Below are 72,089 nucleotides of genomic sequence, written 5' to 3'. Positions count from 1 at the left end.
GAAGCCAAGTGTCACGTCTGGTGGAAACCTGGCACCATCCCTACAGTGAAGCATGGTGGTGGCAGCAGCATCATGCTGTGGGGATGTTTTTCACTGGCAGGGATTAGGAGACTAGTCAGGATCGAGAGAACGATGAAAAGAGTAAAGTACAGAAAGATGCTTGATGATAACCTACTCCAGAGTGCTCAAGAACTCAGACTGGGGCGATGGCACATATTCCAACAGGACATTAACCTTAGCTCAGCAAAGTTAGTGCAGCATTGGCTTCGGGTCAAGTCTCTGAATGTCCTAGAGTGGCCCAGCCAGAGCCCGGACTTGAACTCTACAACTGAAAACACTTCAGACTCCGTTTTTTACATACATCGCTAAATTTGAAAAGGCTGTGTATACACGCTAACATACGGTTGAAGTCGGTTACATACACCTTAGTCAAATTCATTTAAACTCAGTTTTTCACAATTCCTGACATTCAATCCAAGTAAGTTAGGATCACCACTTTATTTTAAGAATGAGAAATGTCAGAATAATAGTAGAGTGATTTTATTTATTTCATCACATTCCCAGTGGGTCGGAGGAATACGTACACTCAATTAATATTTGGTAGCATTGCCTTCAAATTGTTTGGGTCAAACGTTTAGGGTAGCCTTCCACAGGCTTCCCACAATAAGTGGGAAGTGGGTGAATTTTGACCCGTTCCTCCTGACAGAGCTGGTGTAACTGAGTCAGGTTTGTAGGTCTCCTTCCTCGCAAGTGCTTTTTCAGTTCTACCCACACATTTTCTATGGGATTGAGGTCAGGCCTTTGTGATGGCCTCTCCAATACCTTGACTTTGTTGTCCTTAAGCCATTTCAACACAACTTTGGAAGTATGCTTGGGGTCATTGTCTATTTGGAAGATCCATTTGCGACCAAGCTTTATATTCCTGACTGATGTCTTGAAATGCTGCTTCAAAATATCCACATACTTTTCGTGCCTCATGATGCCATCTATTTTGTGAAGTGCACCAGTCCCTCGTGCAGCAAAGCACCCCCACAACATGATGCTGCCACCCCCGTGCCTCACATTTGGGATGATGTTCTTCGGCATGCAAGCCTCGCCCTTTTTCCTCCAAACATAACGATGGTCATTTTGGCCAAACAGTTCTATTTTTGTTTCATCAGACAAGAGGATATTTCACCAAAAAGTACAATCTTTGTCCCCATTTTCAGTTGCATACCGTAGTCTGGCTTTTTTATGGCGGTTTTGGAGCACTGGCTTCTTCCTTGCTGAGCAGCCATTCAGGTTATGTTGATATAGGACTCATTTTACTGTGGATATAGATACTTTTATACCCGTTTCCTGCAGCATATTCACAAGGTCCTTTGCTGTTGTTCTGGGATTGATTTGCACTTTTCACACCAAAGTACGTTCATCTCTTGGAGTCAGAACACATCTCCTTCCTGAGCGGTATGACGGCTGCGTGGTCCAATGGTGATTATACTTGCATACTTTTATTTGTACAGATGAACGTGGTACCTTTAGGCGTTTGGCAATTGTTCCAAAGATGAACCAGACTTGTGGAGGTCTACAATTTTTTTTCTGATGTCTTGGCTGATTTCTTTTGATTTTCCCATGATGTCAAGCATAGAGGCACTGCGTTTGAAGGTAGGCAATGAAATACATCCACAGGTACACCTCCAATTGACTCAAATGATGTCAATTATACTATCAGAAGCTTCTAAAGCCATGACATCCTTTTTTCCCCCAAGCTGTTTAAAGGCACAGTCAACTTTGTGTATGTAAACCACTGACCCACTGGATTTGTGATACAGTGATTTTTAAGTGAAATAATCTGTCTGGAAACAATTGTTGGAAAAATTACTTCTGGGTAATTACTTCTGGGTTGGTTATAGCATTTATTTCACATGCCCCATTTCTTTCGCATGACCCATACATTTATTAAATTGTGTCTGAGTAAGCATCATCTAATAATTAAAAAATATTTACAAAATATTTGTATCTTGACACTTTAGAGTTTTTATATTGCTACTAAACCATTCCACACCTTCTGTATTATTTGCATGTGACAAATAAAACACACAATTATTTTATATAGTCTGTGTTTACCAGAGACGATAATGTGAAGAACAACATGAACTGCACCAAAGTCAGATTAGGATATAGGCCACAGACAAGATATAGTGTATTTATACCTGGAGTTGTTCCTTATTGTAGGCTACTACTTTCACCACTTTTAGTCTTGAAATCTTTGGTTGTTTATAACACTACCTTATTCGCTCTGGGTGGGAGGGGCTAAAGCTTAAGAGGGTGTGAACGATGCTGAACAGGTGTTGAAGAGGAGCTGTCCAGTATGTTTACCAAAACATTCATGGGAAATTTAAAAGTGGGGATACAAGTTTATCAACTTTCAAAGCGGAATGTCTTTCCCATTGTTCCTCAACTGCAGTTTATGATATAACATTTACGATCTCTGTCTCTACTTTTATATAACAACAATGCATTCGGAAAGTATTCAAACCCCTTGACTTTTTCCAGTTGTGTTACCTAACAGCCTTATTCTAAAATGGATTCAATCGTTTTTTTCTATTTTTTTGTGAATTTATAATTTTAAAAAAATAAAAAATGAAATATTACATTTAAGTAATTATTCAGTCCATTTACTCCTTTGGCAATGATTATTGCCTCGAGTCTTCTTGGGTATGACGCTACAAGCTTGTCAAACCTGTTTTGGGGGAGTTTCTCCCATTCTTATCTGCAGATCCTCTCAAGCTCTGTCAGGTTGGATGGGGACTGTCGCTGCACAGCTATTTTCAGATCGCTCCAGAGATGTTCGATAGGGTTCAAGTCCAGGCTCTGTCTAGGCCACTCAAACTAGGCCACTCAGAGACTTGTCTATAAGCCACTACTGCGTTGTCTTGGCTTTGTGCTTAGGGTTGTTTTCCTATTGGAAAGGGAATAAGGGCGCTCTGGAGCAGGTTTTCATCAATGAACTCTCTGTACTTGACTATTTTCATCTTTCCTCTCACTCCTAACTAGTCTCCCAGTCCCAGACGCTGATAAACAGTCCCACAGCATAATGCTGCCACTGCCATGCTTCACCGTAGGGATGCGTGACATTCAGTTCAAAGAGTTAAATCCTGGTTTCATCAGACCAGAAAATCTTGTTTCTCATGGTCTGAGAGATCTTTAGGTGCCTTTTGGCAAACTCCAAGCGTGCTGTCTTGTGCCTTTTAGTGAAGAGTGGCATCCATCTGATCACTCTACCATAAAGACATGATTGGTGGTGTGCTGCAGAGATGGTTGTCAAACCTGGAATGTCCTCCCATTTCCACAGAGGAACTCTGGAGCTCTGTCAGACTGACCATTGGGTACTTGGTCACCCCTCTGACCAAGGCCCTTCTCCCCGGATTGCTCAGTTTGGACAGATGGCCAGGTCTAGGAAGAGTCTTGGTGGTTCCAAACTTCTTCCATTTAAGAATGATGGAGGCCACTGTGTTCTTGGGTTACTTCAGTGCTGCAGGCATTTTTTTATATGTGCCTCAACACAATCCTGTCTAGCAGCTCTACAGACAATTCCTTCCACCTCATGGCTTGGTTTTTGCTCTGACATGCACAGTCAACTGTGGTACCATATACTGACAGGTGTGTGCCTTTCCAAATCCAGTCCTATCAATTGAATTGACCAGAAGTCGACTCCAATCAAGTGATATAAACATCTCAAGGATGATCAATAGAAACAGGATGCACCTGAGCTAAATTTCTAGTCTCATAGCAAAAGGGTCTGAATCCATATGTAAATAAGGATTTTCAGTTTTTTTGGTTTATACATTTGCAAAAGTTTCATTTTTTTTTCTTCGCTTTGTCATTTTGAGGTATTGTGTGTAGATTGACGAGGAAAACATTTAATTGAATCAAATTTAGAATAATGCTGTGATGTAACAAAATGTGGAAAAACTCTAGGCATCTGAATACTTTCCGAATGCACTGTATATGGAGAATGTTTAGTGCCAAAAGTAAGAGGTTAATTACAAATGTTTACTGATGTTTCTCATGCTTCCAGATATACGAAAGACACTTCCGTTAGATCATTTTTGGGCCTATCTGTCGTTCCTTGTAGTAAATCTGTTATTCAACGCGTTTGTATGGGCTAATAGCAGTACAGAACAAGAAGGCCCGCACACTGTCAAAGCTCCCAATTCACCACTTTATTGACAACTTTTTGACCTCAAACGGAACTTCATCAGGTCAAACAAACAAACTGAGTACTCACATCCCAAAAAATTACACTTTTCACCTAACATGACCATTACATAAATGACGCATGGTAAGTGAAAAAACGATGTGTATCTCTAATAATTTGATGTTCAATGAGATTGGCACAAGTGGTAGTTCCATAAAATTATACACATTTACAAAAAGACCAAGACTAATAGCCCCAAAGGCCCCAAATCATTTTTCATAAAAAAATGTATGTATTTTTTTGTTATATGCCAAGGGGTCTTAAAATGCAAATGATCCTTGGTATGACCTTTTTAAAACAATTCCAAATAGCTTAGAACAAACCCTCCCACCCCGGCTTCGACATGGCTTAGACTCTGTGTTAACCTAAATAACAATTAATGTGCCCCTCCACCCACTACATTGTAGGTAGGTAGGGCACACTTGAAGCCTGACCTAGAGTCTAATGTGCGTTTGAGTGACATTGGCAGAATGGTTGAGGCTAGAAACAAAACATGCATGGGATCGTTCAGCAGACTCTCCCGATGAACGCAAGCCTAAATCTGAACATGGGAAACATGAACATTGTGAATTAATTAATTAATTCACAGTGAAAACTTGGTCCCACAGACAACAAGGCATTCCTCCATAGAAAAGCATTACATACAGCCCTCAAAAAACCATATCACCCCCGTTTATTGTGATCCCCGTTGACTAGCTATCCATCCTGGCACACATCCAATCGTGACCTTATAGGGATGCCCTGTTTGGAGGTTCAGTTTCCTGTTTATGTGACAAAACAAGCAAGTTTAGTGTAGAGAATCATTGTGCCATCTAAACCACTGTTAAATATACACTGCCAAAAAAAATAAAGGGAACACTTAAACAACACAATGTAACTCCAAGTCAATCACACTTCTGTGAAATCAAACTGTCCACTTTGGAAGCAACACTGATTGACAATACATTTCACATGCTGTTGTGCAAATGGAATAGACAACAGGTGGAAATTATAGGCAATTAGCAAGACACCCCCAATAAAGGACTGGTTCTGCAGGGGGTGACCACAGACCGATCCTCCATTCCTATGCTTCCTGTCTGATGTTTTGGTCACTTTTGAATGCTGGCGGTGCTTTCACTCTAGTGGTAACATGAGACGGAGTGTACAACCCACACAAGTAGCTCAGGTAGTGCATGTCATCCAGGATGGCAAATCAATGCGAGCTATGGCAAGAAGGTTTGCTGTGTCTGTCAGGGTAGTATCCAGAGCATGGAGGCGCTACCAGGAGACAGGCCAGTACATCAGGAGACGTGGAGGAGGCCGTAGAAGGGCAACAACCCAGCAGCAGGACCGCTACCTCCGCCTTTGTGCAAGGAGGAGTAGGAGGAGCACTGCCAGAGCCCTGCAAAATGACCTCCAGCAGGCCACAAATGTGCATGTGTCTGCTCAAATGGTCAGAAACAGACTCCCTGTGGGTGGTATGAGGGCCCAACGTCCACAGGTGGGGGTTGTGCTTACAGCCCAACACCGTGCAGGACGTTTGGCATTTGCCAGAGAACACCAAGATTTGCAAATTCGCCACTGGCACCCTGTGCTCTTCACAGATGAAAGCAGGTTCACACTGAGCACGTGACAGACATGACAGAGTCTGGAGACACCGTGGAGAATGTTCTGCTGCCTGCAAACTCCTCCAGCATGACCGGTTTGGCCGTGGGTCAGTCATGGTGTGGGGTGGCATTTCTTTGGGGGGCCGCACAGCCCTCCATGTGCTCGCCAGAGGTAGCCTGACTGCCATTAAGTACCGAGATGAGACCCTCAGACCCCTTGTGAGACCATATGCTGGTGCGGTTGGCCCTGGGTACCTCTTAATGCAAGACAATGCTAAACCTCATGTGGCTGGAGTGTGTCAGCAGTTCCTGCAAGAGGAAGGCATTGATGCTATGGACTGGCCCGCCCGTTCCCCAGACCTGAATTCAATTGAGCACATCTGGGACATAATGTCTCGCTCCATCCACCAACATCACATTGCACCACAGACTGTCCAGGAGTTGGCGGATGCTTTAGTCCAGGTCTGGGGGGAGATCCCTCAGGATACCATCCGCCACCTCATCAGGAGCATGCCCAGGCATTGTTGGGAGGTCATAAAGGCACGTGGAGGCCACACACATTACTGAGCCTCATTTTTACTTGTTTTAAGGACATTACATCTGTAACGGTTTTCTAGGTGTGGTGAAGGAGAGTCGGACCAAAACGCAGCGTGTAGATTGCGATCCATATTTAATGAAACAAACGTAAACACGAATAAACACAAACACTACAAAACATTAAACGTAACGAAAACCGAAACAGCCTATACTTGTCAACTAACACAGCGACAGGAACAAAGACACTAAGGACAATCACCCACAAAACAACCAAAGAATAAGGCTGCCTAAATATGGTTCCCAATCAGAGACAACGATAAGCACCTGCCTCTGATTGAGAACCACTCCAGACAGCCATAGACTTTGCTAGATCACCCCACTAGCTACAATCCCAATACATACCAAAACCCCAAGGCAAAACACACCACAATACAAAAACCCCATTCCACACCCTGGCCTGAACCAAACATGAAGATAAACACAAAATACTTCGACCAGGGCGTGACAGAACCCCCCCCCCCCCCGTCCATGGTGGCGGCTCCGGTGTGGGACGTGGACCCCACTCAGTCAATGTCTTAGTCCCCTCTCCCCGTGTCCCTGGATAGTCCACCCTCGCCGCCGACCATGGCCTAGTAGTCCTCACTCAGAACCCCTCTGGACTGAGGAGCAGATCGGGACTGAAGGGCAGCTCGGGACTGAGGCAGCTTGGGACTGGGGGAAAGCTCGGGAGTGAGAGAAGGCTCGGGAGTGAGAGAAAGCTCGGGAGTGAGAGAAAGCTCAGGAGTGAGAGAAAGCTCAGGAGTGAGAGGAAGCTCAGGAGTGAGAGGAAGCTCAGGCAGGTTGATGGATCTACCAGATCCTGGCTGGCTGGTGGTTCCGGCAGATCCTGGCTGACTGGCAGATCCTGGCTGACTGGCGGATCCTGGCTGACTAGCGGATCTGGCAGATCCTGGCTGACTGGCGGATCCTGGCTGACTGGTAGATCCTGGCTGACTGGCGGATCCTGGCTGACTGGCGGATCCTGGGTTGACTGGCAGTTCTGGCGGATCCTGGCAGACTGGCGGATCCTGGCTGACTGGCAGTTCTGGCAGATCCTGGCAGACTGGCGGATCGTGGCCGACTGGCAGATCCTGGCTGACTGGCAGATCCTGGCCGTTGTTAGTACTATGGGGCTTGTGTGTGTGTCTGTCCATGTGGGTGTCTGAGTGAGAAAGACACAGAGAAGACCATCACTGAAACAGCACGGCCCCATTCATTATCAACACACCTTGCCTACAACATAATCGAGCCTTTCCAGACTTTCAGGTTAGGAAGATTTCAAGTTAGTTGTCAGCAAGACTAACTATTACTAGCATTAAGAACATATTAAAAGGTTCCCATATTGTAACACATCTAGGCCTACTGTACCATTGAGCAACTGGGAGTGACTAGGAGTGACACCTGTTCTTTTTATGACATACAGTGCCTTCAGAAAGTATAATTCTAAAATTGATTAAATATGATTTTTTTCCTCAGCAATCTACACGAAGCGAAAAAAAAAGTTTTTTAGAGTACCTTAATTACATAAGTATTCAGACCCTTTGCTATGAGACTTGAAATGTTGCTCAGTTGCATCCTGCTTCCATTGATCATCCTTGAGGTGTTTCTACAACTTGATCGGAGTCCACCTGTGGTAATTTCAATTGATAGGACATGATTTGGAAAGGCACACAATTGTTTATATAAGGTCCCACAGTTGACAGTGCATGTCAGAGCAAAAACCAAGGCATGCGGGGGAAGGAAATGTCTGTAGAGCTCCGAGACAGGATTGTGTTGGGGCAAAGTTCTGGGGAAATGTACCAAAAAATGTCTGGTCCCCAAGAATAGAGTGGCCTATGTCATTCTTCAATGGAAGAAGTTTGGAACCAGCAAAACTCTTCCTAGAGCTGGCCACCCGGCCAAACTGAGCAATCCGGGGAGAAGAGAAGAACCCGATGGCCACTCTGACAGAGCTCCAGAGTTCCTCTGTGGAGATGGGAGAACCTTCCAGAAGGACAACCATCTCTGCAGCACTCAACCAATCAGGCCTTTATGGTAGAGCGGCCAGACGGAAGCCACTACTCATTAAAAGACACATGACAGCCAACTTGTAGTTTTCCAAAAGGCACCTAAAGACTTTCAGACCTTAAAAAACAAGATAATCTGGTCTGATGAAACAAAGATTGAGCTCTTTTGCCTGAATGCCAAGTTTCACTTCTGGAGGAATCCTGGCACCATTCAGTGTCATGCTGTGGGTATGTTTTTCAGATGCAGGGACTGGGAGATTAGTAAGGACTGAGGCATGAATGTAGCAAAGTACAGAGAGATCCTTGATGAAAACCTGCTCCAGATCACTCATGAACTCAGTCCCGCACACAGCTAAGACAAAGCAGGAGTGGCTTGGGGACAAGTCTCTGAATGTCTTTGAGTGTCCCAGCCAGAGCTGACATGGGGCAGCAGGGTAGCCTAGTGGTTAGAGTGTTGGACTAGTAACTGGAATGTTGCAAGTTCAAACCCCCGAGCAGACAAGGTACAAATCTGTCGGCCTGCCTCTGAACAGACAGTTTATCCACTGTTCCTGAAAAAAAGAATTTGGTCTTAACTGACTTGCCTAGTTAAATAAAGGTTAAAAAAGGTAAAATAAATGTTTGACTGTATAGACCTTCAAAACTAAGTTTAAACCAATCTACTTATTATCAATGTTCATTAGGCCTATCCAGAGTGTTCAGACCTATATTCAGAGTGTTCAGACCGACAGTACCAGTGAAAGGATTGGACACACCAACTCATTCAAGGGTTTTTCTTTATTTTGACTATTTTCTACATTGTAGAATAATAGTGAAGACATCTAAACTATAACATAACACACATGGAATCATGTAGTAACCAAAAAAAGTGTTTAAAAATCAAAAATATTTTATATTACTTATTTATATTATTTATGTAAGTAGCCACCATTTGCCTTGATTGCAGTTCTGCACATGTCACGCTGGTATGAAGGGATTCAGGAGACAGGTGCAGGAATGCGCAATAGGGGTTTTTATTTCCCAAATTACAGCGCGCCGAGTAAGCACGGGAATGAAGACCAAACAAACATATATACAAAACACGGGGTTGAAACCCAAACAAAAGAGCAAGGAGTACCTTGAATACATACACAGACCCGTAATCATCTGCGCAATCCACAAGGAAACAAAAGCCCAAAAACACAGCACAGGTTCTCACACCCACCAACAGACATAGTAACAATAACTGACAGCAAAAGGTGAACACAGGGCACACTTATACAATTGCTTATCACTGGGAATAGGGGGCAGGTGTGCTTGATGAAAGTTCCGGAGGCATCCGTGACAGCATACTCTAAGCATTCTCTCAACCAGCTTCATTAATTAGTCACCTGGAATGCATTTCAATTAACAGGTGTTAATTTGTGGAAGCTCTTTTCTTAATACGTTTGAGCCAATCAGTTGTTTTGTGACAAGGTGGGGTTGGTATACAGAAGATAGCGCTGTTTGATAAAAGACCAAGTCCATATTATGGCAAGAAAAGCTCAAAAAGCAAAGAGAAATGACAGTACATCATTACTTTAAGACACGAAGGTCAGTCAATATGGAAAATTTCAAGAACTTTGAAAGTTCCTTCAAGTGCAGTGGCAAATACCATTAAGCACTATGATGAAATTGGCTCTCATGAGGACCGCCAAATATAAGGAAGACCTAGAGTTACCTCTGCTGCTGAAGATAAGTTCATTAGAGTTAACTGCACCTCAGATTGCAACCCAAATAAATGTTTCACAGAGTTCAATTCACAGACAGATCTCAACATCAGCCGTTCAGAGGAGACTGCGTGAATCAGGATTTCATGGTCAAGTTGCTGCAAAGAAACCCCTACTAAAGGACACCAATAAGAAGAAAATACTTTCCTAGGCCAAGAAACACTGGCAATGGACATTAGACTGGTGGAAATATGTCCTTTGGTCTGATGAGTCCAAATTTCAGATTTTTGGTTCCAACCACTGTGTCTGTGAGATGCAAAGAAGGTGAACAGACGATCTTTGCATGTGTGGTTTCCACTGTGAAGCATGGAGGAGGAAGTGTGATGGTGTGAGGTTGCTTTGCTGGTGACACTGTCAGTGATTTATTTAGAATTCAAGGCATACTTAACTATCATGGCTACTACAGCATTTGTCATGCCGGTGAATGAGGACCCAAAAGCGACTTGGCGAAAACAGAGTCTTTAATCCAGAAAAGTAATTCTACAAACATAAGACATAATTCCACTCGTAATGACGAGAACAGACTGGAGACTCGATCAAGAACTGCAGGTTGCCTCGGGAAGGCACTTGAACCTAGCAGACTCAGACACCTGCTCTCCACGCAGCATCTGAGGGAAACACGACACGACAGGGCGATACACAGACACAGCACGGTGAACAATAGACAAGGATCCGACAGGACAGGAACGGAAAACAAGGGAAGAAATAGGGACTCTAATCAGGGGAAAAGATAAGGAACAGGTGTGGGAAGACTAAATGATTGATTAGGGGAATAGGAACAGCTGGGAGCAGGAACGGAACGATAGAGAGAAGAGAGAGAGGAAGGGAGAGAGAAAAAGGGGAACGAACCTAAAAAGACCAGCAGGGGGAAAATGAACAGAGGAAAAGCAAAATGACAAGACAATCTAAGACAAAACATGACAGTACCCCCACTCACCGAGCGCCTCCTGGCGCACTCGAGGAGGAATCCTGGCGGCAACGGAGGAAATCATCAATGAGTGAACGGTCCAGCACGTCCCGAGACGGAACCCAACTCCTCTCCTCAGGACCGTAACCCTCCCAATCCACTAAGTATTGGTGACCCCGTCCCCGAGAACGCATGTCCATGATCCTACGTACCTTGTAAATAGGTGCGCTCTCGACAAGGACGGGAGGGGGGAGGGAAGACGAACGGGGGTGCGAAGAAAGGGCTTGACACAGGAGACATGGAAGACAGGATGGACGCGACGAAGATGTCGCGGAAGAAGCAGTCGCACAGCGACAGGATTGACGACCTGGGAGACACGGAACGGACCAATGAACCGCGGAGTCAACTTACGAGAAGCTGTCGTAAGAGGAAGGTTGCGAGTGGAAAGCCACACTCTCTGGCCGCAACAATACCTAGGACTCTTAATCCTGCGTTTATTGGCGGCTCTCACAGTCTGTGCCCTGTAACGGCAAAGTGCAGACCTCACCCTCCTCCAGGTGCGCTCACAACGTTGGACAAACGCTTGAGCGGAGGGAACGCTGGACTCGGCAAGCTGGGATGAGAACAGAGGAGGCTGGTAACCCAGACTACTCTGAAACGGAGATAACCCGGTAGCAGACGAAGGAAGCGAGTTGTGAGCGTATTCTGCCCAGGGGAGCTGTTCTACCCAAGACGCAGGGTTTCTGAAAGAAAGGCTGCGTAGTATGCGACCAATCGTCTGATTGGCCCTCTCTGCTTGACCGTTAGACTGGGGATGAAACCCGGAAGAGAGACTGACGGACGCACCAATCAAACGACAGAACTCCCTCCAAAACTGTGACGTGAATTGCGGGCCTCTGTCTGAAACGGCGTCTAACGGGAGGCCATGAATTCTGAACACATTCTCGATGATGATTTGTGCCGTCTCCTTAGCGGAAGGAAGTTTAGCGAGGGGAATGAAATGTGCCGCCTTAGAGAACCTATCGACAACCGTAAGAATCACAGTCTTCCCCACAGACAAAGGCAGACCGGTAATGAAGTCTAGGGCGATGTGAGACCATGGTCGAGAAGGAATGGGGAGCGGTCTGAGACGACCGGCAGGAGGAGAGTTACCCGACTTAGTCTGCGCGCAGTCCGAACAAGCAGCCATGAAACGGCGCGTGTCACGCTCCTGAGTCGGCCACCAAAAGCGCTGGCGAACAGACGCAAGAGTGCCTCGAACACCGGGATGACCAGCTAACTTGGCAGAGTGAGCCCACTGAAGAACAGCCAGACGAGTGGAAACAGGAACGAAAAGGAGGTTACTAGGACAAGCGCGCGGCGACGCAGTGTGCGTGAGTGCTTGCTTAACCTGTCTTTCAATTCCCCAGACTGTCAACCCGACAACACGCCCATAAGGAAGAATCCCCTCGGGATCAGTAGAAGCCACAGAAGAACTAAACAGACGGGATAAGGCATCAGGCTTGGTGTTTTTGCTACCCGGACGGTAAGAAATCACAAACTCGAAACGAGCGAAAAACAACGCCCAACGAGCTTGACGGGCATTAAGTCGTTTGGCAGAACGGATGTACTCAAGGTTCTTATGGTCTGTCCAAACGACAAAGGAACGGTCGCCCCCTCCAACCACTGTCGCCATTCGCCTAGGGCTAAGCGGATGGCGAGCAGTTCGCGGTTACCCACATCATAGTTGCGTTCAGATGGCGACAGGCGATGAGAAAAATAAGCGCAAGGATGAACCTTATCGTCAGACTGGAAGCGCTGGGATAGAATGGCTCCCACGCCTACCTCTGAAGCGTCAACCTCGACAATGAATTGTCTAGTGACGTCAGGAGTAACGAGGATAGGAGCGGACGTAAAACGTTCTTTTAGAAGATCAAAAGCTCCCTGGGCGGAACCGGACCACTTAAAACACGTCTTGACAGAAGTAAGAGCTGTGAGAGGGGCAGCAACTTGACCGAAATTACGAATGAAACGCCGATAGAAATTAGCGAAACCTAAAAAGCGCTGCAACTCGACACGTGACCTTGGAACGGGCCAATCACTGACAGCTTGGACCTTAGCGGAATCCATCTGAATGCCTTCAGCGGAAATAACGGAACCGAGAAAAGTAACGGAGGAGACATGAAAAGAGCACTTCTCAGCCTTTACGTAGAGACAATTCTCTAAAAGGCGCTGTAGAACACGTCGAACGTGCTGAACATGAATCTCGAGTGACGGTGAAAAAATCAGGATATCGTCAAGATAGACAAAAACAAAGATGTTCAGCATGTCTCTCAGAACATCATTAACTAATGCCTGAAAAACAGCTGGCGCATTGGCGAGACCAAACGGCAGAACCCGGTACTCAAAATGCCCTAACGGAGTGTTAAACGCCGTTTTCCACTCGTCCCCCTCTCTGATGCGCACGAGATGGTAAGCGTTACGAAGGTCCAACTTAGTAAAGCACCTGGCTCCCTGCAGAATCTCGAAGGCTGATGACATAAGGGGAAGCGGATAACGATTCTTAACCGTTATGTCATTCAGCCCTCGATAATCCACGCAGGGGCGCAGAGTACCGTCCTTTTTCTTAACAAAAAGAACCCCGCCCCGGCCGGAGAGGAAGAAGGCACTATGGTACCGGCGTCAAGAGACACAGATAAATAATCCTCGAGAGCCTTACGTTCGGGAGCCGACAGAGAGTATAGTCTACCCCGAGGGGGAGTGGTCCCCGGAAGGAGATCAATACTACAATCATACGACCGGTGAGGAGGAAGGGAGTTGGCTCGGGACCGACTGAAGACCGTGCGCAGATCATGATATTCCTCCGGCACTCCTGTCAAATCGCCAGGTTCCTCCTGAGAAGTGGGGACAGAAGAAATGGGAGGGATGGCAGACATTAAACACTTCACATGACAAGAAACGTTCCAGGATAGGATAGAATTACTAGACCAATTAATAGAAGGATTATGACATACTAGCCAGGGATGACCCAAAACAACAGGTGTAAAAGGTGAACGAAAAATAAAAAAGAAATAGTCTCACTGTGGTTACCAGATACTGTGAGAGTTAAAGGTAGTGTCTCAAATCTGATACTGGGAAGATGACTACCATCTAAGGCAAACATGGGCGTAGGCTTGTCTAACTGTCTGAAAGGAATGTCATGTTTCCGAGCCCATGCTTCGTCCATGAAACAACCCTCAGCCCCCGAGTCAATCAAGGCACTGCATGTAGCACCCGAACCGGTCCAGCGTAGATGGACCGACATAGTAGTACAGGATCTAGATGAAGAGACCTGAGTAGTAGCGCTCACCAGTAGCCCTCCGCTTACTGATGAGCTCTGGCCTTTTACTGGACATGAATTGACAAAATGTCCATCAAATCCGCAATAGAGGCACAGGCGGTTGGTGATCCTCCGTTCCCTCTCCTTAGTCGAGATGCGAATACCTCCCAGCTGCATGGGCTCAGTCTCTGAGCCAGAGGAGGGAGATGGTTGCGATGCGGAGCAGGGAAACACCGTTGACGCGAGCTCTCTTCCACGAGCTTGGTGACGAAGATCTACCCGTCGTTCTATGCGGATGGCGAGAGCAATCAAAGAGTCCACACTGGCGGGAACCTCCCGAGAGAGAATCTCATCTTTGACCACTGCGTGGAGTCCCTCCAGAAAACGAGCGAGCAGCGCCGGCTCGTTCCAGTCACTAGAGGCAGCAAGAGTGCGAAACTCTATAGAGTAATCCGTTATGGATCGATCACCTTGGCATAGGGAAGCCAGGGCCCTAGAAGCCTCCCTACCAAAAACTGAACGGTCAAAAACCCGAATCATCTCCTCCTTAAAGTTCTGGTAATTGTTTGAACAATCAGCCCTTGCCTCCCAGATAGCTGTGCCCCACTCTCGAGCCCGGCCAGTAAGGAGTGAAATGACGTAAGCAACCCGAGCTCTCTCGCTAGAGTATGTGTTGGGTTGGAGAGAGAACACAATATCACACTGGGTGAGAAAGGAGCGGCACTCCGTGGGTTGCCCGGAGTAGCAAGGTGGGTTATTAACCCTAGGTTCCGGAGGCTCGGCAGGCCAGGAAGTAACAGGTGGCACGAGACGAAGACTCTGGAACTGTCCAGAGAGGTCGGAAACCTGAGCGGACAGGTTCTCCACGGCATGGCGAGCAGCAGACAATTCCTGCTCGTGTCTTCCGAGCATGGCTCCTTGGATCTCGACGGCAGTGTTACGAACGTCTGTAGTCGCTGGGTCCATTCTTTGGTCGGATCCTTCTGTCATGCCGGTGAATGAGGACCCAAAAGCGACTTGGCGAAAACAGAGTCTTTAATCCAGAAAAGTAATTCTACAAACATAAGACATAATTCCACTCGTAATGACGAGAACAGATTGGAGACTCGATCAACAACTGCAGGTTGCCTCGGGAAGGCACTTGAACCTAGCAGACTCAGACACCTGCTCTCCACGCAGCATCTGAGGGAAACACGACACGACAGGGCGATACACAGACACAGCACGGTGAACAATAGACAAGGATCCGACAGGACAGGAACGGAAAACAAGGGAAGAAATAGGGACTCTAATCAGGGGAAAAGATAAGGAACAGGTGTGGGAAGACTAAATGATTGATTAGGGGAATAGGAACAGCTGGGAGCAGGAACGGAACGATAGAGAGAAGAGAGAGAGGAAGGGAGAGAGAAAAAGGGGAACGAACCTAAAAAGACCAGCAGGGGGAAAATGAACAGAGGAAAAGCAAAATGACAAGACAATCTAAGACAAAACATGACAGCATTGTGCAGCGATACGCCATCCCATGTGGTTTGCGTTTAGTGGGAACATTATTTGTTTTTCAACAGGACAATGACACAAAACACATGCCATCCCAGCTTTGTAAGGGCTACTTGACCAAGAAGGAGAGTGATGGAGTGCTGCATCAGATGACTTGGCCTCCATAATCACCTGACCTCAACCCAATTGAGATGGTTTGGAATATGTTGGTCCACAGAGTGAAGGAAAACAGCCAACAAGTGCTCAGCATATGTGGGAACTCCTTCAAGCATTCTAAGTGACTACCGCATGAAGCTGGTTGAGAGAATACCAAGAGTGTGCAATGTTCTCATCAAGGCAAAGGGTGGCTTCTTTGAAGAATCTCAAATATAAAATGTATTCTGATTTGTTTAACACTTTTTTGGTTACTACATTATTCCATATGCATTTTTTCATTGTTTTGATGTCTTCACTATTGTTCTACAATGTAGAAAAGAGTAAAACAAATAAAGATAAAACCCTGAATGAGTAGGTGTTTTCCAAACTGTTGACTGGTATGGTGGTTCATGTCTTTACTATCAAATAAGGAGAGACAAACTTATCACACAAGTCAGAGTTAAACTTAAACTAAATCTTTAAGAGTGAGATCTTTGCAATAGTGAAGGCTGGTTGATGAATCACCGTGTCTGATGATCCGTTGAGAGCGCCGAGACAAAGGTACAAAGGTCTTTTATAGCCAAGATACACCCCTTTCAACCTACATGACAAACAACCAATATATAGAATGGGTCACAAGGTTAAGATTTGTATGAAAGATACGTATAATACATAGCATATCTGCTGTGTCAACAGTTTTCATTGTATAGACCAGTGTCTGGCCCTCCAACTCCAAACTGGAACCATCTCTCCCTGGTATGCTATAGAACAGAAACATTAACTCATGCTCTGTAATGCTCTTTAAGTTTTATCTCCCAAAATACATTGTTAATCTCCTGCCAGTATTATCTCCCAGAGGCCCATCCTCAGTAGAACACACAAACAATAGTTAAGAATACTCTATTATGTTGAAATAAAACAACCATTTGATGCAATAAAAGTATTATAACATAATCTTGCAATTTGGCCACCATCCTGGTACTGTATATTCCTAGACAAGTGCTTATTGTTTTCTATGATACTTAACAACAGTGAAAACAACAACTTGAAAACAACTCCGTGCCCATAGGAATGAGGAACGGATCGGTTTCAGTCGATAAGAAAGCATGTGATAAATATTTCCTGTAGCTTTCCTGCAAGTCACGGGGGGGGGGAAACCAGTACTGTGCTTGATACATTTAATAAAGTATTACTGGCACGGAACTCTGTAATAACCACAACCATTACCATCATCAATTCTGCCTCTACCATCCAACTTTTCTGCCATAATAATGCCTTCACCAGGAGCAGACAGTCTCTGATGCTAGAGCACTAATGCTTCCCATTCATTTTTTCTTCAACTGTTCTCTCTTTTTATTTTTTGGGGGTGGAAACCTGCAATTCTTTAGCTGTGAATATGTAAAAGACAGCCTATCCAATAATATATGAGTCGGAAGTTAACATACACCTTAGCCAAATACATTTAAACTCAGTTTTTCAAAATTCCTGACATTTAAATTTAAATGGAAGAATAATAGTAGAGAGAATTATTTATTTCAGCTTTTATTTCTTTCATCACATTCCCAGTGGGTCAGGAGTTTACATACACTCAATTAGTATTTGGTAGCATTGCCTTTAAATTGTTTAACTTGGGTCAAACGTTCTGGGTAGCCTTCCACAAGCTTCCCAAATCAGTAACTGAGTCAGGTTTGAAGGTTTCCTTGCTCGCACAAGATTGTTCAGTTCTGCCCACAAATGTTCTATGGTATTGAGGTCAGGGCTTTGTGATTGCCACTCCAATACCTTAACTTCGTTGTCCTTAAGTCGTTTTGCCACAACTTTGGAAGTATGCTTGGGGTCATTGTCCATTTGGAAACCCATTTGCGAACAAGCTTTAACTTCCTGACTGACTGATATGTTGCTTCAATATATCCACATAATGATGCCATCTATTTTCGAAGTGTGCCAGTCCCTCGTGCAGCAAAGCAACCCCACAACATGATGCTGCCACCCCCGTGCTTCACTGATGGTATGGTGTTCTTCGGCTTTTAAGACCCCCCCCTTTTTCCTCCTAACATAACAATGGTCATTATGGCCAAACAATTCTATTTTTGTTTCATCAGACCAGAGGACATTTCTCCTAAAGTACAATCTTTGTCCCCATGTGCATTTGCAAACTGTCGTCTGGCTTTTTTATGGAGGTTTGTAGCAGTGGCATCTTCCTTGCTGAGCGACCTTTCAGGTTATATCGACATAGGACTTGTTTTACTGTGGATATATACTTTTGTACCTGTTTTCTCCAGCATCCTCCCAAGGTCCATTTGCTGTTGTTCTGGGATTGATTTGCACTTTTCTAGAACAAAGTACGTGCATCACTAGGAGACAGAATATGTCTCCTTCCTGAGCGGTATGACGGCTGCGTGGTCCCATGGTGTTTATACTTGCGTACTATAGTTTGTACAGATGCACGTGGTATGTTAAGGCTTTTGGAAATTGCTCCCATGGATGAACCAGACTTGTGGAGGTCTACAATTTTCTTTCTGAGGTCTTGGCTGATTTCTTTAGATTTTCCTGTGATGTCAATCAAAGAGGCACTGAGTTTGAAGGTAGGCCTTGTAATACATCCACAGCTATACTTCCAATTGACTCAAATTATGTCAATTAGCCTATCAGAAGCTTGTAAAGCCATGATATTATTTTCTGGAATAAAGCTTCAAGCTTTTTAAAGCAACAGTCACCTTAGTGTATGTAAACTTCTGACACACAGGAATTGTGATACAGTTAATTATAAGTGAAATTATCTGTCTGTAATCAATTTTTGAAAAAATGACTTGTGTCATGCACAAAGTAGATGTCCTAACCAACTTGCCAAAGCTATGGTTTGTTAACTTCTTTGGGGTACCCCACCCTTCTTCTCAATTTCCGCTTAAAGACATACCCAAATCTATCTGCCTGTAGCTCAGGGCCAGAAGCAAGGATATGCATATTATTGGTATCATTTGAAAGGAAACACTGAATTTTGTGGAACTGTGAATTGAATGTAGGAGAATATAACACAATAGATCTGGTAGAATAAAATGCAAGGAAATAAACATACGTTATGTGTTTTTTATTGTTGCTGCATCATCTTTCAAATGGCCAAGAACAGCCAAACATACATATAGGATGCTGTTGATGATTTGAATGAAGAACATAAGATTGCAACAATAGCTGAGCAAAGTTTTAGACAGATAACTTCAAAAATGAGCGAGCTACATGACATTGAGCATGAAGTCACCCAGGTGTCCCACACAAATGTACCCAAATGTACCTCCCCCCAAAAATAATATATATATGAAAAAAGTATTAATTAAATAAACAATAATAAACAAACATATAACAAGGGTAACTATTTACACATTTTCTATTAGCAATATTGTGAAGTCCCTCAGTCCTCTACACAATATTGTGCTGCTGGTGCCATGGCCCACAGCAGTCTCTTTCTGCTGTAAAGCAGAGGCTTACTGAACAGGTGGTGCAGGTGATGGGGCATTTCCTGTGACAAAGGGCACAATGACGTCTCCCTAGTGTGCCCTTTGTGCCCTGTGGCACATTCATGCCTGCAGAGATTAATCTGGGCAGGTGAACACCACTGGTTGGAGCAGAAGGTGCTGCAGTGGACTTGCTGTAGCTAGCAAGCTCCTGGATGAGCAGCTCCCTGAAGGCTAGCTGTGAGATGGGGGGCTGTCCACAGCTCTTGGCCATTTCCTTCTTGAGAATGAAGGAATTCACCACAGCAATGTCAATGAAATGATAGAAAAATATTTTATACCATTTCATGGTCTTGTGAAGAACATTGTAGTATCCTATCAGTGCATCTGACTGGTCCACACCTCCCATGCTCTTGTTGTAGTCCTTCACAGCAGCTGGAATGGGGACATGTTTTGTGGTCTATGCTCCGGCACCGTCCTTCACACGCCTGACCACGTGATTTCCACTGAAGGACTTGTGGATACTGGAGATCATGACCACCTCTCTGGTATCCATCCACTTCACAAACAGCAGGCCATCTTCACGGATCCATCGCATGGTACCCCACTCAGCCCGCTTAGGCATGTTGTTTACCTTGGTCTTTGGAAATCCCACCCTGTTGGTAAAAATGGTGCCACAAGCCCACACCTCCCTCTTCCTCAGCTCTGTAAACAGGGTAGGGCTTGTGTAGAAGTTGTCCACAAACAGTTTGTAGCCCTTCCTGAGCTCTGTAAACAGGGTAGGGCTTGTGTAGAAGTTGTCCACAAACAGTTTGTAGCCCTTCCCCAGCAGTTGAAAATCCAATAACTCCATAACGGAATCATAACTCAGTCCATTACCGGTAGTAAAACAGTTTTTCCCCTCATAAACCAAATAATTGCAAGTGTAGGCACACACAGAATCAGCCAAAACAAACAGCTTGTAGCCCCATTTGGTTGGTTTGTTACGCATGTATTGTTTGAGGCTGATTCTGGCCTTTGAGGCTACCATCCTCTCATCGATGGACAGGTTCTGGGCGGGCTGAAAATAAGTCTTGCAGGCATCAACGATGCTGGGGTAGAGAGGTTTTATTTTACAGAGCCTATCAAACCTTGGTGTGCCTCTCTTCTTGTCATTCTCCCCATCAACTTCTGGGTCACTGTTGTGAAGTGCCCGTGAGATAGTCAGGAAAGGCAGTTGATAGAGAGGTGACATTTTCCAGTAGTCCCTTAGAGTTTTCAACTTCACCAGCCCCATATAAATGACCATTGAAAAATAGCAGAAAAGGTCTGACATGGAAATGGTCTTCCATGCCTCTTTCTTTCCTGCCTGCCTCTTATCCCCATACTTATTGGTGTTCACCACCAGGGAATCAACAACTGACGAGGTGAAAAACAGTTGAAAAGGTTGAAGGGGGCTGTACTTTGCAATCATGTCTAGTGGAGGTCCTGGCTGCCTTTTGGGTCTAAAAACTGGTGGATTTGGTTCCACATCATCTTCTAACACAGAGTGCCAACAACCCTCTGTGACATAACAACATGTGGAAAATGTCTAAGGGTTTGAATACTTTCCGAATGCACTGTATCCCCATTGATTCTTAAAGAATATAACATATAAATGCCTCATGAGCGTACTTCCACTGTCGTACTCAGTCAGAACACAAAATATAAGCTTGTTTTACTCCAATGTTTGTAAACAAAGTAAATGTTAACAAACAACGTATAGCCTCAGAACATGGTTAAAACACAAATGTCGATTTCATGGATGGGATCCTGCTCTGTTTATGAATTTCAGACTGCTTACATTTCTCCAGCCCCATCCCTAAATGTTTTACCGAGACGTTGGGCGGAGAAATGTGTTCGGGAATGCTTCTGATAATCAGCTACTCTTTCTGGTGTCTGATGTCACACAGATGTCTAGACCTTTAATTAATCAAAATGACATGTCCTTTCTTGTAATTCACCAGGGTTTCCGTGTTGTTTTGCCAGTTTGTTGAGAAACTCTGCATAAAAATGTTGTTTGGCCGTTCAGGTTTTAGGAATGATGAAGTGATGGGAGTGCTTATGTCATTAACCCAATGACTTCCTCTCCTTAAATGCTCCCACATCTACACTCCCAAGGTAGTTGTCATTTGGCTGCGAGGCAGATAGTTCTACATCTGGAAATCAGTCAATTCATTATCATTCTATTGTGGAAAGAAAGTAACAGGACTCCTCTTCGTGGTAAACATAGTTATATTTCTAAAGGTGAGTGATGGATGTCATGATATCTGTTCTTTGATTGAACATTAATAGTCTCTTCTCACACACCTGAATGCATGAGAGTTGGTCTGCTCTTTGGTTTGACTATAGGCAGTCAAGCATTTGAACACTTCTGACTGCCGATGCATGTGTTGATTGATTTTACACTTTCAAATCACCTAGATTAGCCAACATCGATAAAACATTTTTTTTAAACTACATTTAAAATACAATATTGGCTGGTTATTTCATTGATCAAATTCCACAAATCGTCCCTTTAATTGTCTGGTCCTATAATATTTTATTTGATAATTTGCTTCCAACTCTTCAATTTGTTCTCTACTCATTTGTAGGTGTTTCCAGGTAGCGATAGCATTAAAAGGTGACATGTATTGGAAGATTTTGACAGCAGTTCTCTGCTTCTATGCAGTCGTTCCTGGTAAGTTTCTCCTGTTATTTACTCCTCTCTTGAGGAGCCATGTAATGCATCTCCTCTGTCTCCTGTGTGACGGCAATGACGTCAAAACAAGTTGATGGTGTTGAAAGTTACTGTGTCATCAATATTGCCAATCCCTGTCAATGTCAATTAAATAGTTGTTACTGGTGAATTACTGTATATTTTTTGGCGATTTTGTTCAAAATAAAAACTGAAATATCACAGTCCTGTTGGAAGGTGAACTATCGCCCCACTCTGAGGTCCTGAGAGCTCTAGAGTAGGTTTTCAACATGTATCACTATGTCTATGTACGTTGCTCCATTCTTCTTTCCCTCAATCCTGATTAGCCTCCCAGTCCCTGCCAATGAAAAACATCCCCACAACAAGATGCTGCCACCACCATAATTCACCGTAGGGATGGTGCCAGGTTTCCTCCAGACGTGAAGCTTGGCATTCAGGCCACAGAGTTCAGTCTTGGTTTTAACAGACTAGATAATCTTGCTTTTCCTGTTCTGAGAGTCTTTAAGGTGCCTTGTGGCATACTCCAAGCGGGCTGTTATGTACCTTTTCCTTATTAGTGGCTTCCGTCTGGCCACTGTACTATAAAAAGGCCTGAAAGGTGGAGTGCTGCAGAGATGTTTGTCCTTCTGGAAGGTTCTCCCATCTCCACAGAGGAACTCTGGAGCTCTCTCAGAGCTAACATTGGGCCCTTCTCCCCCGATTACTGTTAGGCTGGGCAGCCAGCTCTAGGAAGAGTCTTGGTGGTTCCAAACTCCTTCCATTTAAGAATGATGTAGGCCACTGTGTTCTTGGGGAACTTCTCGTTAAGCATTCAGCAGGAGGATGTCTGGCTGTGCCCAGTTGTATGGGCTACAGAGGAAGTGAGTCAAGAGCCCTCTGTGATTTCCGAGGGATCGCGGGTGACATCGGCTTCTCCCGGGATCTTCCGGGATTCCTTGGAGGCGAGGTGGGTGCTGTGGATGAGCGAGTATGACCGGGAGCAGATCTCCTCTCCCTCCTACGTTCCCGTAGCCGCCCATCAATCCGTATGGTCAATGCTGTGAGCGAGTTGAGATCCATGGGAAGCTCCCCGGCTGAAAACACGTCTTTAACCACCTCTAATAATCCATGCATGAACGTGTCGAACAGAGCTTCCGGGTTACAGGCACTCTCGGTGACCAAAGTGCGAAAATCTACTTCGTAGTCTGCCGCACTACGGGAGTCTTGACTCAGTTGCAGTAGCTGATGAGCAGCCTCTCTCCTGGACAGCGGAGAATCGAACACCTTTCTAACCTCCGCCACAAACGGTGGATTGTTGCTCCCACACCACCACTGCCCAGTTGAGAGCCCTCCCAGATATCAGCATTATCATGTACGCTTTCCTTGAGCGAACCGAGGGAAACGAAGAGGGCAGCAGCTCAAAGACGAGAGAACATTAGGAGAGATACACCCGGCTGGATCTCCAGCGTAGTGCTCCGGAGGAGGTAAGCGGGTTCTCGGGATGCCGGGGTATATTGGGGAGAAGTGCTGTTGGTAGAGGGGTAACTGACAGTCGGGGGGATTACAGTCGTGGCTTGCTGCTTAGTAGATCACCTATGGAATTGCTCCAGCAATGTGATGAAAGCGTGGTCGTGGCATTCCACCAAGGTCTGCGTTCTTTCCATAAGATCTTGAAGTACTTCCTCGTGTCCACCAATGGCAACTCCTTGGACGGAGACAGCGTTGTGGAGCTGGTCTGAGTCTGCTGGGTCATCATTGCCAGTTCATACTATCACAACTCAGGATATGACCCAGATGCAGACACAGGAGGCGGATGGTTCAGCTCTCAGATAATTTATTATAACACGGGGCAGGCAAAAGGCAGGTTGAGGACATGCAGAGATTCGTAATTCGTAACTAGGTCAGATTCCGACAGGTACAGGACGGCAGGCAGGCTCAGGGTCAGGGCAGGCAGAATGGTCAAAACTGGGAGGACTAGAAAAGAGAAACTAGAGATACTGGAAAACGGGAAAACACGCTGGTAAGACTTGACAAGACAAGACGAACTGGCAACAGACCACCAGAAAATGTGGGGATAATGGGGGAAAATGGGAGACACCTGCTGGGGGGTGGAGACAAGCACAAGACAGGTGAAATAGATCAGGGTGTGACATGTGGTATGCTGCATAAGTCAAGACATTGTATTCAAAGCAAAAAAGTTAGTAATAATGCTGCAAAGTGTAAACAAACAAGACAGACAGACATATATCAAGCAGACAGACAGGCAGACATGTCTGTCGGTTTTTATATCTGTTCTCTCTCTGTTCTCTCAGTTCTCTCTCTCACACTCTCTTCTCTAATCTCTCCTCTCCCTCTCTCTATCTCCATCTCTCTAACTCTCTACCTCATAGTTATCCCCCTCCTTCTCTTCTCTCTCCCTCCCCCTTCTTTCATCCCCTTCACCCTCTTTGTCCTTTCTCTCTCTCTTTCTCTCTCACTCTCTATGCTCTCTCACTCCCCTCCCAGGACAGACAGACTGACAGACTGATAGGCAGGCAGACATATCCACTCACAGACAGACAGAGACAGACTCACAGACAGACTTTTTTTGTATTTTGGTTGGTATAGCTGTTCTCGTTCTCTCTCTATTATCTATTCCCCCCTGTCCCTCTCTCATTACCTCTCCCTCTCTTTTCCTTCCTGTCTCTCTCTTCCTTCCTTCCTTCCCCCCTCTCTCTCTCTCTCTCTCTCTCTCTCTCTCTCTCTCTCTCTCTCTCTCTCTCTCTCTCTCTCTCTCTGAGATTCTTTCAACCTCTGCCATATTGTGGATTCAGAGCTATCTATCTAATATAACTCAAAGGGTTTTATTCAATGGAATATTCTCTAATGTCAAACATGTAAAATGTGGTGTACTGCAGGGCAGTCTCTACTCTTTTCTATTTTTACCAGTGACCTGCCACTGACATTACAGTTTTTCTCAATTGCTAAAACACTAAAACCCATTGGCTGAACTAAGTTCTCAGTTGCCTGGACTCATTGAGCTAATTATGCAGTCTGTTGTCAATACCTTAAACCATTTCACATGGTAAAACACAATTTGTAGTTCTCACTTAGACTTTTCAGCAAAACTCTAAATACATTCTCATTCTCAAAACACATTCTGCACTCTAATGCACATGTCATCCATACTGGTAAACACAAATGGCCACAATCAAATACAAATAGAGAACATACAGTGGGGCAAAAAAGTATTTAGTCAGCCACCAATTGTGCAAGTTCTTCCACTTGAAAAGATGAGAGGCCTGTAATTTTCATCATAGGTACACTTCAACTATGACAGACAAAATTAGAAAAAAATATATCCAGAAAATCACATTGTAGGATTTTTAATGAATTTATTTGCAAATGATGGTGGAAAATAAGTATTTGGTCACCTACAAACAAGCAAGATTTATGGCTCTCACAGACCTGTAACTTCTTCTTTAAGAGGCTCCTCTGTCCTCCACTCGTTACCTGTATTAATGGCACCTGTTTGAACTTGTTATCAGTATAAAATACACCTGTCCACAACCTCAAACAGTCACACTCCAAACTCCACAATGGCCAAGACCAAAGAGCTGTCAAAGGAAACCAGAAACAAAATTGTAGACCTGCACCAGGCTGGGAAGACTGAATCTGCAATATGTAAGCAGCTTGGTTTGAAGAAATCAACTGGGGGAACAATTATTAGGAATTGGAAGACATACAAGATCACTGATAATCTCCCTCGATCTGGAGCTACACGCAAGATCTCACCCCGTGGGCTCAAAATGATCACAAGAACGGTGAGCAAAAATCCCAGAACCACACGGGGGGACATAGCAATGACCTGCAGAGAGCTGAGACCAAAGTAACAAAGCCTACCACCAGTAACACACTACGCCGCCAGGGACTCAAATCCTGCAGTGCCAGACGTGTCCCCCTGCTTAAGCCAGTACATGTCCAGGCCTGTCTGAAGTTGGCTAGAGAGCATTTGGATGATCCAGAAGAAGATTGGCAGAATGTCATATGGTCAGATGAAACCAAAATAGAACCTTTTGGTAAAAACTCAAATCGTCGTGTTTGGAGGACAAAGAATGCTGAGTTGCATGGGGGTGGAAACATCATGCTTTGGGGCTGTTTTTATGCAAAGGGACCAGGACGACTGATCCGTGTAAAGGAAAGAATGAATGGGGCCATGTATCGTGAGATTTTGAGTGAAAACCTCCTTCCATCAGCAAGGGCATTGAAGATGAAACGTGGCTGGGTCTTTCAGAATGACAATGATCCCAAACACACCGCCCGGGCAACGAAGGAGTGGCTTCGTAAGAAGCATTTCAATGTCCTCGAGTGGCCAAGCCAGTCTCCAGATCTCAACCCCATAGAAAATCTTTGGAGGGAGTTGAAAGTCCGTGTTTCCCAGCTACATCCCCAAAACATCACTGCTCTAGAGGAGATCTGCATGGAGGAATGGGCCAAAATATCAGCAACAGTGTGTGAAAACCTTGTGAAGACTTACAGAAAACATTTGACTTATGATACAAATTAAAGGCCTTTCTCATATTTTTAAGTGGATGAACTTGCACAATTGGTGGCTGACTAAATACTTTTTTGCCCCACTGTATGTCATTGATTGAATACAACCACTCAAAAATTGATTTAACCTGTTTCAAATGATGCGACACAACCAATATAATCCATTTCAGAGAGCACACAGGTTGTTGAAGGTGGGAAGGAGAAAGTCTGAGATTGGATACTGTAGTACAGTGCATTGTAGGCTGTATACTGTACAATGGACAAATTGTATGGCCCTGAACATTGTGCTTTCCATTTAGTACCAACTGCTCAATAGATTTTGACTGGTTGCAGGTACATATGAACAAAGAACAAGAATTGCAGTATCACAAGGACATCACAAGTGGAGGAGTGACACAAGTCAGAAATAGCGATACAATTAATCACTTACCTTTGATGATCTTTACATGGTTGCACTCACAATACTCCCATTTACTCAATAAATGTTTGTTTTGTTCGATAAAGTCCCTCTTTTTATCCAAAAACCTCTGTTTTGTTCGCACGTTTTGTTCAGTATTCCACACAACAGGCAGATGAAAAACCCGAAAAGTATCAGTGAAGTTCGTAGAAACATGTCAAACAATGTTTGTAATCAATCCTCGGGTTGTTTTTGGTCATAATAATCAATAATATTTCAAACAGACAAGAGATTTGTCAATATAAAAGAAAGGTACGCATGAAAAACCTCTGGGACACTGCAGTGTCCACTCATTCAGAGTGGTCTTAGTCCCTCAATTTTCCGAATACAAGCCTGAAACAATTTATAAAGTCTGTTGGCATCTAGTGGAAGCCATATGAAGTGCAATTTGAGTCCTAAGTCAATGGAATCTGTATAGGAAGTCAATGGAAAACTACAACTTAAAAAATAATTATCAGGTTTTTGCCTACCATTTCAGTTCTGTTATACTCACAGACATTATGTTTTCTATCCAATTCTACTAATTAGGCATATTCTAGCTTCTGGACCTGAGTAGCAGGCAGTTTCAGTTTACTTTGGGCACACTTTTCAACCGGAGGTGAAAATAGTGCCCCCTACCCTAGTTGTAGTCTGTTTTGGAATGGGTGGCCAGTAATAAACGGGTCCTGAACATCTCTAAAACTAAGAGCATTGTATTTGGTACAAAGTTGAGGAGACTAAATTACTTGACGTCATCATAGAATGTAAACTGTCATGGTCAAAACATATACAGTTGAAGTCAGAAGTTTACATACACCTTAGCCAAATACATTTAAACTCAGTTTTTCACAATTCCTTACATTTTATCCTAGTAAAAACAATTGGTCAGTTCGGATCACCACTTCATTTTAAGAATGTGAAATGTCAGAATACTAGTAGAGAGAATGATTTATTTCAGCTTTTATTTATTTCATCACATTCCCAGTGGGTCAGAAGTTTACATACACTCAATTAGTATTTGATAGCATTGACTTTAGGTTCTGCACACACATTTTCTATAGGATTGAGGTCAGGGCTTTGTGATGGCCACTCCAATACAGTCGTGGCCAAAAGTTTTGATAATGACACAAATATTAATTTTCACAAAGTTTGCTGCTTCAGTGTCCTTAGATATTTTTGTCAGATGTTACTATGGAATACTGAAGTATAATTACAAGCATTTCATACGTGTCAAAGGCTTTTATTGACAATTACATAATGTTGATAAAAAGAGTCAATATTTGCTGTGTTGACCCTTCTTTTTCAAGACCTCTGCAATCCGCCCAGGAATGCTGTCAATTAACTTCTGGGCCACTTCCTGACTGATGGCAGCCCATTCTCGCATAATCAATGTTTGGAGTTTGTCAGAAGTTATGGGTTTTTGTTTGTCCACCCGCATTTTGAGGATTGACCACAAGTTCTCAATGGTGTTAAGGTCTGGTGAGTTTCCTGGCCATGGACCCAAAATATCAATGTTTTTTTCCCCAAGCCACTTACTTATCACTTTTGCCTTATGGCAAGGTGCTCCATCATGTTGGATAAGGCATTGTTCGTCACCAAACTGTTGGTTGGTAGAAGTTGCTCTCGGAGGATGTGTTGATACCATTCTTTATTCACGGCTGTTCTTAGGCAAAATTGTGAGTGAGCCCACTCCCTTGGCTGATAAGCAACCCCACACATGAATGGTCTCAGGGTGCTTTACTATTGGCATGACACAGGACTGATGGTAGCGCTCACCTTGTCTTCTCCGGACAAGCTTTTTTCCGGATGCCCCAAACAATCGGAAAGGGGATTCATCAGAGGAAATGACTTTACCCCAGTCCTCAGCAGTCCAATCCCTGTACCTTTTGTAGAATATCAGTCTGTCCCTGATGTTTTTCCTGGAGAGAAGTGGCTTCTTTGCTGCCCTTCTTGATAACAGGCCATAATCCAAAAGTCTTCACCTCACTGTGCATGCAGATGCACTCACACCTGCATTCTGCTATTCCTGAGCAAACTCTCAGCCCCGATCCCGCAGCTGAATCAATTTTAGGAGATGGTCTTGGCACTTGCTGGACTTTCTTAGGCACCCTGAAGCCTTCTTCACAACAATTGAACCGCTCTCCTTGAAGTTCTTGATGATCTGATAATTGGTTGATTTAGGTGCAATCTTACTGGCAGCAAAATCCTTGCATGTGAAGCCCTTTTTGTTCAAAGCAATGATGACGGCACCTGTTTCCTTGCAGGTAACCATGGTTGACAGAGGAAGAACAATGTTTTCAAGCACCACCCTCCTTTTAAAGCTGCCATTCTGTTATTTGAACTCAATCAGCATGACAGAGTGATCTTCAGCCTTGTCCTCGTCAACACTCACACCTGTGTTAACGAGAGAATCACTGACATGATGTCAGCTGGTCCTTTTGTGGCAGGGCTGAAATCAGTGGAAATGTTTTTGGGGATTCAGTTCATTTGCATGGCAAAGAGGGACTGATCTGATCACTCTTCATAACATTCTGGAGTAGATGCAAATTGCCATTACACAAACTGAGGCAGCAGACTTTGTGAAAATTAATATTGTGTCATTCTCAAAACTTTTGGCCACGACTGTACATTGACTTTGTTGTCATTAAGCCGTTTTGTCACAACTTTGGAAGTATGCTTGGGGTCATTGTCCATTTGGGAGACCCATTTGCGACCAAGCTTTAACTTCCTGACTAATGTCTTGAGGTATTGCTTCAATATATCCACGTAATTTTCCAGCCTCATGATGCCATCTATTTTGCGAAGTGCACCAGTCTCTCCTGCAGCAAAGCAACCCCACAACAGGATGCTGCCACCCCTGTGCTTCATGTTTGGGATGGTGTCCTTCGGCTTGCAAGCCTCCCCCTTTTTCCTCCAAACATAACAGTGGTCATTATGGCCAAACAGTGCTATTTTTGTTTCATCAGACCAGAGGACATTTCTCCAAATAGTATGATCTTTGTCCCCATGTGCAGTTGCATACCGTAGTCTGTCTTTTTTATAGCGGTTTTGGAGCAGTTGCATCTTCCTTGTTGAGTGGCCTTTCAGGCTATGTCGATATAGGACTCGTTTTACTGTGGATATAGATACATTTGCACTTGTTTCCTCCAGCATGTTCACAAGGTTTGTTGCTGTTGTTCATGGATTGATGGATTGATTTTCACTTTTCACAACAGTGTGCGTTCATCTCTAGGAGACAGAACACATCTTCTTCCTGAGCGGTATGATGGCTGCGTGGTCCCATGGTGTTTATACTTGCATACTATTGTTTGTACAGATGAACATGGTACCTTCCGGCGTTTGGAAATTGCTTCCAAGGATTAACCAGAATTGTGGAGGTCTACAATTATTTTTCTGAGGTCTTGGCTGATTTCTTTTGATTTTCCCATGATGTCAAGCAAAGAGGCACTGAGTTTGAAGATAGGCCTTGAAATACATCCACAGGTACACCTCCAATTGACTAAAATGATGTCAATTAGCCTATAAGAAGCTTCTAAAGCCATGAAATAATTGTCTAGTATTTTCCAAGCTGTAAAGGGCACAGTCAACTTTGTGCATGTAAACTTCTTACCCACTGGAATTGTGATACTTTGAATTTATAAGTGAAATAATCTGTCTGTAAACAATTGTTGGAAAAATGACTTGTGTCATGCACAAAGTAGATGTCCTAACCGACTTGCCAAAATATTAGTTGGTAACAAGAAATTTGTGGAGTGGTTTCAAAATGACTCCAACCTGTGTGTATGTAAACTTCCGACTTCAACTGTAGATACAATGGTTGTAAAGATGGCCGTAATAAAGAGATTCTCTGCTTTTTTGACACCACACTAGAGAAAGCAAGTTCTGCAGGCTTGAGATTTGCATTTTATTGTAATCAGAGGGCTGTTATAAATACTATGCACACCAGTCTCTCTAGGCTAAGAGTTGAGGAGAGACTGACTGCATCACTTCTTCTGTAATATGTTGAGAATCCCATTTTTTTGCATAGTCAACTTACACACAGCTCTGACACACACACACTTAACCCACCACCAGACATGCCACCAGGGTTCTTTTCACAGTCCCCAAATCCAGAACAAATTCAAGGAAACGTGCATGGAACTTCCTTCCATCTCATATTGCTCAAATATACATCAAATCTGGTTTCAAAAAACAGATAAAGCAACACCTTGCGGGCACAACGCCTCTCCCTTATTTGTCCTAGATAGTTTGTGTGTATGCATTGATATGTAGGCTACGTTTGCCTTCATTTTTTTTTACGTAGTTCTGTCCTTGAGCTGTTCTTGTCTAATGATATTCTGCATTATGTCATTCTTTATTATGTTTCATGTTTTGTGCTGACCCCAGGAAGAGTAGCTGCTATGTTTGCAACAGCTAAAGGGGATCCTAATAAAATTCCAAATACCAAATACCCCGACAGACAGGCAGTTTCATGTTTCCAGTTCATCTCAAAATATTTGACTGATATTCTCTTCAGAATTAATTCTAACAAGGCAGTTTGTTTATTGTGTTATTTTTTGCCCCACTGTAAATGCTTTCGGGCTGATTGACTTAAATTGTCATATGCTGGTAATTTGGGAAGGTTCAACCTTTTTAACCCCTCAAAACTGTTCCTATGACCCCCAATTAACTCACTTCCTATAATCACAGGAAGCTGATGTTGAATGTATGACTTCCTGGGGACACCTTTTAAAAATGTACCGAAGTTTAGTCTTTTCGTTAAGAATTGACTGTTCTACAGACAATGGAAGAACGTGTTTTTGTATAACCTCAGGGAGAGAATGAAGAACCATGTCGAGAATGAATTAAGTCACCACCTATTTCCACAGAAGCTGAACCTTAACACAGGCAATCCCTATACAGTCAGAATGGATTTTGTGAAAAGACAGTTAGCTAGCTCAATCGAGTCCGCGGGGCGTCATGGATATGTAAGGGATGTAGTAGGTAATGCTTTTCTATGGAAGAAAGGCCTTGTTCTTGCTGTAAACAGTTAATTTCACATGGTCAGCTGTAATCTTGCGTTCATCGAGAGCTTCTGCTGAACGATCCCAAATGTGAATTGTCTTTCTAGTCTCAACCATTCTGCAGATGTCACTCACAGCCCTAGCCCTAACCACTAGCAGACAGGACACTCCTGCAAGGCCGTCATCTATGTCTATTTTCTTTTATGAATAAATATTTTTTTGTTTTATACAGCTTTTTTCACTCCAGACACAAATGTATACATACAAAAAACAACTTACATCAGCACACAAACAATGACTACATTTCATCAGCCCAGACGTGCATGCTAGTGCCTGCATTATTGTTTGCCACATGGCCTTAAATTGCACAGATTTGTTTTTCCTCTGTCAACCATGCTTTTTCAATATTTTAATACTAGTCATTTGATTTGACATTGTTTTAATGATGGCGGATTGATTGATTTCCAAGTTTGTAGTCTAACGTTTTCTTGAAATATGTAACGGTCGTCGTTGGAATGAGGTGAGGACCAATGTGCAACGTGGTAAGTGTCCATCGTTTTAATGAAGTCAATGAACACTGAACAAAAACAACAAAGTGAATGAACGAAACCAGAAACAATTCTGTCTGGTGCAGATACAAACACTCAACAGAAAACAATCACCCACAACTCAAGGGTGAAAACAGGCTGCCTAAGTATGGTTCTCAATCAGGGACAACGATACACAGCTGCCTCTGACTGAGAACCATACCAGGCCAAACACAGAAATACCAAATCATAGAAAAAGAACATAGACCGCCCACCCAACTCACGCCCTGACCATACTAAAACAAAGACATAACAAAAGAACTAAGGTCAGAACGTGACAAAATGAGTGATGAGAAGAGAATCGTCCAGCCCATTGGGTATCTCACTATATCCCCATATGCCATGTCTTGAAATATGTAGACAAACAGATTAAAAGTAAGTTTACAATGTAATACTTCTGATAGACAACTTTCTAGCTCCGCCCGTAATTTTTAGACTTCATAGCATCCCCAGCGGGGATATTGAGTAATTATTGGTTTTACACTTAAGACATAACTTCTGCCGTTCTGCTGTAAATAATTTTTCAAGTAACCCTACAAAAAGTAATTAATACACCTTTTTATTTTATACGTAGGAAGTTGTGTTTTTTAATAATCTACATGGGTAGTAGGTGCGTCAGAGACAATAGGCCTATCATTGCCATGCATCTAATTGGCCTCTTGCTCAGCCCCGGCCTCCTCACTTAATTGACTATCAAGTTTTATTTTTAAGTAAATTGGATCAGCAGGTCGGACTCGGATACGGAGAGTGAGATGGATGAAAGGCAAGACCAAGTGGTGCACAAAAATGCCAAGAAAAAGTATTATCTGATTAAGCTCGTACCAAACTTGTCATGTTTTGTCTTATATTGTCTTGTCATTTTGCTTTTCCTTCTGTTCGTTTTCCCCCTGCTGGTCTTTTTAGGTTCGTTCCCCTTTTTCTCTCTCCCTTCCTCTCTCTCTTCTCTCTATCGTTCCGTTCCTGCTCCCAGCTGTTCCTATTCCCCTAATCAATCATTTAGTCTTCCCACACCTGTTCCATATCTTTTCCCCTGATTAGAGTCCCTATTTCTCCCCTTGTTTTCCGTTTCTGTCCTGTCGGATCCTTGTTTATTGTTCACCGTGCTGTGTCTTTGTATCGCCCTGTCGTGTCGTGTTTCCCTCAGATGCTGCGTGGTGAGCAGGTGTCTGAGTCTGCTACGGTCAAATGCCTTCCCGAGGCAACCTGCAGTTTATTATCGAGTCTCCAGTCAGTTCTCGTGATTACGAGTGAAATTGTTTTTATGCTTTATTTACCGCTCCGATTTGTCTAGGAGTATTGCTATTTCCTTAAACTGGATTAAAGACTCTGTTTTCGCCAAGTCGCTTTTGGGTCCTCATTCACCTGCATAACAGAAGGATCCGACCAAAGAATGGACCCAGCGACTACAGACGCTCGTAACACTGCCGTCGAGATCCAAGGAGCCATGCTCGGCAGACACGAGCAGGAATTGTCTGCTGCTCGTCATGCCATGGAGAACCTGGCCACTCAGGTTTCCGACCTCTCTGGACAGTTCCAGAGTCTTCGTCTCGTGCCACCTGTTACTTCCTGGTCTGCCGAGCCTCCGGAACCTAGGGTTAATAACCCACCTTGCTACTCCGGGCAGCCCAAGGAGTGCCGCTCTTTTCTCACCCAGTGTGATATTGTGTTCTCTCTCCAACCCAACACATACTCTAGAGAGAGAGCTCGGGTTGCTTACGTCATTTCACTCCTTACTGGCCGGGCTCGAGAGTGGGGCACAGCTATCTGGGAGGCAAGGGCTGATTGTTCAAACAATTACCAGAACTTTAAAGAGGAGATGATTCGGGTTTTTGACCGTTCAGTTTTTGGTAGGGAGGCTTCTAGGGCCCTTGCTTCCCTATGCCAAGGTGATCGATCCATAACGGATTACTCTATAGAGTTTCGCACTCTTGCTGCCTCTAGTGACTGGAACGAGCCGGCGCTGCTCGCTCGTTTTCTGGAGGGACTCCACGCAGTGGTCAAAGATGAGATTCTCTCCCGGGAGGTTCCTTCCAGTTTGGACTCTTTGATTGCTCTCGCCATCCGCATAGAACGACGGGTAGATCTTCGTCACCAAGCTCGTGGAAGAGAGCTCGCGTCAACGGTGTTTCCCTGCTCCGCATCGCAACCATCTCCCTCCTCTGGCTCAGAGACTGAGCCCATGCAGCTGGGAGGTATTCGCATCTCGACTAAGGAGAGGGAACGGAGGATCACCAACCGCCTGTGCCTCTATTGCGGATTTGATGGACATTTTGTCAATTCATGTCCAGTAAAAGCCAGAGCTCATCAGTAAGCGGAGGGCTACTGGTGAGCGATACTACTCAGGTCTCTCCATCTAGATCCTGTACTACTATGTCGGTCCATCTACGCTGGACCGGTTCGGGTGCTACATGCAGTGCCTTGATAGACTCTGGGGCTGAGGGTTGTTTCATGGACGAAGCATGGGCTCGGAAACATGACATTCCTTTCAGACAGTTAGACAAGCCTACGCCCATGTTCGCCTTAGATGGTAGTCATCTTCCCAGTATCAGATTTGAGACACTACCTTTAACCCTCACAGTATCTGGTAACCACAGTGAGACTATTTCTTTTTTGATTTTTCGTTCACCTTTTACACCTGTTGTTTTGGGTCATCCCTGGCTAGTATGTCATAATCCTTCTATTAATTGGTCTAGTAATTCTATCCTATCCTGGAACGTTTCTTGTCATGTGAAGTGTTTAATGTCTGCCATCCCTCCCATTTCTTCTGTCCCCACTTCTCAGGAGGAACCTGGCGATTTGACAGGAGTGCCGGAGGAATATCATGATCTGCGCACGGTCTTCAGTCGGTCCCGAGCCAACTCCCTTCCTCCTCACCGGTCGTATGATTGTAGTATTGATCTCCTTCCGGGGACCACTCCTCCTCGGGGTAGACTATACTCTCTGTCGGCTCCCGAATGTAAGGCTCTCGAGGATTATTTGTCTGTGTCTCTTGACGCCGGTACCATAGTGCCTTCTTCCTCTCCGGCCGGGGCGGGGTTTTTTTTTGTTAAGAAAAAAGACGGTACTCTGCGCCCCTGCGTGGATTATCGAGGGCTGAATGACATAACGGTTAAGAATCGTTATCCGCTCCCCTTATGTCATCAGCCTTCGAGATTCTGCAGGGAGCCAGGTGCTTTACTAAGTTGGACCTTCGTAACGCTTACCATCTCGTGCGCATCTGAGAGGGGGACGAGTGGAAAACGGCGTTTAACACTCCGTTAGGGCATTTTGAGTACCGGGTTCTGCCGTTTGGTCTCGCCAATGCGCCAGCTGTTTTTCAGGCATTAGTTAATGATGTTCTGAGAGACATGCTGAACATCTTTGTTTTTGTCTACCTTGACGATATCCTGATTTTTTTCACCGTCACTCGAGATTCATGTTCAGCACGTTCGACGTGTTCTCCAGCGCCTTTTAGAGAATTGTCTCTACGTGAAGGCTGAGAAGTGCTCTTTTCATGTCTCCTCCGTTACTTTTCTCGGTTCCGTTATTTCCGCTGAAGGCATTCAAATGGATTCCGCTAAGGTCCAAGCTGTCAGTGAGTGGCCCGTTCCAAGGTCACGTGTCGAGTTGCAGCGCTTTCTAGGTTTCGCTAATTTCTATCGGCGTTTCATTCGTAATTTCGGTCAAGTTGCTGCCCCTCTCACAGCTCTTACTTCTGTCAAGACGTGTTTTAAGTGGTCCGGTTCCGCCCAGGGAGCTTTTGATCTTCTAAAAGAACGTTTTACGTCCGCTCCTATCCTCGTTACTCCTGACGTCACTAGACAATTCATTGTCGAGGTTGACGCTTCAGAGGTAGGCGTGGGAGCCATTCTATCCCAGCGCTTCCAGTCTGACGATAAGGTTCATCCTTGCGCTTATTTTTCTCATCGCCTGTCGCCATCTGAACGCAACTATGATGTGGGTAACCGCGAACTGCTCGCCATCCGCTTAGCCCTAGGCGAATGGCGACAGTGGTTGGAGGGGGCGACCGTTCCTTTTGTCGTTTGGACAGACCATAAGAACCTTGAGTACATCCGTTCTGCCAAACGACTTAATGCTCGTCAAGCTCGTTGGGCGTTATTTTTCGCTCGTTTCGAGTTTGTGATTTCTTACCGTCCGGGTAGCAAGAACACCAAGCCTGATGCCTTATCCCGTTTTTTTAGTTCTTCTGTGGCTTCTACGGATCCCGAGGGGATTCTTCCTTATGGGCGTGTTGTCGGGTTGACAGTCTGGGAATTGAAAGACAGGTTAAGCAAGCACTCACGCACACTGCGTCGCCGCGCGCTTGTCCTAGTAACCTTCTTTTCGTTCCTGTTTCCACTCGTCTGGCTGTTCTTCAGTGGGCTCACTCTGCCAAGTTAGCTGGTCATCCCGGTGTTCGAGGCACTCTTGCTTCTATTCGCCAGCGCTTTTGGTGGCCGACTCAGGAGCGTGACACGCGCCGTTTCGTGGCTGCTTGTTCGGACTGCGCGCAGACTAAGTCAGGTAACTCTCCTCCTGCCGGTCGTCTCAGACCGCTCCCCATTCCTTCTCGACCATGGTCTCACATCGCCCTAGACTTCATTACCAGTCTGCCTTTGTCTGCGGGGAAGACTGTGATTCTTACGGTTGTCGATAGGTTCTCTAAGGCGGCACATTTCATTCCTCTCGCTAAACTTCCTTCCGCTAAGGAGACGGCACAAATCATCATCGAGAATGTGTTCAGAATTCATGGCTTCCGTTAGACGCCGTTTCAGACAGAGGTCCGCAATTCACGTCACAGTTTTGGAGGGAGTTCTGTCGTTTGATTGGTGCGTCCGTCAGTCTCTCTTCCGGGTTTCATCCCCAGTCTAACGGTCAAGCAGAGAGGGCCAATCAGACGATTGGTCGCATACTACGCAGCCTTTCTTTCAGAAACCCTGCGTCTTGGGCAGAACAGCTCCCCTGGGCAGAATACGCTCACAACTCGCTTCCTTCGTCTGCTACCGGGTTATCTCCGTTTCAGAGTAGTCTGGGTTACCAGCCTCCTCTGTTCTCATCCCAGCTTGCCGAGTCCAGCGTTCCCTCCGCTCAAGCGTTTGTCCAACGTTGTGAGCGCACCTGGAGGAGGGTGAGGTCTGCACTTTGCCGTTACAGGGCACAGACTGTGAGAGCCGCCAATAAACGTAGGATTAAGAGTCCAAGGTATTGTTGCGGCCAGAGAGTGTGGCTTTCCACTCGCAACCTTCCTCTTACGACAGCTTCTCGTAAGTTGACTCCGCGGTTCATTGGTCCGTTCCGTGTCTCCCAGGTCGTCAATCCTGTCTCTGTGCGACTGCTTCTTCCGCGACATCTTCGTCGCGTCCATCCTGTCTTCCATGTCTCCTGTGTCAAGCCCTTTCTTCGCACCCCGTTCGTCTTCCCTCCCCCTCCCGTCCTTGTCGAGAGCGCACCTATTTACAAGGTACGTAGGATCATGGACATGCGTTCTCGGGGATGGGGTCACCAATACTTAGTGGATTGGGAGGGTTACGGTCCTGAGGAGAGGAGTTGGGTTCCGTCTCGGGACGTGCTGGACCGTTCACTGATTGATGATTTCCTCCGTTGCCGCCAGGATTCCTCCTCGAGTGCGCCAGGAGGCGCTCGGTGAGTGGGGGGGTACTGTCATGTTTTGTCTTATATTGTCTTGTCATTTTGCTTTTCCTTCTGTTCGTTTTCCCCCTGCTGGTCTTTTTAGGTTCGTTCCCCTTTTTCTCTCTCCCTTCCTCTCTCTCTTCTCTCTATCGTTCCGTTCCTGCTCCCAGCTGTTCCTATTCCCCTAATCAATCATTTAGTCTTCCCACACCTGTTCCATATCTTTTCCCCTGATTAGAGTCCCTATTTCTCCCCTTGTTTTCCGTTTCTGTCCTGTCGGATCCTTGTTTATTGTTCACCGTGCTGTGTCTTTGTATCGCCCTGTCGTGTCGTGTTTCCCTCAGATGCTGCGTGGTGAGCAGGTGTCTGAGTCTGCTACGGTCAAGTGCCTTCCCGAGGCAACCTGCAGTTTATTATCGAGTCTCCAGTCAGTTCTCGTGATTACGAGTGAAATTGTTTTTATGCTTTATTTACCGCTCCGATTTGTCTAGGAGTATTGCTATTTCCTTAAACTGGATTAAAGACTCTGTTTTCGCCAAGTCGCTTTTGGGTCCTCATTCACCTGCATAACAAAACTATCGCATGTGGAAGAAGCTAGTACTTCTGCAGCAGATTTCGATAGCAGCCCCCCCAATCCCAACAGATACCTCACTGCCAGCAATGACAGCAATGGCAGTGGACTTGCTCCTCTTCCTCTCCACGAGAATAGTCACAGTTCATCTAGTGAGAGCACTGGTTCTCCATCTCCTCCTCCTCATCTCCCAGAAAACCAAGCTGATGACCAGAGACCCTGCAGCGCTAATGAGTGAGATTGTCGTTCTCTGAAAATTGGTAGGCCTGCTACGAGTGAGTTACGTACTGACAGGGTCAATTACCCCGTTGATGGAAATTATGACAACATTAAATCAGTGTCAATATAAATAGTCCGGGTGGCCATTTGATTAATTGTTCAGCAGTCTTATGGATTGGGGGTAGAAGCTGTTAAGGAGCCAATTGGTCCTAGACTGCTTGCCATGCGGTAGCAGAGAGAACAGTCTATGAAGTACTGGAGTCTTTTACATTTTTTTGGTCTTTCCTCTGACATTGCCTAGTATATGGGTCCTGGATGGCAGGAAGCTTGGCCCCAGTGATGTACTAGGTCGTACGCACTATCCTCTGTAGTGTCTTGCGGATGGAGGCTGAGCAGTTGCCATACCAGGCAGTGATGCAACCCGTCAGGATGCTCTCAATGGTGCAGCTGTTAAAACTTTTGAGGATCTGAGGACCCATACCAAATCTTGTCAGTTTCCTGAGGGGGAATAGGTTTTGTTGCGCCCTCTTCACGACTGTCTTGGTGTGCTTGGACCATGTTAGTTTGTTGCTGATGTGGACACCAAGGAACTTGAAGCTCTCAACCTGCTACACTACAGCCCCGTCAATAAGAATGGGGGAGGGCTCGGTCCTCCTATTCCTATCGTCCATAATCATCTCTTTTGTCTTGATCACGTTGAGCGAGAGGTTGTGTCATTGCACAACACGGTCAGGTCTCTGACCTCCTCCCTAGAGGCTGTCTCATCGTTGTCGGTGATCAGGCCTACCACTGTTGTATCATCAGCAAACTGAATGATTGCATTCAGAATCGACAGAAAGTTGAACGCCACAAACTAGAGAGAGATCCTTCATGAAAACCTTCTCCAGAGCACTCAGGACCTCACACTGGGATGAAGGTTCACCCTCCAACAGGAAAACGACCCAAAGCAAAAAGCCAAGACAATGCGGGAGTGGCTTCGGGACAAGTCTCTGTATGTTCTTGAGTGGCCCAGCCAGAGCCCGTTCTTGAACCCGATCGAACATCTCTGGGAAACCTGAAAATAGCTGTAGAGCGACAGGGCTTTAGAGGATCTGCAGAGAAGAATGGGAGAAACTCCCCAAATACAGGTGTTCCAAGCTTGTAGCGTCATATCCAAGAAGATGCGAGGCTGTATTTTCTGCTTGAGGTGCTTCAACAAAGTACTGAGTAAGGGTCTGAATACTTCTGTAGATGTGATATTTCAATTTTTTATTTTTAATACATTTGCAAACCTTTTTAAGAACATGTTTTTACTTCGTCATTATGGGGTATTGTGTGTAGATAAATCATGTGGGGAAAACTATGTAATCCATTTTAGACAAAGGCTGTAATGTAACAAAATCTGGAAAAAGTCAAGGGGTCTGAATACTTTCTGAAAGCACCACAAGATTGTAACACTATGCTGCAACAATGTGTGTTGTAATCAGAAAGAAATTAGTTTTCTACTGAAAAAATAATATGCACGAGATTATTACACGAAAATGTAATACAGATATTGGTTCATTATATAAATGCATTCACTGTTTTTCAGTAGAACCTACTGCATCCTCAGCAGCTCCCACAACAACTGGAAATGCAACAACAACAGCCACAGCTGCCAACACCACAATCACAGCTGCCAACAATATCACCACATTTGCCAACACTACAACCACAGGTGTCCCCACAACAGCCACAGCTGCGAACACTACATCCACATATGCCAACAATATCACCACATCTGCCAACACTACAACCACAGCTACCAACACAACAGCCACAGCTGCCAACACCACAATCACAGCTGCCAACAATATCACCACATTTGCCAACACTACAACCACAGGTGTCCCCACAACAGCCACAGCTGCGAACACTACATCCACATATGCCAACAATATCACCACATCTGCCAACACTACAACCACAGCTACCAACACAACAGCCACAGCTGCCAACACCACAATCACAGCTGCCAACAATATCACCACATTTGCCAACACTACAACCACAGGTGTCCCCACAACAGCCACAGCTGCGAACACTACATCCACATATGCCAACAATATCACCACATCTGCCAACACTACAACCACAGCTACCAACACAACAGCCACAGCTGCCAACACTACAACCACAGCTGCCAAAACTTCAACCCCAGCTGCCAACAATATCACCACAGCTGCAACAACTACAACAACAGCTGCCCCCACAACAACCACAGCCGCTCCAACTACAACGCCCTCGCCCCCAGTTGTTTTTGACCTGGTATTCAGATCAGATGAGGTTTTCAGTCCTGCTCTGACAATTACCTCTTCACCTTTGTTCCAGAATCGTGTAACGAAGACAATTCAAGCGGTAAGATCCTCGTTTACCATGCAATAGGAAAGTACCAGGCATCCACAGTAATGGTTTAAATTAAAGGCAGCTCATCTGGGCCATTGAGCTTGCTTTGACAACCAATTTCAAATTAAATTAAAAATAGGAATTTTGTTTGGCACATTTTGATAATCTCAACAAATTACTTTTAGTGAAATTATCATGTAGATTTCATTATAGGACCCCTGTATTTTTTAAACACACATTCAAACATTCATACCAGGAAGTGAAAGTTTGCTAAACAGAATATCATTTATCACAGATAACAGTACCAATTGTGCATAACATGGGAAATCACAAAACTGTAAAATGTTGTTGACCTCTAAAACAGCATTTAGGATTAATTAAGTTATTGAAATATTATTTTATAATTTTAGAACTTCTTGAAAAATATCCTCTACCAGGCAGATGAGTTGCCCATTAATTAGAGGAATGCTGTTTAGTCAATGCTAGCTATTATGGATAATGGAGAAATGTTGCTCTGGGATTTGTTTTGAGCAAATAGAACAATATTTTCATATTCATATCAGTATTTACTGTCTGCCACATGTCACTGAATCACTCTTTATCATTTTTGTTTTTCAGCTTGAGCCTCTGTTTAAGGCACAATTCCCAAACTTCATAAGACTGATTGTGGTGGGTTTCAGGTCAGTAAGCTGTAACACTCAATATACAAAGTCACTAACATATATAACCATTTTGTATACCCAGTGTAATTTATTTCTAAATCAGTATTACCAGTAAACAGTTTTAAATAGCTAGTACAACAGTTTACTGCTATCAACAACCACCAAACAAATGATAAAAAATAAAATATTCGGTCTATGCCTTGTTTTGTCACCCCAGGAATGGTTCCATCATCACAGACACCCAGCTGGAGTTTGCTGCCGCTAACACAACTGCTAATGTGACCACACCTTTTGCTGATGCTGTGGCTACTACTCTGAAGGCTGCGATCACCAATGGAAGTTTGAGTATCAACATCTCAGCCAATTTCAAGATTACTGGTCAGTTCTTGCACACTTCAACATTATACATTTAATCAATAAGGGTGTGAGGGGGTGTCAATAAGGGCATGAGGGGGTGTGGTATATGGCTAGTATACCACGGCTAAGGGCGGTTCTTAAGCACGACCCATCGTGGAGTGCCTTGACACTGCCCTTATCTGTGGTATATCAAAATCAAATCAAATTGTATTTGTCACATGCGCCATACAGTGAAATGCTGTAAGGCGCCGGTACGGAGTCAATGTGCAGGGACACCGTTGTTGAGGTAATATGTAAATGTAGTTAGAGTTATAGATAATAACAGAGAATAGAAGCATTGTTCCAGGGGTGGGAGCAATGGTAGCAGTCTGGGTAGCCATAAGATTTGCTGTTCAGGAGTCTTATGGCTTGGGGGTAGAAGCTATTTAGGAGCATCTTGGATGTAGACTTGGCGCTCCATACCGCTTGCCATGCGGTAGCAAAGAGAACCGTCTATGACTAGGGTGGCTGGAGTCTTTGACAATTTTTAGGGTATTCCTTTGACACCGCCTGGTGTAGAGGTCCTGGATGGCAGGAAGCTTGGCTCCAGTGATGTCCTGGGCTGTACGCACTATGCTCTGTAATGCCTTGCGGATGGAGGCAGAGCCGTTGCCATACCAGGCAGAGATTCAACCTGCCAGGATGCTCTCAATGGTGCAGCTGTTAAACCTTTTGAGGATCTGAGGACCCATACCAAATCTTGTCAGTCTCCTGAAGGGGAATAGGTTTTGTCTTGCCCTCTTCATGACTGTCTTGGTGTTCTTGGATCATGTTAGTTTGTTGCTGATGTGGACACCAAGGAACTTGAAGCTCTATACCAGCTTACACTACTGCCCCATTGATGAGAATGGTGGCGGGCTCGGTCCTCCTATTCCTGTCGTCCATAATCATGTCCTTTGTCTTGATCAGGTTGAGGCAGAGGTTGTGTCATTGCACAACACGGTCAGGTCTCTGACCTCCTCCCTATAGGCTGTCTCATCGTTGTCGGTGTTCAGGCCTATCACTGTTATATCATCAGCAAACTGAATGATGGCATTGGAGCCTGAATGACAAGCGTCACGTCGGGAGGAAACCTGGCACCATCCCTTAGGTGAAGCAAGGTGGTGGCAGCATCTTGCTGTGGAGATGTTTTTCAGCGACAGGAAGACTTGTCAGGATCGACAGAAAGTTTAACGCCGCAAACTAGAGAGAGATCCTTGTTGAAAACCTTCTCCAGAGCACTCAGGACCTCACACTGGGATGAAGGTTCACCCTCCAACTGTTATGCAGGTGAAGTGAGGGCCCAAAAGCGACTTAACAGAAACAGAGTTTATTCAAGTCCACAACAGAAAACGACAAATCCCGAATCCATAACAGAAATCCTCTCGTCTGTAGAGGGGAAGGACAGGAGAAGCGACCACAGACTGCAGGTCGCTTCGGGTAGGCGCAGGCCGTAGCTGACAGAGACACCTGCTCACACGCAGCATCTGATGAAGGCAAAAACACGACAGGACGGAACAAGAACACAGTACAGCAAACAAGGATCCGACAAGGACAGAAGCGAAAACAGAGAGAGAAATAGGGACTTAATCAGAGGGCAAAATAGGGGACAGGTGTGAAAGAGTAAATGAGGTAGTTAGGAGAATGAGGAACAGCTGGGAGCAGGAACGGAACGATAGAGAGAGAGAGAGAGAGAGAGAGAGGGAGGGGGAGAGAGAGTGATATAGAGAGGGAAAGAACCTAATAAGACCAGCAGGGGGAAACGAATAGAAGAAGAAGCACAGGGACAAGACATGACAATCTATGACAAAACATGACAGTACCCCCCCACTCACCGAGCGCCTCCTGGCGCACTCGAGGAGGAACCCTGGCGGCAACGGAGGAAATCATCAATCAACGAACGGTCCAGCACGTCCCGAGATGGAACCCAACTCCTCTCCTCAGGACCGTACCCCTCCCAATCCACTAAGTACTGGTGACCACGTCCCCGAGAACGCATGTCCATGATCCTCCGTACCCTGTAAATAGGTGCGCCCTTGACAAGGACGGGGGGGAGGGAAGACGAACGGGGGCGCGAAGAAAAGGCTTGACACAGGAGACATGGAAGACTGGGTGGACGCGACGAAGATGTCGCGGAAGAAGAAGTCGCACTGCGACAGGATTAACGACCTGAGAAATACGGAACGGACCAATGAACCGCGGAGTCAACTTACGAAAAGCTGTCGTAAGGGGAAGGTTACGAGTGGAAAGCCACACTCTCTGACCGCGACAATACCTAGGACTCTTAATCCTACGTTTATTGGCGGCTCTCACAGTCTGCGCCCTATAACGGCAAAGTGCAGACCTGACCCTCCTCCAGGTGCGCTCACAACGTTGGACAAAAGCCTGAGCGGAGGGAACGCTGGACTCGGCGAGCTGGGACGAGAACAGAGGAGGCTGGTACCCAAGACTACTCTGAAAAGGAGATAGCCCGGTAGCAGACGAAGGAAGCGAGTTGTGAGCGTATTCTGCCCAGGGGAGCTGTTCTGCCCAAGACGCAGGGTTTCGAAAAGAAAGACTGCGTAATATATACGACCAATCGTCTGATTGGCCCGTTCTGCTTGACCGTTAGACTGGGGATGAAAACCGGAAGAGAGACTGACGGAAGCACCAATCAAACGACAGAACTCCCTCCAAAACTGTGACGTGAATTGCGGACCTCTGTCCGAAACGGCGTCTAACGGGAGGCCATGAATTCTGAACACATTCTCAATGATGATTTGTGCCGTCTCCTTAGCGGAAGGAAGCTTAGCGAGGGGAATGAAATGAGCCGCCTTAGAGAACCTATCGACAACCGTTAGAATCACAGTCTTCCCCGCTGACGAAGGCAGACCGGTAATAAAGTCTAAGGCGATGTGAGACCATGGTCGAGAAGGAATGGGAAGCGGTCTGAGACGACCGGCAGGAGGAGAGTTACCTGACTTAGTCTGCGTGCAGTCCGAACAAGCAGCCACGAAACGGCGCGTGTCACGCTCCTGAGTAGGCCACCAAAACTGCTGGCGAATAGAAGCAAGCGTACCCCGAACGCCGGGGTGGCCAGCTAAATTGGCAGAGTGAGCCCACTGAAGAACAGCCAGACGAGTAGAGACAGGAACGAAAAGAAGGTTACTAGGACAAGCGCGCGGCGACGCAGTGTGAGTGAGTGCTTGCTTTACCTGTCTCTCAATTCCCCAGACAGTCAACCCGACAACACGCCCTTCAGGGAGAATCCCCTCGGGGTCGGTAGAAGCTACAGAAGAACTGAAGAGACGGGATAAGGCATCAGGCTTGGTGTTCTTAGTACCCGGGCGATAAGAAATCACGAACCCGAAACGAGCGAAAAACAACGCCCAACGAGCTTGACGCGCATTGAGTCGTTTGGCAGAACGGATGTACTCAAGGTTCTTATGGTCAGTCCAAACGACAAAAGGAACGGTCGCCCCCTCCAACCACTGTCGCCATTCGCCTAAGGCTAAGCGGATGGCGAGCAGTTTGCGGTTACCCACATCATAGTTGCGTTCCGACGGCGACAGGCGATGAGAAAAATACGCGCAAGGATGGACCTTATCGTCAGAATGGGAGCGCTGGGACAGAATGGCTCCCACACCCACCTCTGAAGCGTCAACCTCGACAATGAATTGTTTAGTGACGTCAGGAGTAACAAGGATAGGAGCGGATGTAAAACGCCTCTTGAGGAGATCAAAAGCTCCCTGGGCGGAACCGGACCACTTAAAGCACGTCTTGACAGAAGTAAGGGCTGTGAGAGGGGCTGCCACTTGACCGAAATTACGAATGAAACACCGATAGAAATTCGCGAAACCGAGAAAGCGCTGCAACTCGACACGTGACTTAGGGACGGGCCAATCGCTGACAGCATGGACCTTAGCGGGATCCATCTGAATGCCTTCAGCGGAAATAACAGAACCGAGAAATGTGACGGAGGAGACATGAAAGGCGCACTTCTCAGCCTTCACATAGAGACAATTCTCTAAAAGATGCTGGAGGACACGTCGAACGTGCTGAACATGAATCTGGAGTGACAGTGAAAAAATCAGGATATCGTCAAGGTAAACGAAAACAAAGATGTTCAGCATGTCTCTCAGTACGTCATTCACTAATGCCTGAAAGACAGCTGGAGCATTAGCGAGACCGAACGGCAGAACCCGGTATTCAAAATGCCCTAACGGAGTGTTAAACGCCGTTTTCCACTCGTCCCCCTCCCTGATGCGCACGAGATGGTAAGCGTTACGAAGGTCCAACTTAGTAAAGAACCTGGCTCCCTGCAGAATCTCGATGGCTGACGACATAAGGGGAAGCAGATAACGATTCTTAACCGTTATGTCGTTCAGCCCTCGATAATCCACGCAGGGGCGCAGAGTACCGTCCTTCTTCTTTACAAAAAAAACCCCCGCTCCGGCGGGAGAGGAAGAAGCCACAACGGTACCGGCGTCGAGAGAAACAGACAGATAATCTTCGAGAGCCTTACGTTCGGGAGCCGACAGAGAGTATAGTCTACCCCGGGGGGGAGTGGTCCCCGGAAGGAGATCTATACTAAATTCATACGACCAGTGAGGAGGAAGGGAGGTGGCTCTGGACCGACTGAAGACCGTGCGCAGATCATGATATTCCTCCGGCACCCCTGTCAAATCACCAGGTTCCTCCTGTGAAGAGGGGACAGAAGAAACAGGAGGAATAGCAGACATTAAACATTTCACATGATAAGAAACGTTCCAGGATAGGATAGAATTACTAGACCAATTAATAGAAGGATTATGACACACTAGCCAGGGATGACCCAAAACAACAGGTGTAAAAGGTGAACGAAAAATCAAAAAAGAAATGGTCTCAATGTGGTTACCAGATACTGTGAGGGTTAAAGGTAGTGTTTCACATATTATACTGGGGAGGGGACTACCATCCAAGGCGAACATGGGCGTGGGCTCCCCTAACTGTCTGAGAGGAAAGTCATGTTTCCGAGCCCATGCTTCGTCCATAAAACAGCCCTCAGCCCCAGAGTCTATCAAGGCACTGCAGGAAGCTGCCGAACCGGTCCAGCGTAGATGGACCGCCAAGGTAGTACAGGATCTTGACGGAGAGACCTGAGTAGTAGCGCTCACCAGTAGCCCTCCGCTTACTGATGAGCTCTGGCCTTTTACTGGACATGAAAAGACAAAATGTCCAGCAGAACCGCAATAGAGACAGAGGCGGTTGGTGATTCTCCGTTCCCTCTCATTAGTCGAGATGCGAATACCTCCCAGCTGCATGGGCTCAACACCTGAGCCAGTGGGAGGAGATGGTTGTGATGCGGAGAGGGGAAACACCGTTAACGCGAGCTCTCTTCCACGAGCTCGGTGACGAAGATCTACCCGTCGTTCTATGCGGATGGCGAGTTCAATCAAAGAATCCACGCTGGAAGGAACCTCCCGGGAGAGAATCTCATCCTTAACCTCAGCGTGGAGTCCCTCCAGAAAACGAGCGAGCAACGCCGGCTCGTTCCAGTCACTGGAGGCAGCAAGAGTGCGAAACTCTATAGAGTAATCCGTTATGGATCGATCACCTTGACATAGGGAAGCCAGGGCCCTGGAAGCCTCCTTCCCAAAAACTGAATGATCAAAAACCCGTATCATCTCCTCTTTAAAGTTCTGATACTCGATAGTACACTCAGCCCTTGCCTCCCAGATAACCGTGCCCCACTCACGAGCCCGTCCAGTAAGGAGAGATATGACGTAGGCGATACGAGCTCTATCCCTAGAGTATGTGTTGGGCTGGAGAGAGAACACAATATCACACTGTGTGAGAAAGGAGCGGCATTCAGTGGGCTGCCCAGAGTAACACTGTGGGTTATTAATTCTTGGTTCCGGAGACTCAGAAGACCAGGAAGTAGCTGGTGGCTCGAGACGGAGATTGTGAAACTGTCTTGAGAGATCGGAGACCTGAGCGGCCAGGGTCTCAACGGCATGATGAGCAGCAGACAATTCCTGCTCGTGTCTGCCGAGCATCGCTCCCTGGATCTCGACGGCTGAGTTGCGAGGATCCGTAGTCGCTGGGTCCATTCTTGGTCGGATCCTTCTGTTATGCAGGTGAAGTGAGGGCCCAAAAGCGACTTAACAGAAACAGAGTTTATTCAAGTCCACAACAGAAAACGACAAATCCCGAATTCATAACAGAAATCCTCTCGTCTGTAGAGGGGAAGGACAGGAGAAGCGACCACAGACTGCAGGTCGCTTCGGGTAGGCGCAGGCCGTAAGCTGACAGAGACACCTGCTCACACGCAGCATCTGATGAAGGCAAAAACACGACAGGACGGAACAAGAACACAGTACAGCAAACAAGGATCCGACAAGGACAGAAGCGAAAACAGAGAGAGAAATAGGGACTTAATCAGAGGGCAAAATAGGGGACAGGTGTGAAAGAGTAAATGAGGTAGTTAGGAGAATGAGGAACAGCTGGGAGCAGGAACGGAACGATAGAGAGAGAGAGAGAGAGAGGGAGGGGGAGAGAGAGGGATAGAGAGAGGGAAAGATCCTAATAAGACCAGCAGGGGGAAACGAATAGAAGAGGAAGCACAGGGACAAGACATGACAATCTATGACAAAACATGACACCAACAGGACAACGACCCTTAGCACAAAGCCAAGACAATGCAGGAGTGGCTTCGGGACAAGCCTCTGTATGTCCTTGAGTGGCCCAGCCAGAGCCCGATCTTGAACCCGATCGAACATCTCTGGGAAACCTGAAAATAGCTGTAGAGCGAAGTTCCCCATCTAACCTGACAGGGCTTTAGAGGATCTGCAGAGAAGAATGGGAGAAACTCCCCAAATACAGGTGTTCCAAGCTTGTAGCATCATATCCAAGAAGAAGCGAAGCTGTAGTTTCTGCCTGAGGTACTTCAACAAAGTACTGAGTAAGGGTCTGAATACCTCTGTAAATGTGATATTGAATTTTTTTTAAATACATTTGCAAACAGTTTTAAGAACATGTTTTTACTTTGTCATTATGGGGTATTGTGTGTAGATTGAGGGTGGGGGGAAAACTTTGTAATCCATTTTAGAATAAGGCTGAAATGTAACAAAACCGGGAAAAAGTCAAGGGGTCTGAATACTTTCTGAAAGCACCACAAGATTGCAACACTATGCTGCAACAATGTGTGTTGTAATCAGCAAGAAATTAGTGTTATACTGAGAAAATATTATGCACGAGATGCTGGACACGAAAATGTAATACAGATGTGGATTCATTATATAAATGCATTCACTGTTTTTCAGTAAAACCGACTCCATCCGCAGCATCTCCCACCACAACTGGAAATGAAACGACAACAACCACAGCTGTCCCCACAATAACCACAGCTGTCAAAACCACAACCACAGCTGCCAACACTACAACCACAGCTGTCCCCAAAACAGCCACAGCTGCAACAACTACAACAACAGCTGCCCCCACAACAACCACAGCCGCTTCAACTACAACGCCCTCGCCCCCAGTTGTTTTTGACCTGGTATTCAGATCAGATGAGGTATTCAGTCCTGCTCTGACAAATACCTCTTCACCTTTGTTCCAGAATCGTGTAACGAAGACAATTCAAGCGGTAAGATCCTCGTTTACCATGCAATAGGAAAGTACCAGGCATCCACAGTAATGGTTTAAATTAAAGGCAGCTCATCTGGGCCATTGAGCTTGCTTTGACAACCAATTTCAAATTAAATTAAAAATAGGAATTTTGTTTGGCACATTTAGATAATCTCAACAAATTACTTTTAGTGAAATGATCATGTAGATTTCATTATAGGACCCCTGTATTTTTTAAACACACATTCAAACATTCATACCAGGAAGTGAAAGTTTGCTAAACAGAATATCATTTATCACAGATAACAGTACCAATTGTGCATAACATGGGAAATCACAAGACTGTAAAATGTTGTTGACCTCTAAAACAGCATTTAGGAATAATTAAGTTATTGAAATATTGTTTTATAGTTTTAGAACTTCTTGAAAAATATCCTCTACCAGGCAGATGAGTTGCCCATTAATTAGAGGAATGCTGTTTAGTCAATGCTAGCTATTATGTATAATGGAGAAATGTTGCTCTGGAATTTGTTTTGAGCAAATAGAACAATATTTTCATATTCATATCAGTATTTACTGTCTGCCACATGTCACTGAATCACTCTTTATCATTTTTGTTTTTCAGCTTGAGCCTCTGTTTAAGGCACAATTCCCAAACTTCATAAGACTGATTGTGGTGGGTTTCAGGTCAGTAAGCTGTAACACTCAATATACAAAGTCACTAACATTTATAACCCTTTTGTATACACAGTGTAATTTATTTCTAAATCAGTATTGCCATTAAACAGTTTTAAATAGCTAGTACAACAGTTTACTGCTATCAACAACCACCAAACTAATGATAAAAAATAAAATATTCGGTCTATGCCTTGTTTTGTCACCCCAGGAATGGTTCCATCATCACAGACACCCAGCTGGAGTTTGCTGCCGCTAACACAACTGCTAATGCGACCACACCTTTTGCTGATGCTGTGGCTACTACTCTGAAGGCTGCGATCACCAATGGAAGTTTGAGTATCAACATCTCAGCCAATTTCAAGATTACTGGTCAGTTCTTGCACACTTCAACATTATACATTTAATCAATAAGGCATGAGGGGGTGTGGTATATGGCTAGTATACCACGGCTAAGGGCTGTTCTTAAGCACGACGCATCGTGGAGTGCCTTGACACTGCCCTTATCTGTGGTATATCAAAATCAAATCAAATTGTATTTGTCACATGCGCCATACAGTGAAATGCTGTAAGGCGCCGGTACGGAGTCAATGTGCAGGGGCACCGTTGTTGAGGTAATATGTAAATTTAGGTAGAGTTATAGATAATAACAGAGAATAGAAGCATTGTTCCAGGGGTGGGGGCAATGGTAGCAGTCTGGGTAGCCATTAGATTTGCTGTTCAGTAGTCTTATGGCTTGGGGGTAGAAGCTATTTAGGAGCCTCTTGGATCTAGACTTGGCGCTCCATACCGCTTGCCATGCGGTAGCAAAGAGAACCGTCTATGACTAGGGTGGCTGGAGTCTTTGACAATTTTTAGGGTATTCCTTTGACACCGCCTGGTGTAGAGGTCCTGGATGGCAGGAAGCTTGGCCCCAGTGATGTCCTGGGCTGTACGCACTATCCTCTGTAATGCCTTGCGGATGGAGGCAGAGCCGTTGCCATACCAGGCAGAGATTCAACCTGCCAGGATGCTCTCAATGGTGCAGCTGTTAAACCTTTTGAGGATCTGAGCACCCATACCAAATCTTGTCAGTCTCCTGAAGGGGAATAGGTTTTGTCGTGCCCTCTTCATGACTGTCTTGGTGTTCTTGGACCATGTTAGTTTGTTGCTGATGTGGACACCAAGGAACTTGAAGCTCTATACCAGCTTACACTACTGCCCCGTTGATGAGAATGGTGGCGGGCTCGGTCCTCCTATTCCTGTCGTCCATAATCATGTCCTTTGTCTTGATCAGGTTGAGGCAGAGGTTGTGTCATTGCACAACACGGTCAGGTCTCTGACCTCCTCCCTATAGGCTGTCTCATCGTTGTCGGTGATCAGGCCTACCACTGTTATATCATCAGCAAACTGAATGATGGCATTGGAGCCTGAATGACAAGCGTCACGTCGGGAGGAAACCTGGCACCATCCCTTAGGTGAAGCAAGGTGGTGGCAGCATCATGCTGTGGAGATGTTTTTCAGCGACAGGAAGACTTGTCAGGATCGACAGAAAGTTTAACGCCGCAAACTAGAGAGAGATCCTTGTTGAAAACCTTCTCCAGAGCACTCAGGACCTCACACTGGGATGAAGGTTCACCCTCCAACAGGACAACGACCCTTAGCACAAAGCCAAGACAATGCAGGAGTGGCTTCGGGACAAGCCTCTGTATGTCCTTGAGTGGCCCAGCCAGAGCCCGTTCTTGAACCCGATCGAACATCTCTGGGAAACCTGAAAATAGCTGTAGAGCGAAGTTCCCCATCTAACCTGACAGGGCTTTAGAGGATCTGCAGAGAAGAATGGGAGAAACTCCCCAAATACAGGTGTTCCAAGCTTGTAGCATCATATCCAAGAAGAAGCGAAGCTGTAGTTTCTGCCTGAGGTACTTCAACAAAGTACTGAGTAAGGGTCTGAATACCTCTGTAAATGTGATATTGATTTTTTTTTAAATACATTTGCAAACAGTTTTAAGAACATGATTTTACTTCGTCATTATGGGGTATTGTGTGTAGATTGAGGTTGGGGGGAAAACTATGTAATCCATTTTAGAATAAGGCTGAAATGTAACAAAACCGGGAAAAAGTCAAGGGGTCTGAATACTTTGTGGAAGCACCACAAGATTGCAACACTATGCTGCAACAATGTGTGTTGTAAACAGCAAGAAATTAGTGTTCTACTGAGAAAATATTATGCACGAGATGGTGGACACGAAAATGTAATACAGATGTGGATTCATTATATAAATGCATTCACTGTTTTTCAGTAAAACCGACTCCATCCGCAGCATCTCCCACCACAACTGGAAATGAAACGACAACAACCACAGCTGTCCCCACAATAACCACAGCTGTCAAAACCACAACCACAGCTGCCAACACTACAACCACAGCTGCCAACACTACAACCCCAGCTGCCAAAACCACAACCACAGCTGCCAACACTACAACCACAGCTACCAACACTACAACCACAGCTGCCAACACTACAACCACAGCTGCCCAAACCACAACCACAGCTGCCAACACTACAACCACAGCTGCCAACACTACAACCACAGTTGACAAAACCACAACCACAGCTGCCAACACTACAACCACAGGTATATGGCTAGTATACCACGGCTAAGGGCTGTTCTTAAGCACGACACATCGTGGAGTGTCTTGACACTGCCCTTATCCGTGGTATATCAAATTCAAATCCGGTACAGAGACAATGTGCAGGGGCACCGGTGTTGAGGTAATTTAGGTAATATGTACATTTATGTAGAGTTTTAGAAAATAACAGAAAACAGCAGCTATAGTCCAGGTGTGGGGTCAATGCTAATAGTCTGTGTAGCCATTTGATTAGCTGTTCAGGAGTCTTATGGCTTGGTAGAACCTATTTAGGAGCCTCTTGGACCTAGACTTGGTGCTCCGGTACCGCTTGCCATGCGGTAGCAAAGAGAACCGTCTATGACTAGGGTGGCTGGAGTCTTTGACAATTTTTAGGGTATTCCTTTGACACCGCCTGGTGTAGAGGTCCTGGATGGCAGGAAGCTTGGCCCCAGTGATGTACTGGGCTGTACGCACTATCCTCTGTAATGCCTTGCGGATGGAGGCAGAGCCGTTGCCATACCAGGCAGAGATTCAACCTGCCAGGATGCTCTCAATGGTGCAGCTGTTAAACCTTTTGAGGATCTGAGCACCCATACCAAATCTTGTCAGTCTCCTGAAGGGGAATAGGTTTTGTCGTGCCCTCTTCATGACTGTCTTGGTGTTCTTGGACCATGTTAGTTTGTTGCTGATGTGGACACCAAGGAACTTGAAGCTCTATACCAGCTTACACTACTGCCCCGTTGATGAGAATGGTGGCGGGCTCGGTCCTCCTATTCCTGTCGTCCATAATCATGTCCTTTGTCTTGATCAGGTTGAGGCAGAGGTTGTGTCATTGCACAACACGGTCAGGTCTCTGACCTCCTCCCTATAGGCTGTCTCATCGTTGTCGGTGATCAGGCCTACCACTGTTATATCATCAGCAAACTGAATGATGGCATTGGAGCCTGAATGACAAGCGTCACGTCGGGAGGAAACCTGGCACCATCCCTTAGGTGAAGCAAGGTGGTGGCAGCATCATGCTGTGGAGATGTTTTTCAGCGACAGGAAGACTTGTCAGGATCGACAGAAAGTTTAACGCCGCAAACTAGAGAGAGATCCTTGTTGAAAACCTTCTCCAGAGCACTCAGGACCTCACACTGGGATGAAGGTTCACCCTCCAACAGGACAACGACCCTTAGCACAAAGCCAAGACAATGCAGGAGTGGCTTCGGGACAAGCCTCTGTATGTCCTTGAGTGGCCCAGCCAGAGCCCGTTCTTGAACCCGATCGAACATCTCTGGGAAACCTGAAAATAGCTGTAGAGCGAAGATCCCCATCTAACCTGACAGGGCTTTAGAGGATCTGCAGAGAAGAATGGGAGAAACTCCCCAAATACAGGTGTTCCAAGCTTGTAGCATCATATCCAAGAAGAAGCGAAGCTGTAGTTTCTGCCTGAGGTACTTCAACAAAGTACTGAGTAAGGGTCTGAATACCTCTGTAAATGTGATATTGATTTTGTTTTTAATACATTTGCAAACAGTTTTAAGAACATGATTTTACTTCGTCATTATGGGGTATTGTGTGTAGATTGAGGTTGGGGGGAAAACTATGTAATCCATTTTAGAATAAGGCTGAAATGTAACAAAACCGGGAAAAAGTCAAGGGGTCTGAATACTTTGTGGAAGCACCACAAGATTGCAACACTATGCTGCAACAATGTGTGTTGTAAACAGCAAGAAATTAGTGTTCTACTGAGAAAATATTATGCACGAGATGGTGGACACGAAAATGTAATACAGATGTGGATTCATTATATAAATGCATTCACTGTTTTTCAGTAAAACCGACTCCATCCGCAGCATCTCCCACCACAACTGGAAATGAAACGACAACAACCACAGCTGTCGCCACAATAACCACAGCTGTCAAAACCACAACCACAGCTGCCAACACTACAACCACAGCTGCCAACACTACAACCCCAGCTGCCAAAACCACAACCACAGCTGCCAACACTACAACCACAGCTACCAACACTACAACCACAGCTGCCAACACTACAACCACAGCTGCCCAAACCACAACCACAGCTGCCAACACTACAACCACAGCTGCCAACACTACAACCACAGCTGCCAAAACCACAACCACAGCTGCCAACACTACAACCACAGCGACCAACACTACAACCACAGGTATATGGCTAGTATACCACGGCTAAGGGCTGTTCTTAAGCACGACACATCGTGGAGTGTCTTGACACTGCCCTTATCCGTGGTATATCAAATTCAAATCCGGTACAGAGACAATGTGCAGGGGCACCGGTGTTGAGGTAATTTAGGTAATATGTACATTTATGTAGAGTTTTAGAAAATAACAGAAAACAGCAGCTATTGTCCAGGTGTGGGGTCAATGCTAATAGTCTGTGTAGCCATTTGATTAGCTGTTCAGGAGTCTTATGGCTTGGTAGAACCTATTTAGGAGCCTCTTGGACCTAGACTTGGTGCTGCGGTACCGCTTGCCGTGTGGTTGCAGAGAGAACAGTCTATGACTAGAGTGGCTGGAGTCGTTGACAATATTTAGGGTCTTCCTTTGACACTTTCTGGTATAGAAGTCCTGGATGGTAGGTAGCACCCCTGAGGGGCCCCCGTGTTGAGGGACAGAGTGGCGAATGTGTTGTTACCTACCCTACCACCTGGGGACGGCCCGTCAGGAAATCCTTGATCCAGTTGCAGAGGGAGGTATTCAGTCCCATGGTCCTTATCTTAGTGTTAAGCCCTCAAAGAACCATAGTGCATTCAAATCAAGATGATGCCGGAGAACAAGGCTGACGTTTTACGTATTCCTAACCAGTTGTGTTTTTTTGTTTGTTTCTTTGCAACTTATTTATTTTATTTATTTTGTTCATAATGTTGCTGCTACCATCTCTTATGACCATAAATAAGTGCAATTACTCACCACGGACTGGCAGAATCCTTTTTTCCCTTTAACCTCTCTAGGGTAGGGAGCAGCATTCGGAATTTTGGATGAAAAGCATGCCCACATTTAACGGCCTGCTACTGGGGCCCAGAAGATATGATATGCATATACAGTGGGGCAAAAAAGTATTTAGTCAGCAACCAAATGTGCAAGTTCTCCCACTTAAAAAGATGAGAGAGGCCTGTAATTTTCAACATAGGTAAACCTCAACTATGGCAGACAAAATGAGGGAAAAAAAATCAGAAAGTCACATTGTAGGATTTTTAATGAATTTATTTGGTTTTGTATTTTTCTATTCAATGCCATTACAGTATCCATTGACTTAGGACTCCATTTGCAGTTTCTATGCCTTACTCTAAATGTCAACAGTCTTTAGAAATAGTTTCAGGCTTGTATTCTTATAAATGAGGGGTAAGACCAGTCTGAACGAGAGGACCCTAACACGACGCAGAGTTTTTTCAGGCGCATGTACATTTCTTGTTTACCTTTTATATTGGCGACGTTATTGTCCGGTTGAAATATTATAGATTATTTAGGCTAAAAAACAACCTGATGGTTGAATATAAACATTGTTTGACATGTTTCTATGAACTTTACGGCTACAGTTTGGATTTTTTTGTCTGATTGTTTTGACTGAGTTTGAGCCTGTGGATTACTGAAGAAAACGCGCTAACAAAACTGAGTTTTTTGGATATAAAGAGACTTCATCGAGCAAAAGGAACATTTATTGAGTGAATGAATGTCTTCAGATTAACACCATATGAAGATCAACAAAGGTAAGGGATTAATTGTATCTCTATTTCTGAGTTTTATAACACTTCTGCTTGGCTGGTTACTGTTCTGGGCTAGGTATGTTCTGGGCTAGGTATGTTCTGGGCTAGGTGTGTTCTGGGTTAGGTATGTTCTGGGTATGCTTTCCCCGAAAAGCATTTTATAAATACGACACTGTGGTTGGTTTAACAATAAGTTAATCTTTAATCCTATTTAAAATATGTTTTGTTTTCTGAATTTGTATAATGATCACAGCAACATTAATTGTATTTGTTTATTTACAGGGGACAATGCACATGAATCAACATCAATATTACAATAATGTAACATCCATGTAAATGTGTCAGCCAAAAACGAATTTGCACCCAGGCAGCTAAGGACAATTACACAGCCACAATACAAATACTCACTAAAACAATACAAAATAGTCATTAGGATATTTTAGCCATTAGAATAATTTAGCCATCCGCATTAGGAGACGTCCTAAATGCCTCCTATGATGAGTGAGTGTGACATTGCAAAAACAAAAACAAATTACATTTGGGACGTCTGCCCCTGAAAGGCCTGTGCGCAGCCCTGACTACGGCACATCAACACATACAATTATGCACTACTGTGCTGCAAAACTGTGTGTGGTAATCCGCAAGGAATTTGTATCTACAGAGAAAAAGATTATGCACAAGATGTTAGAAATGGTATACATTCAAATTAAATACAGATGTTGATTTATTATATGAATGTATTGATTTGTTTTTCAGTCCAAGCTAATCCAACGACAGCTGCTCCCACAACAACCACAGCTGCCCCCTTAACTATCACAGCTGCTCCCACAACTACCACAAGCGCACCAACAACAACCACACGTGCACCAACAACAACCACAGCTGCCGTTGCCCCGACGACCACCGCAGCCCCAAATGTTTTGCTTCTAGTGTTCAGTTCAGATGAGACCTTTACCGAATCTCTCTCAAACAATACCTCCCAAGCTTTCCGGGATCGGGCTACTACTATAAAAAACGCGGTAAGGTCATTTTTTTGCAATGAAGCAGCAAATAGAGTTTGTAACCTTAGTTGGTTTCAAATTTCCAAGCTATGAACCTTCTAAGGTCTGTGATTTCTGTCTTGATCCTGAAGTCTTCATACCATCTCTGTTTGCTTTTCAGATTGAGCCAGTCTATCGCAAAGACTTTAGAAGTTTCATTCAGCTTGTTGTGTTGAGTTTCAGGTGAGTGGCAGCCTGAGTTCAATAATGATCTGGGTGTTCTTCTAATAGATGCACAAATTGTCCTTTTTCCAATTGACTTCAGCCACTTTTAAGGGACTGTACCACTTTTTTTAACCTTAGCTCTGTTCCTTGTTTTGCATTCACAGACGTGGGTCCGTCATCACAGAAAGCAGAATGGAGTTTGGACCTACTGGTAACGGGACTGCACCCACTGCTAATTCGGTGAAAGATGTTCTGGTGAAAGCAGTCAACAACGGGAATATAGATATCCGTGTCAATGTCAGCTCCATCGTTGTCAGCGGTCAGTTCAACACATCACCTACTGATATTTCTGACATGTCACGCTCAACATTTCACAACAATCATAGCTGCCCATCTTCATTCTGCGTCACTTCTACTACACCATGCACTTGACATAAGGTGGCACAATGTCACTCTATTCAGAGCAACACATAACAAGTCAGACAGGGACACAGTTGAACATAAATAAACGTTACCATTTACACCCATTACGGCAGAAAGCACTAGTGTCTAGTGTTCTTTACCGTCACTTTTGTCTTAAACTCACCCAGGCAACTCTTGTTCAGATAGTGATGATTATAAATTGTACATGTGTTTCAAGTGTTTTAACGGGAATCCCATTTTTATGTCCACAGTTCTAAGCTCATCCATGTCTCCAGTGGTAAACAGTGTGTTTTCCTCTTTTGGAATGACCCTGGTTTTCCTGCTGCTGTCTGCTGCAATGCACAGACTTTAAGAGCAGGACAAACCAACTAATTTGCAACCCTGCACCTGACTACACATGTAACTCTTTTATTTTTATTTTTTTATCACATAGCCCTCTTTTTCCAGTGAAATATCTCTATAGCATATGCATATTAGGATCCAGCTCTATCATTCAAATGAAATTATGTTTGTTTAATCCTAGATGCTCTTTAACGTAATGTTAAACCTATTGTACAGGAATGGATGCGTAAGCAGATTTCGTTTGTTTGGTTATAGCCCATAGTAAAATATGATGTAGAGCACGTTTGATAATACATTATGTGTATTCATAGAGTAAACCTTTTTAGTGGAATTAATTTCAATATGGAGTTAATGAAGGCAGGGCAAACAATGAAACCCGACCTGAAGATAATCCCAACCATCAAAATCACCCATTATCACTATTGTGAGAATATGTCTGCGTTAATACAATTATCCCTTGTGTTTACTGTTGATTTGATGAAAATAAAAAGGAAACTTTGGAAGAACTTTCACTTTTCTTTTTTTTTACTGGTCCAAGAGAAATCTAGAAATGTACTCGTTATTACTGTTACGTTCGTCGATGGAAGGATCGGACCAAGGTGCAGCGTGGTAGGCATACATTTTAATTTATTAAATGAACACCGGAAAAACAAAAATTACGAAACGTAACGTCTAGTAGGGCTAAAAAGCACAGTACCAAAAACAAGATTCCACAAACAACAGGTGGGAAAAGGCTGCCTAAATATGATCCCCAATCAGACACAACAATTGGGAACCATACCAGGCCAACATAGAAAAGACAAACTAGAGTACCCACCCTAGTCACACCCTGAACTAACCAAAATGGAGAATAAAAAGGCTCTCAAAGGTCAGGGCGTGATAATTACAGAAGTCGAAAAAAGGCACCGTGATTATGGCATCCATTCCATGTGAAAAACGAACTGTGTATATTTTCCTAACATTATGTAATGAAAGAATGAAAATGTTATAATTCTGAAGTAATTTATTAAGTGTTTTTTTCCTTCAAATTTTAGCCATACCATGATGATTTGTCAATTTAATTATGAATTCTGAAAAGTCTTCAAGAAGTCCTGGGTGAACACAAATGATCATATACTGTATATGCCTATTAATAATGTATTCCTAAATACTATTATGAAATAAAAAGTCAGATAATGTGACCTAAAGCATAAACAACAATAGACAGCTCAATACATTTGTTTTGCTTCATAAATTATATACAGAATGTATCATTCTTGTTTTAATCCCAGTATTTTTTCGCATATTGCAACCGGCCCACCATACGACTTGCAGTAGCATAGCATGTAAACATAGCATAACTTTTCAAAAGCTTACTTTGTTTACTTCCTATGAAATATTGTCAGTGTTTAGCTGGTGTTTTGGCCATGATTATGTTTGCATGTGAATTTTGTCATTCACAACTGTCAGGATTTGGCCAGGGTTGTTCCGGTTTTTGGTCACTAGATGCCCCCATTGTGATTTTTGACCTTCTGTTTTCCCTTGATCCCCATTATTATTTGCACCTGTGCCTCGTTTCCCCTGATTGTATTTAAACCCTTAGTTTTCCTCAGTTCTTTGCTCTGTGTTTGTATGTTAGCACCCAGCCCTAGTATTCTGTGAACTCTTGTTGATCCCGGTGGACTCTCTTGTGGAATTCTGTTTTTTGTTCTTGTTTATTTATTTTTGAGTATCTTTTGAGGCTTTTTATGCTATACCTACCACCTTGTGGATTTTCCTTTTTGTCTTGGAGGATTACCTTTGTTCTTGTGGAATTCCTTTTGAGGTTGTGGAGTTACATGTTTTCCTGAAGGACTTCACTTTTTACTTCATTAAATACACCGTCTCAAGTACTGCTGTGTCTGCCTCATCTTCTGGGTTCTGCCGACTATTCGTGGCTCAGTTGGTTAAGTGACTGTTTCTCACTCCGGAGACCCGGGTTCGCAACCGGGTCCTGACAGAAACACAGGGCCAAAAATGAACCCAGAAGCAGCCAGTTCCCAGGACCTTGTTGCCATGCTGTCCCACCACCAGGAGACTCTCCAACACCACGAAGCCGCCCTGGTTCAGCAAGAGGCCTTAATGGCTAGACGTTCTCATCTTCTGTCGGAGATGCTGACTTCCATAAAGCAGATATCTGATCGACTTACCCCGGCAACAGTTCCCGTCCCAGTACCTCAGATTCACGTACCCATGGCAGTTAACCCCCTGGCTGAACCTCGTCTTCCACCTCCCCAACGGTTCTCAGGTGATCCAAGTGCTTGTAATGGGTTTCTCACCCAATGTTCTCTCTCCTTCGAGCTGCAACCCTCGTCGTTCCCCACCGACCGGTCTAAGATCGCATATATCATCACCCTGCTGTCGGAAAAAGCACTGGCCTGGGCTACTGCTGTGTGGGATGCCCATAGTTCCTGCTGTGCCAGCTACTCTGCCTTTGTTGAGGAATTCAAACGAGTGTTTCAAGGCCCAAGCAGTGTTCCTGACTCAGCCAAACAGCTCTTGACTCTCCACCAAGGTCGGCGCAGGGTGACGGACTATGCCATCCTGTTCCGCATGGTGGCAGCAGCGAGTGGCTGGAACAACGAGGCGCTCACGGTGTGCTTTCTGAAAGGCCTTTCCGACACTATCCAAGATGAACTGGCCACTCGGGAACCACCGGACAATCTCGAGTCCCTGATCAAGTTGGCCTCACGCATTGACCAGCGTCTGAGAGAGAGAGAACTCAGCCGTAGACCTCTAGCCCCTATCAGTCCCAGCTCCGAGTCCCCCCCTTTATCCTCGCTGGCTCCACCGGAACCCATGCAGATTGGACGCATCTCCCAGGCTGAGAGAGACCGCCGGATGAGGGAGCGACGCTGTCTATATTGCGGCAAACCGGGCCATTTCCGTTCCACATGTCCCGGGCTCCATGGAAACGCTCTGTCGTGTACAGACCGGGGGGAACTGTAACGGGAAACATAACCTCCTCCCATCCGTCCAACTCCCGTCTGCTCATTCCAGTCACCCTTTCCTGGGACAACCACAAGCTTCACCTTCAAGCCTTGGTAGACTCTGGAGCCGCAGGTAACTTCATGGATGGTGTCTGGGCGAAGGAGAATGGCGTTCCCTCTGAACCTCTAAGTGACCCCATGAGGGTTACTACATTGGATGGAAGCCCTTTGGGATCTGGACTTGTCACTCATGTCACTACCTCCTTGCGACTTTCAGTTTCACAACACCAGGAATTGATGAACTTTCATTTGATCTCCTGTTCCGAGTTCCATCTCGTCCTTGGATACCCCTGGCTTCACAGCCATAACCCACACATCGACTGGTCTGTGGGCACTATCAAGCAGTGGGGTCCTACGTGCCAAGCTACTTGTATTTTCCCGAATTTCCCGAGTTCTACTCCCGAGTCTTTAGAATCCATCGACCTGACCCGAGTTCCCGAGTGTTACCATGACCTCAAACTGGTATTTTGCAAACAGAGGGCCACCATGCTACCACCCCATAGACCTTATGATTGCCCCATCGAACTGTTTCCGGGCACTTTCCCCCCCAGGGGTCGGATCTTTTCCCTATCTCCACCCGAACGAGCTGCTATGGATACCTACATCAAGGACGCTCTGGAAGCAGGCCTCATGCATCCATCCACCTCCCCGGCGAGAGCAGGGTTTTTCTTTGTGGCCAAGAAAGATGGTGGATTACGTCCTTGCATCGACTACCGGGGACTCAATGCCATAACCGTCCGTAACCGTTACCCGCTACCCCTTATGGCCACAGCCTTCGAACTGCTCCAGGAAGCAGTTGTTTTCACTAAGCTTGACCTACAGAACGCATTCCATCTTGTGCGGATCAGACCTGGTGACGAGTGGAAGACCGCTTTCAACACGCCTACTGGTCACTATGAATACTTGGTGATGCCCTTCGGCCTGACCAACGCCCCAGCGGTGTTCCAAGTGCTCATAAACGATGTGCTTATGGATATGCTTAACATATTTGTGTTCGTTTACTTGGATGACATCCTCATCTTTTCGAGCTCTCTTCAAGAACACACAAAGCATGTCAGACAAGTACTCAAACGCCTCCTAGACAGCCATCTGTACGTTAAGCCGTAAAAATGTGAATTCCATTCATCCCGAGTACAATTCCTGGGATTTGTAGTGGAACCCAGTCCAGTCCAAATGGACCCCAGGAAGGTAGGGGCGGTAGCGGATTGGCCCACCCCCAAATCCGTTAAGGAAGTTCAGCATTTCCTGGGCTTCACAAACTTTTACCGCAAGTTCATCAAGAACTTCAGCTTGGTGGCAGCCCCTCTCTCAGCTTTAACCAAGGGTGGCAATGCAAGGTTTCCAAGGACTCAAGCAGCGCGTCCTCTCTGCTCCCATCCTGATACTACCGACTACGGATGAACCGTTTGTGGTGGAGGTAGACGCCTCAGAGGTTGGTGTTGGAGCTGTCCTGTCTCAGAGGGGTGAAGACAAGAAGCTTCATCCATGCGCTTTCTTCTCACACCGGCTTACCCCGGCTGAGAGGAACTACGATGTGGGGGATCGTGAACTCCTAGCGGTTAAGATGGCATTGAAGGAATGGAGACACTGGCTCGAGGGGGCTTCTCACCCGTTTCAAGTGCTTATGGACCACAAAAATCTGGAGTATATCCAGCAGGCGAAGCAGTTGAACTCTGTAGCTCAGTTTGTAGAGCATGGCGCTTGTAACGCCAGGGTAGTGGGTTCGATCCCCGGGACCACCCATACGTAGAATGTATGCACACATGACTGTAAGTCGCTTTGGATAAAAGCGTCTGCTAAATGTGGCATATATTATTAGATGGTCTCTTTTCTTCAATCGATTCCAGTTTATCCTCACCTATCGGCCCGGGTCGAAGAATCTCAAACCGGATGCCCTGTCCCGAGTCTACGCTCCTGCCATTCAAGATGACACGGACATGCCTGTCCTTCCTGCTGCTAAGATCGTGGCTCCGATCTCGTGGCAAGTTGAGGATACCGTGAGACGAGCTCAAGCCATCGAACCGTACCCGAAAGGAGGTCCTGCCAATCGTTTGTTTGTCCCCAAGGCAGTGAGGACTCAGGTCCTTCTGTGGGGGCACTTCTCTCGCCTCACCTGTCACCCGGGCGTAGGTCGCACCTTGGAGTTCATCCAGCGTAAGTTCTGGTGGCCTACCATAAGAGAAGACGTTGCCACTTTCGTCAATGCCTGCCCCGTGTGCTGCCAGGGCAAATCTTCTCACCTCCGCCCTCAAGGACTCCTTCACCCTTTACCTGTTCCCCACAGACCTTGGTCCCATATCTCGTTGGACTTTATTACTGGCCTTCCTCCATCCCATGGCAATACTACTATCCTAGTCATAATCAACACATTTTCTAAGGCGGCCAGGTTCGTCCCTCTGACTAAGTTACCATCTGCCAAGGAAACGGCTGAGTTGGTAATTAATCATGTGTTCCGAGTCTTCGGCATTCCTCAAGATATTGTTTCTGACAGAGGTCCCCAGTTCGCCTCAAGGTTTTGGAAGGCCTTCTGCCAACTCATGGGGGCTTCTGACAGTCTATCTTCAGGGTACCATCCGGAGTCCAACGGCCAAACAGAGAGGATGAATCAAGAGCTGGAAACCACCCTCCGATGTATGACTCGTAACAACCCGTCCACATGGTCGTCCTTCATTGTTTGGGCCGAATACGCGCACAACACCTTGTGCTCCTCCTCCACTGGTATGTCCCCGCACGAGTGTCAGTTTGGCTATGCCCCTCCATTGTTCCCGGACCAGGAGGCAGAAGTCAGAGTGCCTTCAGCCTTGAAGTTCGTCAGACCCTGTCGGCTTATGTGGAGGAAGACCCGTCTTAATCTTATGCGTTCCTCACAGAGGTACCAACAACAAGCCAACATTCGTCAGATCAGGGGCCCTCCACCCCAAGAGAGCTGGTAGGAACGTCAGGAGCCGTTCCTAGGGGGGGGATTCTGTCAGGATTTGGCCAGGGTTGTTCCGGTTTTTGGTCACTAGATGCCCCCATTGTGCTTTTTGACCTTTTGTTTTCCCTTGATCCCCATTATTATTTGCACCTGTGCCTCGTTTCCCCTGATTGTATTTAAACCCTTAGTTTTCCTCAGTTCTTTGCTCTGTGTTTGTATGTTAGCACCCAGCCCTAGTATTCTGTGAACTCTTATTGATCCCGGTGGACTCTCTTGTGGAATTCTGTTTTTTTTGTTCTTGTTTATTTATTTTTGAGTATCTTTTGAGGCTTTTTATGCTATACCTACCACCTTGTGGATTTTCCTTTTTGTCTTGGAGGATTACCTTTGTTCTTGTGAATTCCTTTTGAGGTTGTGGAGTTACATGTTTTCCTGAAGGACTTCACTTTTTACTTCATTAAATACACCGTCTCAAGTACTGCTGTGTCTGCCTCATCTTCTGGGTTCTGCCGACTATTCGTGGCTCAGTTGGTTAAGTGACTGTTTCTCACCTGACAACAACTTCTCCTGATTCATCATTATTGCAGATAAAACATGTTGAGCCACTTTAAATGCGAAAGTCACTCCCCTCTAGAAAAAATGTATATGGCACACCTAGTTTTCCTCTCTTTTTCTATTCCCTCCAGTACTCACTTTCATAACAATTGTTGTGTTCCTCGGTTAATGTCCTTTTTTTCAACAACCAGACAGCGGTTCCCAATACATTGAGTGCAGAGCAGGTTTTGGCTCTATCTCTGGCTCAGGGGAACACCTTCCAAACCATTGATACAACCTCCATTAGAGCAAGTAAGTAATTCCATCTGTTATTCTAAGATGTTTTAGTGTTTCCGATGTAGCTTTTGCATTATTACCATTATTATGAAAACGAATGGAGCTTTATACAAGGGAATACATCTTAGTGTTATTTCACTCTCTTCCACTGTTAAACCCTGACACCCACTACCACCACAGCACCAACTACAGCAGCTGCAGTCACAGACGCCAACACCTTGAAAATCACCATGATGATTGCAGTTTCACTATGCTAACAGGACTGTCCAGCTGGCTATAACCCTTGTAAAGTAAAAAATGTCAGCTTGCTCGAACCCTTATGAAAATAAGGGTCATGTTGATAACTGAGCTACTACTGTAAACAAATAAATATATAAATATTTAGTATTTCTTTTGAGGTCAGATACTTAAACAGTTGTTTCCCAAAAAGTATTTAGAAAGATGACAATGTTTATAGTAATTATTAAAAAAAAATCTTACTGCATTATTCAAACTTGCTATTTCTAAATAATTATATTTAACTGTCGACATTCATACAGTTACAGAATACAATGAATTGTTACTTACGTGAATTTAATGATCTTACACCTTAGGTAATTTAAAAGGTAAATGATTTTGTAACCACGATTCACCTGTAAAAAATAAATCTATTAGTATTAATAATTTCAATCAATAATTTCAGCATTATTGTTCAAAGACACGCTACTCACCACTGTGGTGAAGATGAAGATGAATGTGCAAGTAGAGATACTGGGGTGCAAAGGAGCAAAAAAGTACAGTACAGTTACAAATACCTACAATGTAATTACATTGTACGTAACTACAATGTAAATGCAAAGGTATTAGGGACATTTATTGTTAAGTTGGACCCAAAGTAAACCAGGAACTTTGCATGCACAGATAGGGCAAGTACTCCAGCTACCAACTATTTTCTCCAAGTGTTTAAGTACTGCTGGTATCTGGTGGCAGTAGAGTCATATTCAACCTGAAATCACACCAGCCACAAGTGGCAATTAATTGAATGAAGGTGTGTTTTTTGTGTGGTTTTGTTTTCTATGTTTCCCTAACCACTTAGTAGCATCTGTTTGTGGCATTGTTCTTTAGCTGTGTTGCCATTCGAAATGTTTTGAGGCAGTGATTTTGACTGCATCTAGTGTGGTCTCAATGAGCATTCAAACTGTTTCTGTTTGTTGCAATGGATTGTGTTGAAGTCGTTGGAATGTTGATTCATATGAAAGTGCATTACCCATTGTAATGGGTAGACGACAATTTAGAATAATATAATACAAGACTATGCATTCCAGTCCAATATCCATCCCCCTTATACACTGTACAATAAACAACAAATAGGGAAAAAAAAGTAATAACTTATTATTTCCAACAATAGTGGTAAAAACGTGTCTGTGCAGCTCTACGGCAACTGCTCCGCCCACAACTGTAAGGCTCTCCAGAGGGTAGTGAGGTCTGCACAACGCATCACCGGGGGCAAACTACCTGCCCTCCAGGACACCTACACCACCCGATGTCACAGGAAGGCCAAAAAGATCACCAAGGACAACAACCACCCGAGCCACTGCCTGTTCACCCCACTATCATCCAGAAGGCGAGGTCAGTTCAGGTGCATCAAAGCTGGGACCGAGAGACTGAAAAACAGATTATATCTCGTTAAACAGCCACCACTAACATTGAGTGGCTGCTGCCAACACACTGACTCAACTCCAACCACTTTAATAATGGAAATTTATGTAAAATATATCACTAGCCACTTTAAACAATGCTACTTAATATAATGTTTACATACCCTACATTATTCATCTCATATGTATATGTATATACTGTACTCTATCATCTACTGCATCTTTATGTAATACATGTATCACTAGCCACTTTAAACTATGCCACTTTGTTTACATACCCTACATTACTCATCTCATATGTACTCGATACCATCTTCTGCATCTTGCCTATGCCGTTCTGTACCATCACTCATTCATATATCTTTATGTACATATTCTTTATCCCTTTACACTTGTGTGTATAAGGTAGTAGTGTTGGAATTGTTAGGTTAGATTACTCGTTGGTTATTACTGCATTGGTGGAACTAGAAGCACAATAATTTCACTACACTCGCATTAACATCTGCTAACCATGTGTATGTGACAAATACATTTGATTTGATTTAAACCTGCTAGCAGAAGAAGAATCAGAGGCTCCATATCCATCACGTTCCTGTAGAGGTACACAACATCAATCCATGCACATCAAACCTTAAATGAAGCCCATTACATCTCACGTTAACCCACATTTCTGTATTATTATTCTTGGACATAAGACTATCAGAACACCAGCAAATCAGCTCCAAGTGATTTTGATTTAGGAAATCTATTCCAAAGTATTCACTACCAGAATAGAGAAACATATGAGATTGTGTACAAATGTAAGCAAGGCTTGAAGTTATTGTTTTATTCAAATATTATATCTGTTTGGCATACATGTGGTCAATTTGCAATTTAAATCTAGTTGATGATCCCTGATATAGATTAATATTAATTAGTCATTTTATGGCTGCTGTCCCTGTACAGGGATCAACATCAGCAGAAATGTCAGAGTGACAACTAATAGTACTCGATACAACTCAAACTTTCATTAAAACACACATGCAGGGTACTCAATTAAAGCTACACTCGTTGTGAATCTAGCCAACCTGTCAGATCTTTTAAATGCTTTTCGGTGAAAGCATGAGAAGCTATTATCTGATAGCATGCAACCCACGAAATACCCAAATGGGACTTAAACAAAATAATTAGCGTAGCCGGCGCCACACAAAACGCAGGAATAAAATATAAAACATTCATTACCTTTGACGAGCTTCTTTGTTGGCACTCCTATATGTCCCATAAACATCAAAATTGCGTCTTTTTTTCGATTAAATCCGTCCATGTATACCCAAAATGTCCATTTATGAAGCCCGTCTGATCCAGGAAAAAACTGCTTTCCAAAACGCAATATCATTTTTTAAATTAAAAAAGTTGCCTATAAACTTTGACAAAACATTTCAAACTACTTTTGTAATCCAACTTTAGGTATTACTAAACGTTAATAATTGATCAAATTGATCACGGGGCGATCTGTATTCAATAGCAGCAATTCTTGAAATCATGGTTCATATTCTCCCTTTCATAACTTCCTCCGGTGTACTCAACGACAGGAAGTGCTTATTTCTCATTTCACCAAGGATAAACTTCAACCCAATTACCAAGACTGGCGACATCGTGTGGAAGCTGTAGGACCTGTAAACTGGACGCTATCTATTTTTCCTTGCCATAGACAATACAGAGACTGGCGGAGGGATATTCTGTTTTTGTTTTTTTGTGAACAGTTTTCCTTGGTATTTTGCCTCCTACACACGTTCTGTTATAGTCACAGACATGATTTAACCAGTTTTAGAAACTTCAGAGTGTTTTCTATCCGCACATACTAATCATATACATATACTATATTCCTGGCATGAGTAGCAGGATGTTGAAATTCTGTGTGATTTTTAACAAAAAGCTGCGAAAATCCGCAGCCTCTTTAAGAATTGAGTGAATTGGGACCTGGTGGTTAGAGCATTGGGCCAGTAACCAGAAAATCATGTTGTAGGATTTTTATTGAATTTATTTGCAAATTATGGTGGAAAATAAATACTTGGTCACCTACAAACAAACAAGATTTCTGGCTCTCACAGACCTGTAACTTATTCTTTAACCTCTTAGTCCGACCCACACCGTATTCGGTCGCGTAATCATAGCCTCAAGCTCATTACCATAACGCAACGTTAGCGATTTCTAAAAATCGCAAATGAAATGAAATAAATATGCCTGTTCTCAAGCTTATCCTTTTCTTAACAATCCTGTCGTCTCAGATTTTCAAAATATGCTTTAGAACCAGAGAAAATCAATAATTTGTGTAAGAGTGGTGATAGCTAGCTTAGCATTTAGCGTTAGCATTTAGCACGCAACATATTCACAAAAACCAGCAAAGGGATCAAATAAAATAATTTACCTTTGAAGAACTTCAGATGTTTCAATGAGGAGACTCTCAGTTACATAGCAGATGTCCAGTTTTTCCTGAAAGATGCTTGTGTAGGACACAACGTTCCGTTTTGTTACTATGCATTTGGCTACCGAAACTAACCGAAAATTCAGTCACCTACACGTCAAACTTTTTTCCGAATTAACTCCATAATATCGACTGAAACATGGGAAAACGTTGTTTGAATCCATCCTCAAGGTGTTTTGTCATATATCTCTTCATTGAAATGCCATTCCTGGAAGCCTGCATTGTTCTCAGATTCAGATGGAAAAATACTGGTAGGTGACTTTTGCGCACCAATTTCCACACAGACACCGTGCGGGACCCCTGGTAAATGTAGTCTCTTATGGTCAATCTTCCAATGATATGCCTACAAATACGTCACAATGCTGCAGACACCTTGGGGAAACGAAAGGAAGTGTCCGTTCATTCCTGTCACATTCACAGCCATATAAGGCGATCATGGAAAACGTGCCATCAGAAATCCTGTTGATTTCCTGGTCGCTCAAACATCTTGGTTTTGCCTGTAGGTTTTGTTCTAAGGCACTCACAGTGAAAATCTTTGCAGTTCTGGAAACGTCAGAGTGTCTTCTTTCCAAAACTATCAATTCCAAGCATAGTCGAGCATCTTTTCGTGACAAAATATTGCGCTAAAAACGGGCACGTCTTTTTATCCAAAAATGAAATACTGCCCCTAGAGTCTTAACAGGTTAAGAGGCTCCTCTGTCCCAGAACCACACGGGGGGACCTAGTGAATGACCTGCAGAGAACTGGGACCAAAGTAACAAAGCCTACCATCAGTAACACACTACGCCGCCAGAGACTCAAATTCTGCAGTGCCAGACATGTCCCTCTGCATAAGTCAGTACATGTCCAGGCCCGTCTGAAGTTTGCTAGAGAGCTTTTGGATGATCCAGAAGAAGATTAGGAGAATTTCATAGGGTCAGATGAAACCAAAATATAACGTTTTGGTAAAAACTCAACTCGTCGTGTTTGGAGGACAAAGAATTCTGAGTTGCATCCAAAGAACACCATACCTACTGTGAAGCATGGGGGTGGAAACATCATGCTTTGGGGCTGTTTTTCTGCAAAGGGACCAGGACGACTGATCCGTGTAAAGGAAATAATGAATGGGGCCATGTATCATGAGATTTTGTGTGAAAACCTCCTTCCATCAGCAAGGGCATTGAAGATGAAACATGCCTGGGTCTTTCAGCATGACAATGATCCCAAACACACCGACCGGGCAATGAAGGATTTCAAGGTCCTGGAGTGGCCTAGCCAGTCTCCAGATCTCAACCCCATAGAAAATCTTTGGAGGGAGTTGAAAGTCTGTGTTGCCCAGCAACAGCCCCAAAACATCACTGCTCTAGAGGAGATCTGCATGGAGGGCCAAAATACCAGCAACAGTGTGTGAAAACCTTGTGAAGACTTACAGAAAACGTTTGACCTCTGTCATTGCCAACAAAGGGTATATAACAAAGTATTGAGAAACTTTTGTTATTGACCAAATACTTATTTTCCACCATAATTTGCAAATAAATTCCTAAAACATCCTACAATGTGATTTTCTGGATTTTTTTTCTCATTTTGTCTGTCATAGTTGAAGTGTACCTATGATGAAAATTACAGGCCTCTCATCTTTTTAAGTGGCTGACTAAATACAAATGGACAGGCTGAAATCAACACCAAAGAGTGATGGAGAGGGACCACTATCACTGCTCGGCCATCCCGAGTTCAACAGGCTTGTCAGTTGGGCATTTCTGCAGTACATTAGAGCATGTCAAATTTGTGATGGTAAATGCCCATTGTAATACATTGCAAATAGACAGTGTACATTTCCAATGTATTTAATGAGGGATTTACCATCACCAAATGGACATGCTGAAATCAACACCAACGAGCGATGGAGAGGAACTACTATCACTGCTCGGCCATCCCGAGTTCAACAAGCCAGTGAATTGGCCATTTCAGCAGTATATTAGAGCATGAGACAGTTGAATGCTGAAAGGGTTCAATCTATTTTGGCTATACCATAGCCTGTTATTAAGCAGCACATGATGACCCTCAATGGGATGGCAGGGCACTGCAGGGCATGGTTGCTAGATTATGCTCAGGGAGTACAACCACTTGCTGTTCTAATATACGGCCACAAGATGGCGGTGCAAGACCTCATTAAGTGGACT

At 44.7% G+C, this 72,089-nt stretch overlaps 1 protein-coding gene across 4 annotated transcripts; it reads left to right on the top strand.

Moving 5' to 3' along the window:
• Positions 1 to 21,569: 21,569 nt before the first annotated feature.
• LOC124013145 (mucin-5AC-like) lies at positions 21,570 to 59,579 on the top strand. 4 transcript variants are annotated; one of them, XM_046327342.1, is made up of 14 exons: positions 21,570 to 21,707; positions 22,055 to 22,140; positions 40,670 to 41,472; positions 42,079 to 42,140; positions 42,340 to 42,500; positions 49,781 to 50,103; positions 50,710 to 50,771; positions 50,971 to 51,131; positions 53,042 to 53,377; positions 55,190 to 55,546; positions 57,860 to 58,122; positions 58,265 to 58,326; positions 58,473 to 58,627; positions 58,983 to 59,579. In XM_046327342.1, exons 2-14 carry the CDS (start codon positions 22,089 to 22,091, stop codon positions 59,081 to 59,083), a joined length of 2,898 nt encoding a protein of 965 aa, XP_046183298.1. In that variant the 5' UTR covers positions 21,570 to 21,707; positions 22,055 to 22,088; the 3' UTR covers positions 59,084 to 59,579. The 4 variants fall into 4 exon arrangements, with proteins under 4 accessions (XP_046183298.1, XP_046183299.1, XP_046183297.1 ...); XM_046327343.1 differs by having other exon boundaries at positions 40,667 to 41,472; positions 55,526 to 55,546; XM_046327341.1 differs by having other exon boundaries at positions 40,667 to 41,472.
• Positions 59,580 to 72,089: the final 12,510 nt, after the last annotated feature.

This window comes from Oncorhynchus gorbuscha, linkage group LG24 (assembly GCF_021184085.1).
Source record: "Oncorhynchus gorbuscha isolate QuinsamMale2020 ecotype Even-year linkage group LG24, OgorEven_v1.0, whole genome shotgun sequence".
In the NCBI taxonomy this organism is placed as follows: Eukaryota; Metazoa; Chordata; class Actinopteri; order Salmoniformes; family Salmonidae; genus Oncorhynchus; species Oncorhynchus gorbuscha.
Note: the sequence above shows the minus strand (reverse complement) of the source record. Positions and strands in the feature narration are given on the sequence as shown.

Bases quoted from the DNA above. Each gene is read 5' to 3' on its own strand.
- LOC124013145 (XM_046327341.1), top strand. From the start codon at position 22,089: ATGTATTGGAAGATTTTGACAGCAGTTCTCTGCTTCTATGCAGTCGTT. The intron at 53,378-55,189 runs GTATATGGCTAG...ACTGTTTTTCAG, and splicing joins TGCCAACACTACAACCACAG to TAAAACCGACTCCATCCGCA. The intron at 55,547-57,859 runs GTATATGGCTAG...TTTGTTTTTCAG, and splicing joins GACCAACACTACAACCACAG to TCCAAGCTAATCCAACGACA.